At 48.0% G+C, this 70,891-nt stretch overlaps 1 protein-coding gene across 3 annotated transcripts; it reads left to right on the forward strand.

Moving 5' to 3' along the window:
* The first annotated feature begins 2,227 nt into the window (after positions 1–2,227).
* On the forward strand, positions 2,228–59,409 carry XDH (xanthine dehydrogenase). Of its 3 annotated transcripts, none has more exons than XM_045053317.1 (36): positions 2,228–2,379; positions 8,729–8,786; positions 10,608–10,704; positions 12,124–12,232; positions 14,110–14,236; positions 15,183–15,244; positions 18,327–18,395; positions 18,729–18,818; positions 19,952–20,093; positions 22,447–22,539; positions 23,145–23,296; positions 24,341–24,434; positions 25,788–25,897; positions 28,225–28,409; positions 30,443–30,617; positions 32,349–32,432; positions 33,883–34,052; positions 36,144–36,267; positions 37,873–37,992; positions 38,461–38,557; positions 39,540–39,664; positions 40,449–40,582; positions 41,001–41,088; positions 42,210–42,296; positions 46,258–46,449; positions 46,619–46,764; positions 47,542–47,623; positions 48,174–48,269; positions 49,558–49,686; positions 50,355–50,429; positions 51,931–51,983; positions 53,687–53,801; positions 54,810–54,875; positions 55,139–55,327; positions 56,622–56,798; positions 58,428–58,715. In XM_045053317.1, exons 1-36 carry the CDS (start codon positions 2,338–2,340, stop codon positions 58,476–58,478), a joined length of 4,005 nt encoding a protein of 1,334 aa, XP_044909252.1. In that variant the 5' UTR covers positions 2,228–2,337; the 3' UTR covers positions 58,479–58,715.
* Positions 59,410–70,891: the final 11,482 nt, after the last annotated feature.

The raw sequence follows: 70,891 nt of genomic DNA on the forward strand, positions 1-70,891 counted from the left end.
TTACTTTGGACTGTTTTCTTCTAATTTGTGACATGTTGAAAACTTACAGAGAAGGAAATGGTCCTTGTTTTCTGTTGGATAATGAGCAAGGGTACGAAGTCAAAGTTGTGCCAAATCTCAGTATTACCGAGATAAACCAGTTACTATAGTTAGTACAGAAATAAAACCTGAATGACAACAAAGGCCCTTATTAAAAATTTATTTCACTTTTGTTTTTTTAATGCTCACAGTAACAGAGGAATTTCACGTCTAGATAGAGAAAGAGGCTGAAGGTTGGCTGCCTAACCTGGGTCTCATTTAATTCTTACTAGACAGGATTCTTACAAAGTAGGCAGTCACCCCCATTTCACAGATGAGATTGAGACCAAGAGAGTGATTTTTGCCAAAGGTCACACAGCAGTTCTCGAGCCATTATTTAAGCCTGATTACCCAACCCTCAACACTGAGCTCTTTCTTCTGCCCCCCACCTTTACATTGAGAGTCTCCTAGGACTTTGGCTGCAGTCTAGCCAGGAGGAAGTAAAGGGCTTGCAAAACTGGTTGGATCAGTGGATGGAGGAGAAGCCTCTCAACCACAGAGATGTGAGTGTGGTCAGGGAGTATTGCCCTATTATGAAACACCACCCAGACTCAGTCCTTCTACCTCTCCCCACCTCCTTCCTTCTTCTTCCTTTTGGAGCACTTCTCAATCTTGCCTCTATTGACATTTAAAGACCAGATAGTTCTTTGTTGTGTGTGTGTGTGTGTGTGTGTGTGTGGCGGGGGGGGGGGAGGGGGGGGTGCTGTCCTCTGCATTGCAGGGTGTTTAGTAACATCCCCAGTCCCCAGTTTCTTATGCACTAGATGCCAGTATCACCTCTCAGTCATGGTAAGGACATGGGAATATCTCCTCCCGCCAACCCCCCAGTTAAGAACCATTGTTTTATGGTGACCGGTCATCCCACTTTGTCCTGGACTGAGAGGTTGGTCCCAGTATCAGTGTTTAAAGCAGGATAGTGGGGACCAAAAAGGGACGCTTGGTCACCCTACAAGTGAGATTTCATCTCCTGCTTAAATAAAGTCTGTGGAGCAAGAGGGCATTGTGTTGACAATGTCCTGGCAGTCTGCGGTTTCAGTGAGCTGTTGCTACACGGACTACTTCTGCCTGATCCTCCTTTCTTCCTCCAGGTAGCCTGCGAGGGGCTCAGGGGAAGTGACCTCCTTCAGAGAGGCTGGCTGAGTGGCCACGTGCGTTGTTAGAGGACTGAAGAAGACGGGCGGGAACACTCGTGTGTGTGCACGTGTGTGAGCTGGGAGGCACAGGTGGGTGCTGACCACAGAGAGCCTATGGCGCTGTCCAGGTGGGGAACGTTCAGGTGTGTTCACACCAGAAATTCATACTGGATGGGAGAAGGCTTTCAGCTCTGTGTTAAGTTGGCCTGTGCCTCTATGGTGTGGCTGTTTTAATTTATTGATATCGATATTGGTTTATTGTTGATATTTTGAAATATTCTTAGGAGTTACTCTGGGAGCCAATGAGAGGCCTTTCCCTGAGAGAAATAAACAAAAGAAAAACTTCAAAAATGGTTTGTTATCAGGATGATTTTTGTTGTGCTGTTGAGAATACAGGTGCAATAGTTGGAAATATTTGGGTTCTTGGCAAACTTACAAAGTACTACTAAAATGTATCATTTGCCTCTCAGGCACTCAGCTCTTGGGGTCATGCATATACCCATTTACAGGATGAAACCAACTGAGTTCTGAAGACGACAATGCTGAGGTCCAATGCTAGGTTTTGCTTATGGATCGCTGGGCTCCGTGGCTTGTGACCCCTGTGGTCCTCCAGGCTGTGGGAGAATGAATCCTTTGTCTAAGTGCTGAGTCTGGGTTGCTGTAAACCTGAATGGTAAAATGACAAGTGTGGACGTGGAGGGTGTGGGTCATTTCTACTGCCGTGGCTCTGTGCATGGCCCTTCTTCCTTCTGTGGCTGCAGCAGGGGGGAGAAGAAGCAGGTTCCATGAGGGCAGTGCTAATGACAGCAGGTCACCTGGTGGCAAGGTCCTCCCCTTCCCGATTTCTGGATTTCTGCATGGGCCTCCCGCTGTGCTCTTTGACACAGGTGTGGGGAGGGCGATTTACCAGGTAGGAGTGTTTGCATTTTTCTTGATTATGTAAACCGGTAGCTTTTGCCAAGGACACCCTGTGCCCTGAGGCTCCAGGCTGGTTTCTTCCCATTGGCTGTCCAGGTTTCATTTTATTGGGAGGTGTAGTTTCCAAGTTGTCAAGGAGCCATAACTGCTGGTGCCTCTTGGGAGCGAAGCACCTGAAGGCAGGGGGCCCACACCCCATCCCGTAACAATGACAGCGGATGAGTTGGTTTTCTTTGTGAATGGCAAAAAGGTAAGATCGAGCTGGCCTTTGGTCTGGCTTCTCTGCTCCCCTGAACGGAAGTTTGTCCTTTGGAAGAGGCCTGTTCTCTCTTTCCTATTCTCTTTCTCTCCCTCCAAAGCCTTGCTGCATTTGGGGTAACACTGGGGAGAGAAAACCTTCTCAGAGCTAGAACACAGTCAAAACCCTCCAGGGGCAAAGGAGTGGGGGGGGGGGAGGCAGGCGAGAAGAGCGGTCTGAGTTGCCAGCGACTCTGCAGCAGCAGAGACCCTGGCACAAAGCCGGAAAAGGGCACAGGGTCCTGGGTGGGACTGGAGGTCACCCACCACGCCTCCGTCTTTGTGTTTATTCCAATACATCCTGAGGCTTTCGTTGTTGTCTTTACTGAGAGAAGGAGCAGGAACTTGGTTTCTTGCTAATACCGGGATAGAAGATGTAGCCTTTGATTCAGATATTTCACATATGTAAATATGACAGCTAACTTGTGAGGACATTTACTGACATCTTGTGGCAAGCCACAGTTTTTTGGGTTTTTTTTTCCTCCCCGTAAGGGGCATGTTTCTCTCCCCCTCTCCCCCTCCCCAGTATTGCAATAAATGTTTCTAGTCTCTTACTTTGATAAAATTGCCCCCTGGATGACCTCCATTGGTGCATAGGGACGTGGGGAAGGTAGGGGTTGTGGAGCAGAGGGGGCCTTATGATGTGGGTACCAGTCTTCCAGGCACAGCAAGGCTATGAATCTTTGCCAATTTCACTGCAGGTGAGGGGTGGGGGGGGGTGTAAGCACATGCCTAGTCCCATCCCCTTCCCCCCCACCACTGCTGGGGTACCCTGGCCTGCTCCGGAAACCCAGTAGGGAATGAGAGGGACAGTAAAAGGACAGCCATAGTTTTATCTTGTAAATGGCCATGTGGACGGTGTGAGTGATGAATGTGTCCAAGGTGCCCAACCCCCTCCAAACAAGGGTAGTTTTATCTGTTTTGCTCTATTGGCACTTTTGAGTTGAGAGATTGGGTGACGTTTGAGGTAATTTTCAAGAACGAGAATGTACTTCACAGGGCGGGTAGTGGTTAAATTGTCAGGATGTGTTTGCGTGACTAGCAAGGGAATTGCATGAGCCATGGCAACATCCGTGCTCTGAAGACCGTCGGATTCAGTTTGAGGGGTGCCACCGGGAGGCACTGAGGATGAGGTCAGCCATGTTTTCCCGGGTTCAGTGTGTCTCTCCCTGTAGATTTCTTTTCAGGACTGGCATCTGGCAGCTAGCCATGAGGCAGGGCAAACTTCCCTGTTGACGCTTGTGAGACTTTGGCATCTGACATTTCCAACAACTTTGTTGCACTCAGCGGTTGCGTTGGAGAGTGTCAAGAAACAGTAGAGTTGGCTTTCTGGAAGGGTTACCCGCACAAAGCGTCTTCTGTGGAATTTTTCTAGTCAATGTTTGCGAGTGAGCACCTGGATTCAGTGACTTCCAAGGCCGTGTCTTACTCTAAGATTCTATTATTTGTTATGCCATCAGTTTGTGTGTGACAGGACAAGATTCTGCTCTTCTTTAGGGATGGTGTGCTGTGACCCACTGGATCTGAAAAGGACATTTCAGGGTCCAACTGGCTTGGCAAAGCTGTGTCCCGTGTATTTTCATTTCACTTTAGAAGAGCAATTTCAAATTTCTAGATGGTGTCATCACATCAAACCCTACTATCCTTGGAAGCTTTTCCTATTGTCAGTGTCTGTGATGCATACTCAGGTTCTAAGTTATAAACCTGTGGCCTCTTGACAATCTGCTTGCTAGAAAGGGAGAGAGGCAGTATAAGAAGTGATGAGGTGAAAGCAGTGCTTCGGAAACAAGACCAAGCAAGGATTCCCAGGCAGATCAAGGCAGCTGTGAATAAGTTTGTTTCCATTTCTATTTCCAAGACCTTTCTCTATCTAACTCTTTTGGTGTTGGATATTATGCAGAGAACTTACCAGAGAAGCTGCTGGAATTGGTGACTCACTCTTTTTTTCTTTTAAATTTTTAATGTTTATTCCTGAAATAAAGAGAGAGAGAGAGAGAGAGAGACAGAGCATGAGCGGGGGAGGGCAGAGAGAAAGACACACAGAATCTGAAGCAGACTCCAGGCTCTGAGCTGTGAGCACAGAGTGCGATGCGGGGCTCAAACCCTACCAACCGCAAGGTCATGACCTGAGGCAAATTCAGACGCTTAACAGACTGAGCCACTCAGGCACCCCAGAAATTAGTGACTCACTCTTAAATGTAAGCCTCTTATTCTCCCTGTGTGAGACCGTCCAGGACTCTGTCTCCACCAGCTCGGGTTCTGGACGGGGTATAAGATGCCACTGATCAAATACCTCAAGTGTTTTCTGTGGCAGTGATGGGCCTTGATGACCAGTGTCATATCCTCTGTTCTAGAGTCAGAGTTGGAGGGAAAGAAAGAACTGCCTAGGATTTTGGTGTTATCGTAGTGACAGTCATTTTGGTGGGTGGGATTCTAGAGGCAGTGACTCTGTTTCGTGGAGATTGTGGCACCCGGAGGAATCTGGCAGCTTTGGCGCGTGGGGCACAGCCAAAGGTGTCCACGAGTGATCCCCACAAGAAGCAGGTTGCAGCTACAGAGAGCCTCTCAGTGGCTTCCACTCACTCACTCACCCCCATTTACAAGCTCCTCCGTGGACTAAGCCTGTTGGGTATGTACACACTGGAGGAATATGATCTCTAAGACCAGGCATCAGCCATTTAGGAGCTTGTGAACCAGTTAAGGAGAAGGATTTTCATTTGGCAAAGTAATATATTGCAAAATGTGTTTCACAGAAAATTCTCCCCATGAGATCCTCTTTTCAGATATTCTTTTTCTGTTTTAGAAGAGGGTGTATTTGTTTATTTTTTTTATGCCTGCCTAGAATTTTATTTTATTATTATTTTTTAATATAATTTATGGTCAAGTTAGCTAATATACAGTGTATACAGTGTGCTCTTGGTTTTGGGGGTAGATTCCCATGATTCATCACTTAACATACAACACCCAGTGCTCATCCCAACAAGTGCCCTCCTCAATGCCCATCACCCATTTCCCTCCTCCCGCCCCGCCTTCTTAAACCACTTAGCACAGTGTTGGCACATAGTAGGTGCCCAATTAATGAGGACAGAATGAGTGCATGAGTACTAAAAGCCCTTAGAAGTCCTCTACTGAAGAAATTTAGTTTGTAAACTTTGCACTTTGAAATTATCTTAAATTTGCCTAAAACGTTGTAAGAATACAAAGAGATATTATAGACTACTCACATTCACCAGCTTAACATTTTGTCATATTTTACTTTATCATTAAATTTGTCATTCTCTCTCTCTGTACGTACACACACATACACACACGCACACACACACATCGAGGTGTTTATATGGTACACACACGTATTAGATTTTTATGTACCTATTTATAGATATGCATGTAGATATATAGATGTATATAAGTAGCTAATTAATTTTATATATTTATTTATGTATGTAATTAATAGAAATAAATACATAGAGTATACAATTTTCTTCTTGAACCATTTGAGGGTAAATTTCTGATATAATGCCATTTTACCTCTTAAACCAAGCGTAAGAATATTCTTATAGAGCCAGTGTCTCTAAAAATCAGGGAATGTGGTATTGACATAACACTATTATCTAATCTGCCACCCCTCTGCAGCATATTCCAATGTCCCCAATAATGTCATTTTTAACTTCTCCTAGGGTCCCAGGGTCATACCACGGCAGGGTCCCAAGCCCGGGACCCACGGTCAGACTATGGTAGTCGGTTGCCATGTCTGTTAGTTTCCCTCGAGCCGGAATGGCTCCTTAGCTTTCCTTGTCTTTTGTGACACTGATGTTTATGAACAGACTAGACCACTATTTCTTAGAATGTCTCTCATTTTGAGTTTGTGTCATGCTTTCTTATGATTAGATTCAGAGTCTGCATTTTGGGCAGGAATTCCAGAGAAGCGATAAGTGGTTCTCAGTGCGTTGCATCAGGAGGCACATGATGTCAGTCTCCTCTATTATTTGGGATGCAAACTTTGATCACTTGGTTATGGTGGCAGCCACCAGTTTTCTCCTCTTTAAGATTGCTTTTTTACCTTTTAGAGTTAATCAATAATCCATGAGAAGATCCTCTGAGTCTGTGAAACTATCTTGATCATCAACCTTTCACCCACTCCCATTGATGTTTCTTGACTTGGTCAGTTATTGTGCTGATTGCAAGATTAGGCTAACTGTATTCATTAGTTGGAACTCTTCTGTCAGAAAGAACTTTCTTTCTCTCCAGTCTGTTTATTTATCAGTTACCACTTTGGACTCGTAAATTTTAGTTTTATTTAATGGTTTATAATCCATTAGAGCTATTATTTGTTTTGATGCTTAAATTTTATCAGAGCAATCTGCTGAACCCAGCATTTCCTAAGCTCATATCCCCATGAAGCGTTTGTCCTTAGAATGCCCACTGGCCCTGTCAAGAGAGGATTCTGTGGTATTTGCCGGAGCAACGCTGTAGCCATGCTGTGAGGTGGCACAGCCATTCTCTGTAGGAATTCAAGGAAGGTTGGACCAAGTGTGCCTGGAGTGATATAAAAAGTCTTTGCCGGAGAGGTTTCACTGTAGTATAAAGACTATATTGTCAGGAGAGTAGAAGAAGAAAAGGCTGAAAATGAAGATTAGTAACATAATGGAAAAAGGCCTTGGAAGACAGTCTAAGGAACTTGGATGTTATCGTGAACACACGGGAAGGCACAGAAGGCACGGAACAGGGGGCAGATGTGATGAAAGCCGAGTTGGACGATAAGCAGAAGCTACAATTTGGGGGGAAGTAGTAAGCTAAGAGGCTTCTTCCTGCAGGAAAGGAGGCAGGGATCTTTATTTGTGTGTTTATGACTTCTCTGAGAGAAAAGAAATAACTCCTTGTGTGCACCTTGTAACCAGGACTTTGGACAAACTGGATCTGTGGGGAGTGATAAAAGAAAGCTAATTTGTTTTTCTACTTTCCTTTAAACTTTCTTCAAGGGGCAAATTCTGTCAGTTTTATGACTTGTTGGGTTGCTCCTAATCAATAAAGCAGTGCTGTGGTCATTTCTAAGTTTCCATACACAGTCTCAATTCAGGATAGAGAGCTGAGGATAGCAAGAAAGTTCTCATCTAATCAGTGCTGGTTAAGATGGCTTCCCACCATGGGGAGCATTCATTCAACTGCAAGTCTCACGACATCGGGCATGTGTTTTCCTCTGGCCTGCAGCTCTTCCTCAGTCTCCAGTTTAGGGAGGACTACTCCACACAGACTCTGTTGGAGGTCCCATCACCCTCTGCAGTCAGCGTTCTGGGGATGATTTAAACAACTCCACACCAACTTTCCCTCTTCTGCATGGACTACACTAGGTCCTCAGGCAACCCTCCACATCCTCTGCTTTCCCAAACTCTGAGAGTGCTCACCAATTCCAATGCTGCCATTTCTTCTTCAGTAAGCCTATCTTTAGCTTTTAGATACACAGACCGCTATATCCCCTGTTCTACAAGGGCAGTATGTTAGCTTCACATGTAGGGCTATGGAAGCCCCCTCACAAAGTTTGAGGCATGAGATACCTCCTCTCCTCAAGCTTAAGAAGATGTAAGTCTCACAGAACCATTCTCTGGAAAGAAATTCTTGTCACAAATTCTCTCTCTTTAATCATCCCAATCACCCAAACCCTATTACCCTTGAAAACATATGATGAATGTGAGTAGTGAAACAGGTTGTCATGGATTTCCTTAGACTATTTGCATTGAAAACTGGTACCTCACTTTGTAGACCACATTTTCATCTTGTTGAATACATCATTTGTGGGCCTTTGGGTTGAGATCTCCTCCACATCTCACATGTGTTAATGTTATTGACTGTGCTAGCCCACCACACACAATACTCCCTGTGAACACAGGCCAACAGACCGGCTCTCTACCGTCTGAGAATGTACATGCTGGGAGGCATAGCCAGAGACCTGCATGCTGCCATTCTTAGCTGTCCCCGGCATTCACAGGTGTGACCTAACAGCTGGAAATGAGATGTTTGACTTTAAGGGGGCTCTGCCTGGCCAGCCCAACAGAGCAGGCGCAATACCTAAGCCCTCCGTGGTAGGTCCAGAGCAAAGCACTAAGGTAGAATTTTGGAATTGGAGAATATCCGCATGTACACAGAACGGCTTGTAGTTCGTATGTTCATTCTAGTGGAATTATCAAGAAAAAGACCTTGGTTTTCATGACATATTTAGCACATGCCTGTTAACTCCACAGATTCTTGGGCAAGACAGTGGCTAAGTATACCTAGGATTTATTTTCTTTCTTTTTTTACTCTTATAGGTGGTGGAGAAGAATGCAGACCCAGAAACAACCCTTTTGGCCTACCTGAGAAGAAAATGTATCCTGACTTTGGAGGGGGAGGGGGCGATGGGGACTCATTCTCTAGGCCTTATGTCACTTTCTAGTGACGGGTGGGAGGCCGTGAAGTGTGGAGGACAGAGCCCTAGAGTCTTGCTCTGGGCCCCTGCTTTGTAGCTCTGTCACTCAGTAGCTGTGTGACTCTGGGAAGTCATCTGAACCTTCCAGGAGTAAAATTACCTGCTGTCCACTGAGAGGATTCTTCCTGATATTTCTTAAGATCTCTTCCAGGTAAGACTCAAGTGATGCCAGGGTTTAATCCAGGGCGTGTAAAATGAAGAGCTGTGAATGGCCCTCATTAGCCCTGGTTAAGCTTCGCCACCATTCCCCTTGAGGAGGGGACCTTCCTCAGGAGATCCCTGCTGACCCATAGAGGGCTTCCTGGCAATCTTCCCAGCTCTGTGAAGGCGGAGGGAAGGTTGGAGGAAGGGGTGTTTTTTGGGAAAGGATGCCTGAACTGGGGAACTGTATAGAGGTGCCATCCATTGTGGAGATGGTGGGCCCCAGGAGGCAAGGGACAGTGGAGTCCTGAGGGGCCCTTGGGATGCTCCTCTTGCCTCAGCGAAGGCAGGGTTCTGTAACATCTAATACCTTGTGGTCTTTCAAGGTAGGAAAGTACTCTGAGACCCTAGAACAGAAACAACAGAGAAAATATGATAGGAGCTGGCATTTAAAGAACACTTACTATATGTAGGTGGAGTTCCAGGTGATTTTCATATGTGATCTCACTGATCCCCATAGCCATTCCTTTGACAGAGGAGGAAGTGAGGCTGGCACATGAGAAGGTCCTGCTTCTTGCTCACGTTCTGGGCAAATGCTAACAGAGCCCAGGCTAAATCCCAGAGCCAGGCTCTTAACCTCCCACCCGTACTGGAAACTATTCAGGGTTGGTTGTCGGGATGATGCTCATCCTGACCTCCTCTCACTCCAGGGGCAGGGATGTCCAGTGGCTCATTCAGGTGATATGTCCTGGGACAACAAAGGATTTTTTCAGTTCCCACAGAAAAAAGTCTGAAGTCCATGGGCTTACCTCTAGTTCACTCACCTCTTATCAGATGGTGTCTGGCTCTCGTGTACTTTGTCCTGGATTTTCCATCTGGAGAGGGCAAGTCTGGCCTATTCCATAGGCATGTTAACAAACTCAAAGTTATCAATTCCTGCCAGTGTATGTAAGACATGGCTCCAATAGCGGTCCCCAACCTCAAAGAATCTTCCTTTTAATTTATGTTCACATAGCCTATGGGTGGATATTCAAAAGCCCCTCATCCAACCCTAATTTTGGTTCCTGGACTTCATCAACCCAAAAGGTTCAAGGTGAAGAGTTGGGACTCAGTAGGTCCCAGAAGAGATCAAAGTCTCTTTCCGGCCAGAGTGGCTTCATTGCATACCCAGCTGGGATGATGTGAGGGCTGCCCCACATGCTCAGCCTTTGAGGTGCCAGATTCACTGGCCCAGTGAGACCACAGGGTTGGGAGCCTAGAAGAGCATGCCAGGAAGACCCTGCAGTCAAGAAAAATCTCCAGGATTGGAGAGCAGTGGGACCCCAGTCCCAGGGAATACTTGGGTGCTGTCTGATGGGACGCTGATACCTTTCTTCTGTGCAGTGGGGATGATCCCGTTCTCTGCCTTCTAGGGTGCAGTGTAGGCTTTTCTGGAGACAGAGGCTGTGTGGGTCTGCTACCTCCTTGGGTTGAGGGGCTTGAGCCTATGTGGGGCGATGGCTGGCTCTGCACATGCACTTCCCAGCGGCCCAGCAAAGACACTTCTGTGAGTTCATGTTCCTTAACCCTCGACCATCCAGTGGGGCTGAGCGGGACCAAGCTGGGCTGTGGAGAAGGGGGCTGCGGGGCTTGCACGGTGATGCTTTCCAAGTATGATCGTTTCCAGAACAAGATCGTGTATCCTTTGCCGGCTGACTGATTGTCCATGCAAGGACTGTGATGCAGGGGTCAGATTGTGAGTGTGTGTGTGCATGTGTGTGTGTGCATGCACACGAGACCTTTCTTGATGTTTATTTATTTTTGAGAAAGAGAGAGACAGAGCATGATGGGCGAGGGGCAGAGAGAGAGGGAGACACAGAATCCGAAGCAGGCTCCAGGCTTGAGCTGTCAGCACAGAGCCCGACGTGGGACTCAAACTCACAAACTACAAGATCATAACCTGAGCCAAAGTCAGAGGCTTAACCGACTGAGCCACCCAGGCTCTCCTGAGACCTTTCTAAGATCCAGATTAATTTCCCATCCTATGAAATCCTTTACTTGGTCTCAACTGCATATGGGATAAAGTCCAATCACTGTGCTTAGCACTCATGGCCCACACAGGAAGGTATGCCCCACCTTGCCTCTCTAGTTTTCTCCCTTCGTGGGACCAGCATCCCACCCTTGGGACAACTGTGGACTCCTAACACTCTCTTCCCACTGATTTCCTGGTCTTTGCATAAGTTGTTATCCAAGTCTTAGAGTGCCCTTTTTCTAGGCCTTCTCTACTTGGCTAACTCTTGCTAGCTCTGTTGGGCTGGGTAAAATATTACCTCCTCTGGGAAGCCTTCCTTGACCTCCTAAGGTTGGGTTGGGTACCCCTTGTCTGTGCAGGTCCCACAGTGCCCTGTGCTCAGCCCTCCTGAAACACTTACTATAAACTCTTTAGATTGCATCTTTATTCTGGCTTCTATTTTCCTGAGTTGACCACAGACTTCTAAAGAGCATCGTACACACCTCCATTTCCTCAGCCCTCAGCAGAATGCCTGGCATGTGACTGGCCCTCAGTAACTGATGTTGAGTAAATGGATGAGGGGTTCATAGAGAAATGGATATCAGGAAGCTCTGTGTAAGGGGCTGGTGTCTCATGTTTCCCAGGGACTGCCCCTCCCTGTTCCCCACAGAGGATGGGAGAAAAGGAGGTAGCTGAGAGCCGGGGAACAAAAGGGACTGGAGCTTCTGAAACTGGAGAGGCTTCGGAAGGGCCCTACAGAGAGAGGAGCATGAGCTGGGCCTGGAACCTTTGGCAACTTCTTCTTGACTCAGCCTCCAGGGTGGGGCTGGGAGGTGACTGCGGATGACCCTGGCGCCCGTGCTCCAGCTCGGAGGCCTAGGATGCACTGATGCATGCTCCATAGGACCCTGCAGGGGCTCGTGTCTCCCTGGGGCGTGGGGGGGGGGGGCTTCCTTTGTTGTTATCCCAGAGTCCTGGGTGGAGACTTGAGGACAGCGGTGGAAGAGGCCAGAGTGTAATGTAGAGTGGGGAGTAATGACACAAAGCGACTCAAAGTCTCTGATGGCCTGTGTGGACAATGAAATGACCTTAATCTGGGGCTCCAGCCACTTTTCTGCCAATGCCTGCCTGGCCCCCATCTGCTCTTTGCATCATGTTGCCGTGACGACTGTGGAAGGAATAGGAAGCACCAAGTCGAGGCTGCATCCTGTGCAGGTAACTGGAGGAAACAGAAGCTCAGGCCAGGGCTACAGACTTTCTTGGGAATGTGAGGCTGAGTGTCACTGTCCGGCCGGGAGGCGCTGTGGCCCGGCCACCTCTCCATCTCCTCTGAGGGTGATGAGGTGGAAAGACGAGGCCCCAGGCCTAAAGCTCCCTCCTGGGACCATTGCATGACCCCGAGGGAACCACGAGGTCAACCAGATCTGGTGGCCAGGGCAGTCGGGTCATGCCAGACCCGGAGGGGGGAGCCGTGATGGATCTCCCCACCAAGCCCCCCGAGTGTGCTTAGGGAACCCCTGTCATCTCATATTCAAGATTCCAAAAGCTCTGTGCTCTTGATTAAGAAGCCTGCCTATTCCCTGCTCCCTCCAATGGTAATCCCGTGGCTCCTCTCATGTCCTGCCTGCAGAAAATACAGATGTGAGCTACAATGCCTCTATCCTCACTAACATGGAGGTTAGGATGGGCTTAAGAAGAGAATAGAGGCATCTGAATGTCTGACCGAGGCTTTTTTCCTGATGGTATCAGGCCACCTGGCAGTGGATGGAAATTAGGTACAAAGAGTGGACAGTAATCTGAGAGGTTTTGTGGAGAGAATCCAATGCTTTGGGGCAACGTGGAAAGCAATGACAGCAGAGCACTGTGGGAAGGAAAGGCCATTGTTTCCAGAGCTCTTTGTGTGGGGAAACTGATGCAGGGGTCTTCTGGACATTATAGTCATAGAAAGTACCAGAGGCAGGCCCACTGGCCATTTGAGGAGACATGTTGCTCAGATCGTGCCTTTCTTGGGCACTTTTACGTGAATGTGGGGCCAGGGCCTCTGGCTGAGCAAGCTGGCTGCATTCTAGGGGAGGCATGAAATTTTCTTTTGAGCTTAAATTTCTTTGAAAGCAGATGAAAGAACAGTTGAAACACAGGGATCATGTCTGAATAATCAGCCAAAACCCTCATTTCCAATGGTACAGAGTCTTATTCCCAATGCACTTATTTTGGCCCCAAGTAAGTTGTAGAGCTAGATTCACTTCTGCTTTTCCATTGGCTTTTTTCTTGTGGTTCCTATGACACTACGCTTTGCTCGAATTCCTCCTACTTCCAAGTTGGCGCCCACGTTCATCTCGTTCTTAATAAACACTGATTGAGGGGTGCCGGGATGGCTCAGTCGGTTAAGCCTCTGACCTTGGCTCGGGTCATGATCTCACAGTTCTTGGGTTCGAGATCCCAAGCCTGTGTCGGGCTCTGTGCAGACAGCTCAAAGCCTGGAGCCTGCTTCGGATTCTGTGTGTCCCTCTCTCTCTGACCCTCCCCTGCTCACACTCTGTCTCTGTCTCTGAAAAGTAAATAAACATAAAAAATGTTTTTAAAATGCTGATTGAGTTGGATTGCAGGCTAGTGTATTAAAAGAATATGACACAGCTCTTCCATTCACCATGTGCGATTTTGGCTAAATCTTTTAAAACTCTGGGCCTGCTTCGTCCTGTGTCCAATGCAGAGAATGGAGGGTGAGAAGTCCTTCCGGTTCTACTGGTCACTTTTCTTTGAAGAGGCTTTTCTGTGAATAACTAGCATTGGTCGGCTACCTGTTATGTGCCAAGTATGATAATGTCAAGGGTGTCATGTGAATTATGTCATTAAATCCTCACTACAGCCCCAGAGATAAGTACTAGGGTGGTCATCATGATACAGATGAGGGGCCTATGGCTCCCGAGAGGGTTGGTAACCTGGCCAAGGCCACAGTCAGCACTAAGACTGACTTTGTGCAGTGACTGCTACCCCATGCCACCTGTCGACGTGGACTGGCTTCAGCTGGGTCATCTAGAGAGCCTGAGAGCGTTTGTGCCAATGCATATGTCTACGTGGTCTGTCCCTTTTAGGAGAGAATTGCCAAAAGCCATGGCTCCCAGTGCGGGTTCTGCACCCCTGGCATCGTCATGAGCATGTACACGCTGCTCCGGAACCAGCCTGAGCCCACCATTGAGGAGATCGAGGATGCCTTCCAAGGTACGGGCCTGGAGGCACAGCCTAAGGGGTCGAATAGCAGCTGGGGCTTTGCGGAGGTTAGGGAAGGGCCACAGTGTCAGCCAGGAATGGGTTGGGAGATGGGGCACTACCTTTTGGAGGAAAGGCTCAGGTACCCCAGCATGGTGGCTACGGTCTGCTGGGAGCTTAGCCCTCTCTGAGTTTGAAGAACACTCACATGGTCTGGAGACCTCCTGGGTCTCCTACCTTAGTGTTCATCTTCCCGAGGTGTCCTTCAGTGCTTGGATGGGGTGGCACTGCCTGGTTGGCACAGGAGGAGATCACGTGGAAAATTCCACAGAGGCTAGTCACGTGGCTTCCATTCTTCTCATCTTTTATTAGACAGGATCCTGCAAAGGCCACTTAATGAGGAAGGTGGCTGTGATTCCGAGCCTTGGGCAGGAACTGGCTTCCCACTTGGCCTTTTGTGAATGGGCCCAGGACCCTGGGCATGGTGTCTGTGCCTCTGAATTGAACAGAGAAGACTTGCATCCTTTCACCATTTCAATTCATCATCGACTCAATCAGTTGTATTGAGTCCTATCATATGTCAGACACTATACAAGGTACAAGGGACACAGGGATGTCCCAGGGGATGAAAGATGGTCTCTACGCTCACGGAGTTTGCAGTCTGAATGGGAAGAGAGATTATAATGTAGTTTGATAAACTCATTGAGAAGGCCATGACCAGACACCAGGGGAGCGCTCAGAAGACACCTGATTCGGTCTGGGCAGTGTAGGAAGGCTTCCTGGAAGAAGTGATAGATGTTTTGAAGTCAGAAATACGAGGAGGAGGACAGGGTGTTCCAGGCAGAGACAACAGAATATGTAAAGTGAGTATTCAACTGAGCCAGGATCTAAAGTCACAGGCCCCTCACCTGCCCCCGGTGCCTGTGCTGACAATGCAGCTTTGTCCCTTGGCCCACAGGAAACCTGTGTCGCTGCACGGGCTACAGACCCATCCTCCAGGGCTTCCGGACCTTCGCCAGGGTAAGTGGGGGCTCTGGGACAGCTCCTCAAGCAGCGACACTCCAAAATCCCAGTTGGCAGGGTCCAAGGGCCCCTGGAGGAAGAGGAAAAGGGGGGATGACCAGCTGGTGGATCTACCTGCGTTGGACTCTGTTGTCTTTGTTCAGTCCACGTCAGTAGCACGAGGACTTCCCTTCCAGGGAAGGCTTGTTCCTGGAAGAGGCACGATGCCCAAGGCTAATTTCCTCCAGGGCATTTGGGTCTGACAGTGCTCTTGTGGCCAGGTGCTGAGCCCTGGTGTTAAGTAACAACCCAGCCCACCCCGCAGCTGCGCCTCTCCTCCTTCCTCTCCGAGCTGCTTTCCGTGGTTGGCACTCTGCGGGGCCTATAAACCTGCTAATGAGATCTCCAGACAGTGTGAATCCCTGCAGTGTTCGTACACCTCCGAGGGAGAAGTCTGGGGCTGGCTCACGGGCCCTGATTACATAAACACGACACACACCTGCCATCTGCCAGGGGAGGGGGGCAGAGGGCTGGCCTCTCCCTTCTTGGCTTCTCTCCCAGCTTCTACCTGACCCCCCAACAGGGTCGAGTTGACTCTGACCCCAATCAAACCGTCTCATCTCAATTTAATTTTGGGTTGGGGGCAGAGTCAGATGCCTTTCACTGACCTTTCGGGGTGCTACATTAGAAAAAGGATATTGTATCCAGATGAGCACAAAGAGTGGAGACACAGACAGAGCCTATGGGAGGGAGGGCAGCCCACTCTGCTGAAGGCGTTTGATGACAAAGAGCAAGGAGGTGTGGATTTAAATGAAAGAGATCCAAAGACTCCTCCAGTCTTGGAGTCTGCAGACCTGGGTTCAAATCCTAGTCTTTCACTTACCCGATGTATGACCCTGGGCAATTTCCTTGTTTCTCAAATGGGGATTATAATGGCACATACAATATTATAACGTTGTAATAATACATATATAATTATAATAATATTACAAAATTATAATAATGCCTATAATGATTCTTATAGTGTTTGTGGAAAGTACTTCTTGTCAAGCCCTTAAACAGTGCCTGGCACATCTTAAATATTAAGTATTTCTTCTATCACGCAATAATTGATCTACATAAATTGCTCAAGCTTCCCTGAGAGCCAAGGATTGTTAATCTCGCCCACGTATTTATTTCTTAAGAGGCTTCTCAAAGAGCTACAATCTTATCAGCCCTCCTACTTTCTGAAAAAGTGAAGGGCTTTTGAGTGTAGTAGATGGTTATGTCCCTTCTCAGGGTTGGAGTTTTGTCATCGTTGAAATGGTCCTCGACCAGCTGCCAGGCGGTGTAGAGCTGAGTGGCCTGAGCTCCCCAAATGACTCGCACACAGGGTGTGCTCAGAAGCTCATGCACACTACTCGTTGGAGACCCCCGTCCCCAAGGTCTTATTCAGAGCCTTTGAACTCTGACTTTACCCACAGTTCTAACAAACCTGCCTACCTCATTTTCATGCCCATAGCACACATTAGGTAAGTGAGGAGGATTTGCCGGAAGGAGGCACACTGTTCACAGCAAGAAATGGCACTGTCCATCTAGCAGCAGGGAAGGAAATGGAGGAACAGTAAAACGAGCACGAGCCTAGTAGTCTAGTACGCTGAGAAAAGGAGAAATCTCTCCAGGGGAGAAAAACCCAGCCTTATCCAACCTCATTGACATTAGACATTGAGGGAGTGACACATTATTGTACATCCCAGTAATTTATGTCATGGCCATGGCAATGGATTATCAAGAAGAACAATGTCAGGAAGAATGAGCTGACACTTCATCCGGAAAGGGTACTTTGGTGTAATATGTCCTTCCCCCGCCAAGCACCGGGTGAGCGAGGCCGATGGCTTGCTGTATGCAGGTTCCCTCGCTTTGGTTAGGGCCTGGTGATTCTCCTGCATCACCCCTCTCCAGGAAGACAGCTGAGAAGAGACACTACAGGGACATTTACTTCTTCCAGAGGAAAAGGCAAGGCCGTGGTGGGAGGGTCCAGAGGAGACAGCACTGTGACGTCCAAGGCAAGGCTGTGCAGAAGGCGGCTGTGCACGGGGCAGCACGTGCAGGGACTGAGGCCAGGGCAGGGTTCTCTGTTGGTGACAGGTCTAACAGCACTTTCTTAAAGGCCATACTTTCAGCCTCCGTGGCCCTGTGGGGACTTTCCTGGGCCCACTAGTGGGGTGTGACTCATCCTTTGGGAACTGGCAGCACAGAATGGTGTTTCCCATGATTCAAGTGCAGAAGGGCCACCCCAGACCTGCTGCTGTAGGAACTGGCTGCCTTGGAGGTGTGCCCGGGGTGGGAGTTTCTCCCACCTTTGCCTCTGAGCATGGTTCCATGATTCCAGAGTGTCTCCCAGGTCCTGAGCTGAGACTCCCGTCTTCTTAGGACGGATCACTCAGGTGGACCCACCCCTTCCCCACCCTCATTTCCTTCGTTCTGGGAGCTCTACCCTGTGCCCTGCCCCTGGCACCCTGAAAGATCTTGAGCTAGTCTTTCCCCAGGGTGATGGGTCATCAGACCTGTACCCATCCTCAAGCATAGGATCACAGTGAGGAAGGAAGTATGTCTAGCTTTCGTGAGGTCATCTGGCACACTGGCTGGACACCTCTTTGAACCCAACACTGGGCCCAGACATGCTTTGAAGGAGCTCCACCAGACCCCAGCCTGGAAAGAGGCCATCCGGGCCCCCTCAGAGCTTGACTGATGTAGAAGTAGAGGCTCTTGGGGGCCCAGAGAATGAAGGGGGAAAATGGACCTAAAGATATGTTTTGGTAGAGTAGGACTTAGCTTTAATAGAGACATTTTCTCAAAATTTCCTGGTGCTTCCAGGAGAGATCTTACTTGTCTAGTCATGAGTGACTTAGTCTCCATCAACCAAGAAAGGGAGAGTGGTTAGAGCAGAGGTCTTCCGTCTGCGCAGAGGTCAGTGGAATGGGAGCGGCTGGCGGCTGTTTCTACCGATGCTGGCACAGCAGCAGGCCTCAATTTCGTTGAATATTCAAGATCCAGGGTCTTTAGCTTCTGTGAAAACTCTTTGCAAATATTTCTGTGTGAATATCTGTCATCTTTGTAGGATGGTGGGTGCTGCGGAGGAAGTGGGAACGACCTGAACTGTTGCATGAACCAGAAGACAGACCACAAGGTGAGTGGGAGCTCCTTTCCCTGGAAGCCTGGGGGCCAATCTCAGATCCAAGGAGCAGCGGACTCTCTTCACAACCTCAGCAGTGCGGCCAGAAGAGGAAACGTTGATGCCCACCCTGAGCGGGTGGGGGGGGGTGTGAATGTGCACATTAGCCCCGGGGCCTCTGGCGAGACATCCTTGTTCCTGCTTCCCAGGAGCAGCAAGGCCCCCCACCAAGCCTCCTGGGGTGGGGGTGGGGAGGTGCAAACAAGCTCGCTTGGACAAAGGATTGGGTAGATCATACAGGTGTTTAGAGGAGGAGATGAGGTATCACTCATCTGTTCCCTTTCCCAGCAGATCACTCTCTCGCCATCTCTATTCAACCCGGAGGAGTTCACGCCCCTGGATCCCACCCAGGAGCCCATCTTCCCCCCAGAGTTGCTGGTAGGTGATGCCCCGCGGAGAGGTCCCGCTAAGTCTGTGTGCCATGAGCCCCTGGAGACCCCCTTTATTCATACCAATGGGGACCTTTGTGTCCTTGTCCTTTGGGTTTTCCTTTCTCCTTCTGACACTGGAGGTCAAGTCCCTCTGTCACATACTCCCAAAGGGACCCACCCTTGTCGCACACATGTCACTCTGAGCACAGAGAGTGGATCCCTCCAGGACCCTGTGTAGAGTAACAGGTGCTCCAGAAGCATCTGCTGACCTGGCTACGTCGAATGTAAAAGTAAGTCCCTTAGCACCCATTCTCCTCCTTGCAAGCAGTCCATTATTTTACAAACCAACAACCAAGAAGCAAAGCTGTACTCAGAGGGCACAATGCATGGCTTGCTGCTCTGGTTTAAGGACACTCTCACACCCACCCTCCCACCGTGACGATTCTGCTTCTTCGCTCCCACATTCATGGCAAGGAAAGTATCGTGCCTCTCTCTAAGTTCCCGAGTGCAGATTCCCTGGGGGGTGTTGAGCACATGAAGACAGCCTGTTGAGTCCAGTGGGACAGAAGGAAGGGCTTTGGGGCAGGCCACCGGCACACCTTTCTCTGGATCGTGTAACCTTGAGCAAACTGTCAGTTTGATTTGGAGTTTCTATCGCCCAGCCCCAGGTCACCCCTCACACACTAGAACCAGCCTCTGCTGCGTTCCCTCCTGACACCCCTTCCTTTGCTACCTCGTCCCCCCCACACCTTGTCCACTGCACCTGCTGGGGGCAGCGGGGGTGGGGCAGGGGGCACTGCACTGAACCTGGGCTTTTGGTCAGAATAGTCCAGGTCACCTGGTGGCAGGTGAAGGTCCCATAACCTCCTGGGTCCTCAGGTTCGTCCTGCACCTGTGAAAGGTGGGGCTAACGATGCTTCCTCCCCGGAGGTCTCCTAAAGCCTAAGTGAGATCATGTGTGTGCCACGTCCTCCCTGCCTCAGTACGTGCAAGTTCCCCTCCCTTCTCCCCGGACCTGGATCCTCGTTCTGAATTCAGTATTGAACGAATCAGTAGAAGACTAGACCCCTTTGGGGACCTAAATTCATCAGGGAATGGCCGTAGGAAAGAGACTCTGTGGCAAGAAACTACATTTTCCAGAGGCTGAAAGATACTCCTCAGAAGCAGCTGCGTTTTGAAGGCGAGCGAGTGACCTGGATCCAGGCCTCAACCCTGCAGGAGCTGCTGGACCTCAAAGCCCAGAACCCCGAGGCCAAGCTGGTGGTGGGGAACACGGAGATCGGTGAGCGCGGGTCCGGCCTGCAGCCTGCAGTGGGCCAGTCTGCCTGGGCAACCCCACGCTGGCTGTGTGTCCTCAGAAAACTTGCTTTTCCTCCCCTGGCCCTGGTTCCCATTGTATATAGGGGGGAATAACACCTCCTCAAAGGGCTGTTCTGAGTATTGGATGAGATCCTTACTGACCGCTCTCCAGAAACACGTCGGGTGCCAGCTATGTGCCGGGAACTGTGGGAGGAGCTGGGCTACCCAGATCAGTGTCTTTGTTCGTTCTCTGGAGTACCTCCCAGTGGAAGTGAGGGGGGAGCAGTGGAAGTAAGGTTCTAGGCCAGTGACAGATGCTAGGGGTTCCAGAAATGACATTCTCTTGTCCCCCACTTTTTCTGGGGGGTGATGTGGTAAAGGCAAAGGAGAGATGTGCCAATGTGACTGTGTCTGTGTTGCCCATGATTGTGGCCACCAGCCCTGTTCCTGCCACCACCTTGGACGTGAAGCTCACAATACGTGAATGGGCCAGGGTGGCTGAGGGATGTGTAGCTCTCTTCCCCCATGCTCGAAGGGATGGAAGCAGAGGTGCCCAGGTCGCTGCTAATGTCCATCCATTCCTGGAGCTGGCTTGGCCCTTTTCTCCTTTGCTGGCTCCCAAGCCCAGGGAGGCTCCAAAGAGAGGATCGTGGCCTAGGCAAGGTCTTAGAGGACCTCTGGTTTCGGGGCAATCGACATACTTTTAAGCCGCCACAACCATCCTGTGGGAGACTCCTGGCTATTGTTCTGGAAAGAGTCCCCTGGGTCCTGGGTTTTTGTTGGATCTGAGGACACAGAGAGGAGGGCCTGGCTTGGCTCTAAGCTAGCAGAGTACAGATGCAGCCCCGGCCCCGTGAGCACAGGTGTGGTACAGAGACCCCAGCTGCAGTAACGTGGACACGTGAGATGTGCCTCAGGTGATGTGGTCCTGAGGGTCTACATAGCTGTGGCCCTGGGGTCCAGGGCAGCACGAGTTAAAGTGGAGGACAACTGTCTGGAAGAGTCTTTGATCTCCTTTGACATGTGACATGTTCCGTGTCATGGGTCACCTAACATCCTGGACCCAGTTAGATTCTAATAGAAGGGAATCCATAAAAATTTCATGAGCTCCAAGTGAGAGGGAATTTCTTACGACCACTCCCTCTGCCTCACCCCTTCTCCCTTATACATACACGCAGCAGTGTAACCACTGACAGCCAGGGTAGGGTGCTGGGGAAGCTGGGCATAGAGAGAACCTTGTCAAGACAGGCCATGGATGGCCTCTGTCTGCAGTCTTTATCCTGGGAACCGGTATTCAAACAGGCCAGATTCTGCAAAGCCTGGCCACCCATCAGACACTCTGAATAGCCCCCGAGAGGGTGGGGAGGATGGGCAGACATTTCTTTTTGAACCTTCCCATCTGTAGGTCTGTGGGAGGGGCTGGGAGGTGCAGAGCTAACCAGGTCTCAGGAACAGAACAGAGGGGCGTCTGGTCACAGACCTTTCTAACTTGACAGAAGGCCGGTAGAGACGTGTGGTCCTGCAAAGTCCTGCTCAGGCAGATGTCGGGGACCAGGAGGCAGATTTGATGTTTTCTCTCTCAGACGATTTTCCTTTTTGTCTGAATGTTAGACTTTCGTGTTATTAGGACCCCAACTCTAAGAATTGTCTGTTCTTAGCTGTGTAATGTGGGCAAGAGCCTCACCTTCCTGTGCCTCAGTTTCTCTTCCTATAAACTGAAAATCACAGTATCTCCCAAGGCTATTGTGAGGATTTAATGTGTTAAAACATGTAAAGTGCTTACACGGGTTCCTGACATATTTTAGCATGCTGCGGCTTCATCTACTATCCCCCACCCCTGCCCACACACAGACACACCCTCACACACACAGGTTAATTCACATTTCATCTCATTTAACACTAAAAGACACGTCAGCAGGGCCTATGGTGGTTCCATGTGTGCGAAGTGTGTATGACAGGATCAAGCAGGCTCTCCTTAGTGAAGAGCAGAAAATCTGAAGGTGTTGAAGGTCCAAGCACAGAGTCAGAAAGCTAAATTTAAAAAAAAGGAAGCTTCTCTGGGTGATAAAAGAAATCAAAAGGCAAAAAAGAATTTCATCTCATCTGAATTCCACTAGGATTTTTGGGGGGAGGGAGAGAAAGACACAGTTTGCCGGCTGACATTGTGGAAACCGTACTGAACCCCACATCTTATCTCCTGCACCTGCCAGTCCTAAGACACCCACAGAGCATGATGCGATAGTGAATATGTCATAGGTCCTGTGTGCGTGGTGGGAACAATGCCGAAGCCCACCTGGTAGTAGCCTGTTAACTTCGGGTTTCTTGTTTTTCTCGAGGCATTGAGATGAAATTTAAGAATATGCTGTTTCCTAAGATGGTCTGCCCAGCCTGGATCCCTGAGCTGAATTCAGTGGAGCATGGACCTGAGGGTAAGGAGGGGTTTGCCCTGAGCCCACGGAAGGCTGGGAAGCTGGGGATGGGTCCCTTGGGAGGGGTGGCCGGTGCCAGAAGAGCCTCTCCTTTGGCTGCGCTGCCACCTGCTTCTCCTGGAGCTGGCTTGCGTGGGGAGCAGGGACGCCCTTCATTGCCTTCCTCCACTGAGCATCTGTGGCAGACTGCCAGGGGGCGAGGGGGGCTGTGAGATTCTCCACAGTCATTCTCAATCCTGGCTCCACATTAGAATCGCTCACAGGGGGAGGGCGTCAGTGCTGGGAGGTCTTGGATACTTTAATAAAGAAACAGGACTTCTCCCTCAGAGATCTGATTGTATTGAGATGAGAACCACTGGTTTAGAGAAGAGAGCATGCTGGTTGTAGGATCAAGAGGGCTGTGGTTGAGTCCTGGCTGGTGTATCAGCTGGGTGGCATGGGGCAAGTCACTTCACCTCTCTGGGCGTTAATTTCCTCATCCCTATAAGGATGTGAGAGCTGGTTCATCGTCACTCAGGTACCAGTAAAGCATGGTAGGGGCTGTGTGTCCAAGTGTTTTCTGAACTGTGAAGGGAATCGCTGTTTTTCTGCGCATGTGTTCCCAGGTATCTCCTTCGGAGCCTCGTGTCCCTTGAGCTTTGTGGAAAAGACGCTGCTCGATGCAGTCGCCAACCTTCCTGCCCACCAAACAGAGGTGTTCAAAGGTGTTTTGGAGCAGCTGCGCTGGTTTGCTGGGAAGCAGGTCAAGTCTGTGGCGGTGAGTCCCTGTTCAGGAGCCCTCAAGGCTGAGGTCATGGGGCCTTTTGTCACGAGGCAGATGCGCTAGTCTGTCCTCTGCTGAAGATCCGGTGCACCCCAAACTCTAGTGCTTAGCGCTATGTGGGGTGTTTGTTAAAAATGCAGTTTCCTGGGCACTGCTCTCAGAGATTCCGACTCAGTAGGGCTGGGATGGAGCCCCAAAGGTGCTTCTGGGGAAGGGGGCCTGCGGGTCACTCTTGGAAACACATGCTGTGTGCCTCAGTCTTTACCCCTGAGGTTGGCAAGATGGAGCCTCCTGCCCACCTTGTTCCTGAACTTGGCGAAGCTATCAGCAAGTGGATGAGAGATTGAGCTAAATGTAGTCTTAGACTACCTTTCATCGTTGGGGGGAAAGCCAGAGGTAGACACCCCCAGAGAGGAGGCAGGGGTCCAGCTGTTGACTGTTCACAACTAACTCCAGTCTAGCCCCCGGGTTCCCCATTTGCTAGCGGCATTCACACACCCAGGACCATTGGCGGCTCACAACAGCTGACGGTGTAGGGTTGGCGGGGGTGGGGGGGAAGGAAAGCCACCCCGTCCATTCTATTTTGTTGTTTTCAATTAGAACAAAACCCAAAGGAAACAGCCCCCACCCTGTTCCCTCACCCTACCCCAAGCACCTGACACCTCTGATTGTGGCTGAGTAGACAGAAGCTGAGAAAGCTCCCCTAAATTCTCCAGCTGGGTGGGAATCTACTTCCAGGAAGTATTTGCTTGCATCATGTGATAAACCACCTCAGCCCTTTCAGAAAAAGTTTGGATGAAATTGGGCAGATTTCAAGGAGCTGACCCACATTACCGACGAGTAAATTTTAGAGCTGAGATCCAATCCCAAGTGTTCAGATCTCAGGTTTTGCACGTTGTTCTGGATGCTTGAGTTACGCCGGTCTTGTGCCTTCAGCGAGCAGGTGTCCCCCACCTGCCCTGTGTTCTGCAGCCTGCTGTGAGAGCAAGGTTTTCCTGGGTGGGCTGGGCTCTCACGCACACTCTCTGCTTGTTCTAGTCCATCGGAGGGAACATCATCACCGCCAGCCCCATCTCTGACCTCAACCCTGTGTTCATGGCCAGTGGGGCCAAGCTGACCATCGTGTCCACAGGTGAGAGCTACGTCATGCGGAAGTCAGGAAAGAGGGCCCCACGGGCGAGAAGGCTCACAAGATAGGTGACTTTTTGGAGAGGCAGGGCCCACAATTCAATGACCCAGCCATCCTAAGGTTTGGATCCCTGGGAACTGCAAGGGAGATATACCCAGACTGGGGGCCAGGAGAGCCAGACCATTTCCTTATTAAGAATTCCCAACAGGATCTGTCACCTAGAAGCCTTACCTAGTAGTGTGCTACAGCCAGAATGCACTGGCTCGCCACAGCCCACAGCTGGATTTTCAGGGAGTCTGCGAGTGTTTGATAGACGTGGCCATTATTAAAAATTGAATTGTAGAAACTTACAATAAAATAAATTACATTAAAATAAAGGTAATAAGTGCTCAAAATTCATCACGTCCTAATATTTGAGTTTATTTTACTATTGCCCATGCCCTTAGAGTTATTCCCATCTGTTATATCTGTAGAGTGGAAATGCTAAGTAATGATATGCAGCTATGCACCGTCCTTGTTGGAGGGTCCTCGAGACCATCCCCAGTTTTGATGACTCCTAGGAAGTCAGGGAGGACTCCCAGGACTCAGCCTATCGTCATACTCATGGCCATGACTTATTAAGTGGGAGGACACAAAGTAAACTTGGCAAAGTGAAGAGAGACATGGGGCACAGTCTGGAGGAATCCAGGCACAAGCTTCCAGAGACTTCTCCCGGTGGCGTCACACAGGACACACATCATTCCCTCAGTCACAAGCTGCATTGTGATAACGCACGTGAAGTGTTGTCTGCCGGGGAAGCTCGTCAGACACTGAACAGCTAGGGCTTTTTGGGGGGTTGGTTGCGTAGCCCTTCTTGGCAGGTACCAAAAGCCCAGGCACCCGGACAGAAAGCAGATGTTCAACATAAACCCTGCTGTTTGTATGAACAGTTGTGTAGACACAGTCAGTCATCTTATCGGGGAATCTGCTGAAATCCAAGTTCCCAGAAGACAGCCATGGCCAACCTTTGTAGGCAGTCCTTTCAGAGGACAGCAGGCGTGTCATGTCAACTCTTTGCCACCCTCTTTCCAACTTCATGTTCACTGATGTCACTCCGGGAGCCTGAAATTGGCTATGGTGGGAGTATTGAGACCGTAGAAATTAGCAAGTACTGCAAATCTGGACTCCCTCCGCCCACACATAGTCCATTGTTAAACATTCACCAGCACATCTCTGCGTAAGGATTTTAGATGGAGGACCTTGGCCCTAATTGTGCCGGCACTGCCCTCTGACTGTGGGTACCAGAGACCAGGATGGGGAATTTACCGGTGCCTCGTTCTCTGCTTTCTCACATCGCTGCATCCGGCCTGTGTACAGGCACCAGGAGAACGGTTCGGATGGATCACACCTTCTTCCCCGCGTACAGAAAGACCCTGCTAGCTCCGGAGGAGATACTGCTTTCCATCGAGATCCCCTACAGCAGGGAGGTGAGCTGCTCAGGAGCGTCCCATATCACTCTTACCGCAGCGAGGCTCCAGACAAGAGACCAGAGTCTGCCTCAGGGACCAAGCTCAGCATCTCTCAACTTTAACAAAGTCTCTGAACACTGCCTTTCACCAGCCATAGTGTTCTCTGGGCAATGAAGAGCTTCAGGGCAGGGAAGAGGGCATTCCATGGATTCATGGCACGTGATCCTGGGCAAATCGTTTCAGATTTCTGAGCCTCGGCTTGCTCGTCTGTAAAACGGACACAGTGTTACCTACCAGGGAGGTTATTGTGAGGATTGAAATCAGGAATGCCTAAGATTCCAGGCCGATGACCAGAAACCAGTGGGGATCTCCATCTGGTAGCTAGCAACATGATTTCGAGAGCACATCCAGCCACTGAGCACTTCTGCCCCAGGTCAGAGGAGACTGGGGCTTGCACGCTGAGTGGAGGGGCTGCCCGTGGGTCAGGCCCACACATGTTGATGAGGTGTTTATTTGCTGACCTTGCTCTGAGTTGGCGTGGTTGCATTTCTGCTCATGGGAGGTTTTTCTGTCCTGTTGAGGCAAGTCTGGGCACTTCTGGCTGCCTCGCTGTTGCTCCTGGGGGCCCGTGGTGTCGTCACCAGGTGCCTCTCTCTCCTCCCTCACCAGCTACACATTCCATAATGGGCCGTGTAGAAAAGTGATCTGTGTGAGGCTGGGAAAGCAGCTGTAATGGAGAGTATTAGGAGTTTTACCCAGGTAGCGCTTGAGCGCGCGTTACAAGGCGTGTTCGCCCTTGCTAATTTTGGCCCCCTTAATGAGAATGCTAATTAAATTAGAGCCATGATGTCCCTGAGGTGGTTCCTTAACTGATTTTCTAGCTTGTCCTTATAGACCATTTTGAGCAGTGATTCCCAGAGTTTTTGTATTTCACAGATCAGTAAATTTTCCTCTTTTTAATTATGAGTTGGAGAAGGGAGGAGGGAACAGGCATACAAGAGTCCGGTTTTTATTTTGCCACATAGAGGCATCAGCCAAAAACATTTCATAGGGGCGCCCGGGTGGCTCAGTCAGCTAAGCTTCCGACTTGAGCTCAGGTCACGATCTCACCGTTCGTGAGTGCAAGCCCCACATCGGGCTCTCTGCTGTCGGCACAGAGCCCGCTTCAGATCCTCTGTCCCTCTCTCTCTGTCTCTGTCCCTCCTCTGCTCATTCTGTCTCTCTCTCATAAATAAATAAATACACTGAAGAAACTCTTTAAAAACAAAAAACATGTCATGACAGAAAGGAGATTTTAATACCCAGAAGTAGGGAGGATTTCTCAAGAAAGGACAGCTGCCAATCTGACACTGGCATGGTGTGGCACCCCGGTGGACACGTCACCGTGGACTGGCACAGTCCTGTTCCAGAACCAAGCCCAGACTCCAGGCTCACGGTCCCGGGGCCATGTTTGACATCGGGAATCCGGACTGGCGTCATGGTCAGGAGGAAGCCCGATGACTTCTTCGAACAGAAGCTTGTGGCCAGTGTGGGCATCCACAGTGAGCCTCGTTGGGTTTTCTCCACAACGCTTCCCTTAAGCCTCTGCCTTTGACGTTAATCAGAATTTGCGGTGCCAGGTGGGTTCAGACCTCCAGCAGAACCCGGCCAGAAAGGGCTTGATATGAGATCGTTCTTACCTGGAAAGTGACTCACGCGGCCCTCCTATCCTGACAGACAGGGCCTGCCTGGAGCCCAGTGGGAAATGTGTGCTCAAAGCACAAAGGCAGCTAGTGTTTCATAGTGTGGTTCATTCTTTCAGGAAGCAAGGTTTCTACCGTGAACGATAGACCAGTGGGAGAGACAGGCTAGAGAGAGCACGTGCACAGGTGTGGGTGAGGGTGCGTTTCACACTCCCGGTGGCATCTCATTGTATCTGCTCCAGAGGCAGTTAAGCCAACAGAGGTTTGGGCACAGCCGAGAGGCTGGGTGGGCTCTGAAGCTGGGCACCAGGATGGGAGGACTGGGGGCTGGGGGACCCTGAGCAGCCTTTGTGAACATGTCTTTCCTCTTCCCAGCTGTTGGTTGAGAGAACCCTGCTCTCCTTTTCCTTGACTTTGGGTGTTCCTGGCCGACAGGGGAAATCTCGCCCGCCCCCTTTCCGGCTTCTGGGAGTGTTATCCGGGCCTCGTGCTGAGCGCGGGACAGTCGGCGCCGCCCACATCTTTGAGTCCCACCGGCAGCCCCTTGCGGGTTTGCCATGGCCCTGTCCCTTCACCTGCCCTTTCACCCCCGTGCTTCAGCCTCACCATCTGCAGTTGCAGCAAATGCAGGGGAGAAGCAGGAACCTTTCTCTTGTTTTGCAGGGTGAGTATTTCTCAGCCTTCAAGCAGGCCTCTCGGAGAGAAGATGACATCGCCAAGGTGACCAGCGGCATGAGGGTCCTGTTCAACCCGGGAACCGCGCAGGTGAAGGAGCTGGCCCTTTGCTACGGCGGAATGCACGACAGAACCGTCTCAGCCCTCCAGACCACGCGGAAGCAGATATCAAAGTGAGAGCTGCCGGCAGAGTGAAACGGCCAGCGCCGCTCCGACTCCCGCAGTGCTGCTAGCTGCCGGGACTGCCGGCGCCGTTGCTCTTGCCACCGCTACAGCCATGACTTCCGCCCTTACCGGGCTTACCGCTGCTGCTACCCTGACTGCCGCTACCCGTAGCTCGATTCCTGGGAGCATGGCTGTGGCTGCGCCGGTTCCACCCGGCCTGCTAGGGCTCCGCTGCTCTTGGTACCGCTGGGCCCGCCGTTGCTGCGGCCGCGAGCGGCCACCGTTGCCATTGCTCTCACGGCTGGGCCTCTACTGCAATTACTGCGGCTGGCACTACTCACACTGGTACTGCTACTTCTGTTGCTCCTCTTCCCGCTGCTGCCACTGCTGCTGTTTCTGCCACCGTCACCCCTCGGGCTAGTGTTGCCGCTGTGGCTTCCACTGCTGTTCCCAGCGATGCCACCACTGCGGTCTCTCTACCGCCGATGCTCGTATTGCGGCTCTCCTCTTCCTGCGGCTCCTCCCGAGAGTACTGCCCACAGCGTTCCTGCTGCCACTGTGTTAATGCTGTTGCTGCCACTGTTGTGTGTGTCCCCAGCGTGACTCTCGCCACGACTCACGGTCGCGCCTCTGCTGCTCCTCCCGCTACTAGTCACAGTGTCGCCAGCGCTGCTGCTACTGCTCTCACCACTGTTCCTCTTTCCACGACTTCGACGCCTTCTGCTTTCGCTTCTACCACGGCTGTTACTTCTGCTGCTACTGTTCGGCCACTGCTAGTATCCCTCCTACGGTATTGCTGCGGCCACTCCCGCTGCACTCTGACTGTGGCTACTCCTACTCCTATGGCTAGTGTGTGGCAGCAGTTACCCCGAGCCCTTCCCCAGCGCTGGCCTCTGTAACGCTGCCAATAAGCAGATGGGTAAATAAGGCTTACGGTTGGCGTTTGGCGTTTGGCTCTTTGGTTCCGATGCCTGGCTCCAACACTTTCCAGACGGCTCAGAGAAGTCAAGTTACCGAATCTTCCGGTGCCTCAGTTTCCTCATCGGTAAAGGAGTATACAAATTTTCCATGCTACACTTTTACATGGAAATGAAAAGTGATCCTTCGTAAAAACCACGGAGGACATTGCTCAGGGCGTTATAAGGACTGAATCGATTTAATTAGTATAATTTTGTGGTCGTTTTAAAATTGTGTCTATTTTTATTTGTATTATTTCTGTATTTATTTATTTTTATATTTTAGCGAGAGAGAGAGAGGAAGAGCAGGGGAGAGGGACAGAGGGAGAGACAGAGAGAGACAGAGAATCTTAAGAAGTGGGGCTGGGGGCGCCTGGGTGGCTCTGTCGGTTAAGCGGCCGACTTCAGCTCAGGTCAAGATCTTGCTGTCCGCGAGTTCGAGCCCCGCATCAGGCTCTGTGCTGACAGCTCAGAGCCTGGAGCCTATTTCAGATTCTGTGTCTCCCTCTCTCTGACCCTCCCCTGTTCATGTTCTGTCTCTCTCTGTATCAAAAATGAATAAACGTTAAAAAAAAAAAAAGAAGTGGGGCTGACTTGAGTGGAAATGAAGAGTTGGGTGCTCAACCGACTGAGCCATCAAGGCACCCAAATTGTGTCTAGTTTTAAATTTTAGGAAACCGAGGGGTGCCCGGGTGCCTCACTCGCTTAAGTGTCTGACTTTGGCTTGATCTCAGGGTCATGATCTCAGGGTTCATGAGTTTGAGCCCCACGTCGGGTCTGTGCCGACAGCGTGGAGCCTGGAGCCTGCTTCAGATTCCTAGTGTCCCTCCCACTCTGCCCCTCCCCTGCTTGACTTCCATCTCTCTTTCTCAAAAAAAAAACCACAAAACATTAAAAAAAGGTTTTTTAAAAAAGATGAGGAAACTAAGGCTCAAGCAAGTAACTTACCTAAAGTTACACAAGTATAAGTATCCAAGCCAAATTTTGAACCAAGTTTCATATGACTACGCCCTGTGCCTACCACCCCACACAAGTGATTCTGATGGCTGAGTAGGAGCGCTCTCCCACCTTCTGCTCTCTGGCAGTTTCTGGAACGAGGAGCTGCTGCAGAACGTGTGTGCGGGCCTGGCGGAGGAGTTGTCCCTGGCCCCCGACGCCCCTGGCGGCATGGTGGAGTTTCGGCGTACCCTCACCCTCAGCTTCTTCTTCAAGTTCTACCTGACAGTGCTTCAGAAACTGGGCATACAGAACTCGAAAGATGTGAGTGTGGGGTGTGGGCAAGATACAGACTCTCTGCAGGACTTTTGTTTGGGAATTTAAGAAGCCAGTCTGAGGGAGGGGTACGGTGGACCAGGTGGTAAATTGGCTTCTCCCTTCTGACATCTAAGGACAGAGGAGGCTTTGCTCCAAGGACACACGGCCCAGGGAGCCACATGCAGATGGGATCCAACAGGATGGTTGAGAGGCAGAACACTGAACTGGGCGTCAACGACTAGGGTTCTGGTCCCGACTGAATCCTTACCTCACTTGAAACTTGAATAGGTCACAACTCTCTTTAAGTCTCAGTTGGGAAATCTGCTGATCTGGGTGGTAGACCAGATGATCCTTTTGACAGGCTAGCTGTTTCAACTGTGGTTTTGTAGTTAGAATGGAATGTGGAGTGAGATGAGAAGGTAGAGGGTGGAATGAGAATGTAACAGGTGCTGCTACAGTCAGGAGACGGTGGTCACTGAGAGGGTGTGCATTCTGGAACGGGTGTGGCTGAGTGGAAGCCCAGCTCCCCATATGGTTCAGTAAGCATTTACTTTGCACTGTCTATGCCTAACATTGCACTTGGCACCAGGGGGAGCCTTGTGTGGGAGAGAACGTGATCAGTAAAGGCCAGCCTAGAGTGACAACTGAGCAGATGGCGTTGGGAGTGCAAAGGAGGGAAGCTTCCACAGATGTGGGGACCGCAGACAGAAATCCCTCTTTAAAAAGCATCCCTAATAGCTTTCTTCTTTTTCTTTTTAAAAAGCATTTATTTATTTATTTTGAGAGACAGAGAGAGAGAGTCCATGTGTGCACATGAGCGGGCAGGGGCAGAGAGAATCCCAAGTAGGCTCTGCGCTGACAGCACAGAGCCCAACGTGGGGCTCGACCTCAGAACTGTGAGATCATGACCTGAGCTGAAAGCAAGGGTCAGATGCTTAATTGACTGAGCCACCCAGGCACCTTGAGTTTTTTTCTGATTATAAGAGTAATACATTTCCTGTGGCAAACTTAAAAACACAGAAATATATTAAAAATTAAAATAGAAAATTAAAAAACATTTCAACTTTTTAAATAAGAAATTAAATACTTTTTTTATTACTTTTCTTTTTAATTAAATATGCTTTTCTCTCAGATTCTAGAGGAAACCACTGCTACTAGTCTTGCTTTTTCCTCTGATCTTTTTCCTACATTCATTTGTCCATCTTCTGTCATTCTCTCTTTTCTCTTTCTCTTTCTAGCTCTCCATCCATCCCTCTCTCTATATACTTGTCATCTTCCTATCTTTTGATCTGGACACATCATTTTCTAAACAGATTTAGGGTCATGCTGCATATAGAGTTTTCCATTTCCCCTGATTCTGTTGAGATTGTATTGTGCGCATTTTCCATATCATTAAATATTTCCCATAGAAACGAGGAGGAAGAAGGTTTCCAGCAAGGCAAGGACAGAGAGAGAGCAGCGTGAATAAATGCAGGAGGGAGGGAAACCATTTGGTGTGTTGGAGGAAGCACAAACCATTCACATGCAGGCTGCAAGGGTGGTAAGGGGCCCGAGGGTGTTATAAAATGCTGGGCTCTCAGAGCCCACGTTCTGACGTTGAGATAGATCCAGCCGGCACGAGGAGTGTACAATGAGGAGGTGAGGGGAACAGTTGTTACTGTTGCCACTTGGGGACAACCAAGGGTGGGATCAATGATAGAACTAGTCACGATCACTACTGTTAACTTACCTCCACAGAAGTGTGGCAAGCTGGACCCCACCCATGCCAGTGCCACCTTACTCTTTCAGAAAGACCCTCCAGCCAACGTCCAGCTCTTCCAAGTGAGTATACCTGATGTATGGCTGATCTCACAGGCCCTTGCAGGGCACATCAGATGATGCTGACCTTTGGTGAATGACTGGCTTTAGTCGTGTGTGGGTGCTCAAAGCTCCTACTGCTTTGCGTAAATATCAGGTGAAGAAAATGGGAATCGTATTAATGTCGATGAAGCTCTTTTCCTCGTTCCTTACCTAATTTTGTCTCTCTTGAGATTACTCTCATCTTCACCTGCTCCTTAAAGAATAAAAAAAAATGTCCCGATTTTGTCTTTTCTGGTGCCTCTGTGGGGCTGATGTGCAAAGCCAGGAGTTCTCCTGACCATAACAACAAAACAACAACTTTCTGTCAATGGCAATGTTTTGAGAAGCACTAGGTAAAGGGTCAACTTTTTCTGTAGACACTTTGGATTTTGTGGGCCCTATAGTTTCAGTTGATACTCCTCAACTTTGTCATTATAGCATAAAAGCAACCAGAGGTAATACATAAATGAATGTGTGTGGTATGTACCAATAAAACTTTATTTATAGAAGCAGGCAGTGGGCCAGATTTGGCCCGCAGGCCACAAATTGTGGAACCATGCAGTAGAGGCTAGTGGTCCACACTGTGAACTCTGGGCTCCACTGCCACGACTTGAATTCAAACTCTGCCAGTTTGTAACTGTGTAACCTTCGACAAGTCACTTCCTCTGTGTGGCTTTTGGGCAAGTTAATTATGCCCACCTGCAAGTGTCCCTAATGATGGCACCTGTTACCTAGGATGGTTCTGAGGATTAAATGTGTTAGTAAAAGTAAATAGCTTAGATTAGCTCCTGGCATATATTAAATACTCAGTGACATGTTAGCCATTATTATTATGTCTTTGAAAAACCACATACAACAGAATTTTGTTACAAATCCATTTTGGAACACTTTGGCAAGTACAGAAAGATATAAAGAAGAAAACAAAAATGACCCAAGATCCCACCTCCAAGAGAAAATCATGATATTTTTGTTGACTTCTTTCTATTTTTTCCTATGCATATATGGACACTGACATGCTATGTTTATAACATACATATTTTTCTTACAGAATTCAAATCATCATACGCACACACAATGTTTTATGTCCTGTGTTTACATGTAATGTGAACATTCTTGCCTTCTAATTTAAAGTCTTCAAAAGTATGTCTTAATAGTTGCATACCGTTTGATTGGATGCACGTAGCACCAGCTTTTTACTCCACCCCCCATGAGTGCACATTGAGGTTCTTCTTTAGTTATTTATTTTTCTCCCCGTATGGGGACACTATGACCACCTCTGCTCTGTCTTTCTGTTCCTTTGCCCTGTGTCCCTCCTGCCTCCTCCGTCTTCACTCAGGTTTGCTTTGGCCTGAAGCTCCCTGCAGTTTCCCCAGGCCTGTAGGGAAACAGTGTCTTATGCAGCTCAGCTTGACTGATGACCATGTTGTTCCAGGAGGTGCCCAAGGGTCAGTGCGAGGAGGACATGGTGGGTCGGCCCCTGCCCCACCTGGCCGCGGCCATGCAAGCGTCTGGGGAGGCCGTGTACTGTGACGACATCCCTCGCTACGAGAATGAGCTGTCCCTCCGGTTGGTCACCAGCACCCGGGCCCACGCCAAGATCAAGTGAGTGGAGTAAATATCCTGAGGGAGGAGGGTGCTGGGAGGCTCCTCCCGGGCCTTCCAGTCTAGAGAGGGACTGGGAACTCACCTGAAAACCAGCCTGGAGAGGAGCGGGAGAGGTTAGGGACTCAGTGGTGCCTGGCAGGGTGAGGGGATGCTGTTGGAGGCATAGGCAGGGGCCAGAACAGGAGAGCCTCGGAATGCTGAACCGGGACATTGCCCTTGAGCCAAAAAGCAGTGAGGAGCTTTTAACAGGAGCAGGTCAGCTCTGCACTTTGATATTGGGCTAAACTTCAATGCAGTATTTCAGGAGAACTGGAGTCAGCACTAAGGGGAAGAGCGTGGCCTTAGAGTCAGACCGACTCGGGATTGAGTCTCTGTTCCAGTGTTTACCAGCTGTGACTTGGCCTGGGATGCCTAAGCTCGCAGTTTCTCTATTCATAGCCGGGTGTTTTCATGATGATCAGTGACAGAGTCTGCAAAGGACCTAGCAGAGAAGAGCCACCCGTGCCTGTCTGTTGAATTTGGAAAGCCCAAATGACAAGCATCGCCACCTCTATAATAATACTAATACCCAACACTCACGTGGCACTTAATATTTGCTGCGGCCTTGAAAGCGTTTTACATACATTGGCACCTTTACTCCTCAAAACAACCCTACAGGCAGGTCCTGTTATGATCCCCATGTTCCAGACAAGGAAGCTGAGGCACAAGGGTGGTAAGTTACGTGCCCGAGGGCACAGAGTTGGTAAGCAGCCAAGCGGGAGTTTGAAGCCAGGCAGCATTAGTGGCCGAGCTGTGCTGCCTCTTGATGTTCAGGCCAGAGACTGCATTGATCTCCTGGTGGGCATCAGACACATATCCTGTTGAACAGAGCAGCTAGGAGAAACCCTCCCTTGGGTGCTGCCACTGCTTGGATTAGGGATCCCATCTCCCCATCACTGGTTTTTCCCTCTGCCGCTCCTAGCTGCCTGGAGACAGGCTCCACGAATGGTAACCTAGACACCGAGAAAACTTAACAGGTAAGTAAAGTCTTCCAGTTCTCTGAAAAAAACTGTTTCAGATGATGTGGTTGCCATCTCTAGGGTAAATTCATCTGCTTTATCCTTGTCTTGAGCCCACACTGACCACACTGGCCACGATCCACATTGTCTACGTTCTTTGCTCCATCTGAGCAAAGATGTGTGAATGGATGGAGGAGGGTGGGGGGCTCTGTAGTAATGGCAATGACCTGGGCTTTCCCAGTGCATGCACTTGGAAAGAAGCGAGGACCTGGCTTTGGCTCTTCATAACCTAACCTCAGTCCTAATCCCACCTACGTTGCTCTCTGGCTGGGTGACTTTGGAAAAACTACTCAATTTCCCTGAGCCTGAGTTGCCCCAAATGTAGAAGGAGGATAATGATGATGATGTTCTGGGCTCTGCTGGGTTTGCCTGTTGGAAGTTGCTTGGCTCTTCAGAGTGGTTTCCATACCTTTCTGTGAGGTGCCTCTGCTCTATCTCCCCTTGGGGGCCCGGGCCAGAGTGAGCAGAACATAGCTGAGACTGTTATTAGTGAAACACTCTCCAGGTGTTCTCCCTCTCGGGCCTGATGATGGCCGGGCTGCCCTGCTCTTCTGGGATAGCTTCATGAAGGTGGGGAGACAAATTTGGCTGTGTGACGATGTTCAGGGACATTCGGTCATGGTGCAGCAAGGGCCCAAAAGTGCTGATTCTGTGTGGGTATTAGCTGTGATGTGAGTGTGAGCTGGAGCTCTCAAGAGTAAATGCTACTCACTGTGATGTGGTTCCATAGTAGAAGGTCCATGGGGGTGGGCCTGTCCTGTTCATTTTCTGTTCTCCACAGCACTCAGCATGGTGGCCTTCACAGGGTACGTATTTCATGAGCGTTTGCATAATAGGATAGGGTAGGATAGCCTATGGAATGTAGGATAGGATAGAATATAGAATGCAGATAGGATAGCATAGACAAGGGATGGAGAAGGAAGGAATTTGAGTGGAGGAAAAATCAACATGAGGACAGTGGTATCCAGTTGGTGGTGGGTCTTCTGCTTCCGTTTCCCGCCTGGGCCCCTCACTGTGCTCATTCTTGCAGGTCCATAGATACTTCAGAAGCTCAGAAGGTGCCAGGGTTTGTCTGCTTCATCTCTGCTGATGATGTTCCCGGGAGTAATATAACTGGAATTGGTAATGATGAAATGGTGTTTGCAAAGGATAAGGTATGTGTTGGATTTTGTTTTTAGATATGAAGTTAGTGGAATGGGCACTTGAGTTTTAGTTTGTGCTCATTCCTCCAAATCCCTAATCTTCAAAAGATTACACATTGGTACATACTGTGGCCTTCATCGTGCAGGGCGATCAGTACAGGGATGGAATCGGTCTGGTGGCACTTTTAACTTTCACTTAGTGTTTACTTGTTTATTTCATTGTTGGCGGCTTGTTGCACATGTTAGGGTGACTCCAGGCCAAACTGGTATTAAAACAAGATTGGTGATTATTTTTTAAACTGACAGGTTCTTCAGGAGATAAATAACTCCTTTGTGAAAAGAAAATAAAAATATGGTAAACAAACTACCAGAATCAAAATCACAATACTGTCACTATGCGTATTAAAAATTCACTTATACGAAAATTCATCTATTGCTGTCAAGCATATATGGAGTTTTGACACACACAGGCACACACACACATTTCGAAACTTTCAGGGTGGAAGTCACTTGACAATTTCAATACAGTTCAAATGAAAATTGGAGATGAGTTGGCGTTGCCTAAGGGCATATTCACTTTATTATTAATGTACAAGAGAAAGAGAGAATCAAAAACTACAACTATGAGACACAAGGACTCCATTTAACAAGAGAACAAATTGCTTTTGCAAATTTCAAGAACCTCTAAGACTACTGCTAACATGATGGTTAGTGAGAATTAGCTGGGATAAACCACCACAGCCCAATCAATTAAGTTAACAACTCAACTGGGTCCTCAATAGATAACTATCAAAGACAGTATAGCTTTCCACTGTCAGAAACCTCATATTGCAAAGTGATGAGTTGGACAATTTTTTTTTGGTTCATGTTTGGGGATTTTTGGAAGAAAAATGCCTCTGAAGGAATGGAATCATTAAGTGGTGAGACAATGACAATCATTGTTCTGAAAATCTAACAAAAAACTGGTTTATTTATCAAGTCTGAGAACCAGAATTTGGGAAGTACTGCTTCTGGGCATCTAGATGAAGTGTAAGACATGATTGCTGCCTTTGAGAAACTTTTGGTGTAAATCTGGAAAAGGAAATTCAAAGGGAGAGGGGTGTTAGAAAGAAAATGGAACCGGAAGCCAGGGCCTGAGATTTAGTCATGGTCTATTAATGAGCCAAGGCAAGACCATGATCTTGCCTTTGGGTCTGCGTCTCTTCACCTGAAGAACAAGGGTGTTGGAGTGCATCTGAATCAATAAATAGACTTCATGCTTCCATACCGTCCATTCTGCTCACGGCGACATGACTAATCAATCACCACTTTCTATCCTGGGCAACTTCTCAATAAGCTGCCAGTGGTAAATCATGAAATTGGTCCCTGAGATGAATCGAGTTTGCCATCTTGATACTCATGATCTCCAAGTCCTAGTCCAGTTCCACTACTTCTAAATCCTCAATAAAGAAGCACATAATCCCAAACAGTAGGACAAAGACATGCCAAGATCCCAGAGGCATTCCTGGATGTCCCTTAAGGAAACTGTGGGGGCAAGGACTTCCTTTTGGGCAATCCAAAATCGTTTGCTTCATGAGGAGTGCATTATATGCTTTAACAGTTTGGCTCGGTTCCCAGGTGACTTGCATTGGGCACATCATTGGTGCTGTGGTCACCGACACCCGAGAACATGCCCAGAGAGCCGCTCAAGCGGTGAGAATCACCTATGAAGATCTTCCAGCCATTATCACAATAGAGGTAACTGAGAAAGGACTGCATGGGGAGGGGTGAGCCCCCTGTCCCTGGAGGCACCGTTACTGGGATACTTTAGAGGGGGTTCCAGCAGCAGGTGGGATTCGATTAGACAGGAAGAGGTAAACCCTTCAGCCCCAGGATTGTGTGGTCTTCGGAAAACTTCCCCATCATGATCCCAGACTCAGTCTGCCAGAGGCCAGACTAGGTCCCTCCTTCCAATGCCAGCTCCCGTTGGTTCCTTGAGGGACTCTACTTTTCCTCAAGATCCAAGCGTGTCCAACTATCTCTGAGGAAATGGAGGCACATGGCCCCTGGCTACATGCAAGCTTACTTGAAGCCTGTGTAAGACCCTTGTACAGATGCCTGTGTGAGAAGAGGGAGGGTGGTTCCAACAGCCTCTCTTCCCCCTGGTGGGAAATAACCTTTCTTCTCCTGAAAGTCTGGTCACTGAATCGTCTTTGTGGTCCTCAGGATGCTATAGCAAAAGACTCCTTTTATGAGCCTGAGCTGAAGATAGAGAAAGGAAACCTCACGAAGGGGTTTTCGGAAGCAGACAACATTGTTTCAGGTACGGCCGTGCCATACAGTCCTGGGGTATGGGCTGGCCCTGGTTTATGAATTAAATTCAAGAGCTGGACCTTGAGTCCTGGAGCAGGGGAGTGAATTTTTAACAGAAGAGTCCTCCTGATGTTTGTAGCAAAATAGTGGACAGTTGGCAGGGAAAGACCCTCTCTCATTTTTAAAATTTTTAAATGTTTATTTATTTTAGAGCGAGAGAGAGAGAGGGAGAGAGAGAGGGGGAGACAGAGCATAGGCTGGGGAGGGGGAGAGAGAGAGGGAGACACAGATTCGGAAGCGGGCTCCAGGCTCTGAGCTGTCTGCACAGAGCCCTACGAGGGGCTCTAACTCACCAACCAGGATATCATGACTTGAGCTGAAGTAATGCTTCATTGACTGAGCCACCCAGGTGCCCCTAGGCCCTCTGCCATCTTAATGTCCACCTCCTGTCTCCAGGTTACATATGTGTATGTGGTTCTGGGTAGCTGGCAGTGTGTCAAATTTAGAAGGCTGTCTGGGGAATTAGTGGCTACAGGTCCTGGCCCTCCCTGTGGCCTGCGGGGCACCCGTCTGCTGGTGACATCCCTTTGGGTATTGTTTCCTACATTGTCCATAGTGTATTCCTAAGCCACTGGTGAGTCAACTCTCCAACTGGCCTGATAGCTTCCATTCCAGAAGATGCTCTCATTTTTAGCGTTTCAGTCACATCTGTTAATTCCTTCTTTACCATTCTCCAAATTTTACCAAAGAGTTTGAAGGTCTGCAGTGAAAGAAAGCTTCATGCCTGATGCATTTTGGTATCATTCTGGTTTCTTTGTTGGGGTGGGGGATTTGGCTCCTGCAGGTGGCTAAGGCTTTGAGACCCTTTTCACCCCTGCTGGGAACCTAGAGGTACCAGTGTGTGAGCAGCTGGTTGCTGCCCAGGGCCCTGGGGAAGTGCACTCTCCTTCAGCAAACTCTGGATCACCATGGGGGTCACATTGCCTCCCCAGGCGAGTTGTACATTGGTGGCCAAGAGCACTTCTACCTGGAGACTCACTGCACCATCGCTGTCCCCAAAGGCGAGGCAGGGGAGATGGAGCTCTTTGTGTCTACACAGAACACCACGAAGACCCAGGTACCGTCCTGTGGGTCAGCTCCAGGGCCTGGGCATGGCACTGGGGAGCTTCTGGCCAACTAGGAGTTGGTGATGTAGGACATGGGAAAAGGGAGATCTGGGCTGGTCCAGAAGGGGATCTGAGGGTAGTGGTCCTGGAGCCAGACCCTATCAACCAACAAGGTTGTGTCACTGAGTTGTGACATAACCTTTCTTGGTTTCCTCTTCCATATAATGGGCCTGGTAGGGTGTTGTAATGACTAGATGTTTACTATTGGATAGCACCTAATAAGAGTTGGCTTTCGTTTTTCCAGTGAGATATGGCCTTGGTCAAATCATATCCGATCTCAGGCTCCTCATCTGTGAAACGTGGGTGATGGGTTTAGTGATCGCCACAGAGACCACTAAATTATCTGTGGCAGCTCAAATATGGCAGCTCCCCATTTCTCTATTGCTGGTAAGGCGACAGAACTGGCCAGCATTGTGGGAAGCTGGTCCTACCCCCACAACTCACCAGTTCTTGGCTGGATGAAATGAACTTTGGCTCTGAAAGTCTGCTGTGGCCAGCCGCTGACCCCCTTGCTAGAAACAAGTGTCTGAATTCAGTCTGCAGTGACTAATGAGTGTTAGACTCCAGCACCTGGAGATCAAGGGCTGCCTGGGGAGGTGAGGGGGATTCAGGAATCAAGGAATTTCAGAATTGACGGCACTAATTAGACTTGCGGAGGGCGGGCGGCTCTAGGTCAGGGTGAGGTAAGTCCAGATGGTGTGTTCAGTGCAAGTAATTTTTTTTTTTTGTCCACAGAGCTTTGTTGCAAACATGTTGGGGGTTCCAGCAAACCGGATTTTGGTCCGGGTGAAGAGAATGGGAGGAGGCTTTGGAGGGAAAGAGACCCGGAGCACTGTGGTATCCACGGCAGTGGCTCTGGCTGCATACAAGTGAGTCCCCCTAGCCAGCTCAGAGAAGGAGAATAAGGCTGCCTCTGCCAAGAAGGCTTTCTAGATTTTTCCCTTTTAGAAGTAGATTTCCCTTGCTTTGAATTTTCACAGCCTTCTGCTTTTAGAACTCTTGGGCATTGGGGTGAGGGTAACACCATGTGTTTCTTTGTGTTCGATGCATGGATGCATGTTTAGCCTCCCCTGCCTGTCTGTGAGGGCCCTCAAGGCAAGGGCACACATCATATCCTTACATTCCCCATATGTCCAGCAGCTTTATTTCTAGAGAGTGAAGCAACCCAGCCCCAGTCTGCTTGTGCGCCAGGTGGAAAAAGAAGTCTCCCATGCTTCCTCCCTGAGACCCAAGGACTGGGCTGTTGCAGAAGCTCCCAGGGTTCTAACCTTCTGACGCCTCCCTTAGGACGGGCCGCCCCGTGCGCTGCATGCTGGATCGTGACGAGGACATGCTGATAACTGGTGGCAGACATCCCTTCTTGGCCAGATACAAGGTTCTAGTTGTCGGGAGCTATGTCGGGGCAGAAGGGGAATGCCATCTCACTGGGAAACCTGGAGGTGAAATCCAGGGATCCTGGGATGTACTCTTATATTTTTCACGAATACCTGTAGAAGTTCAAAGAAGAAATAGCAATGAGAAAAATTTAAATCTGCCAACAGCCACATAGAAGGGCGATGCTGGCCGGCCACTTCCCTAGTGAGGTCACAGCATGGTGTTTACACCTTTTGTGAATTTTCTCTGCCCCATACCTAGTCTTTCTCCTCTCAGGCTCGGACGCATGCGTTTTCAGCAGCCCTGGGATAAATCCCTCCTGCAGAATGACCTAATGTGTTCATAGCCAGATGTAAAGATCAGAATGACTACTTTGTAATTTACAGTGATAAATAAAGCTTCCAGGTTGTTAGGGTGGGCACCTGCTCCACCAGACCAGGGGTGGGGTCCCTTTGCTGAGTCTCTGTGGATGACCAGCATCCTGTCCCTCTAAACACTAGTACAACCTGACAGATCCCAGTCTGGGAGCCCTTTCTCTGCATTAGGTGGCTTTGAACATCCCCCTGTGACCTCTTCTCGTTTTGTTTCATGATTGAACTCCCCTGAAGGGATTATATTTCCCTTCTTCCCAAATTCTTGCCGACCTGAAGAAAGTCCCGGGTCCTTACTTATGAAACGGCCTACAAAATTTGTTCTGATGGCTACCTAAGGTCAGGGATGTGAAAGCATATTCCTGCTTGTTGTGCACATTCCTGTTTGTTGTGCACATTCCTGGTTGCTGTGGCTTGCTGGCCAAAATGTGTGAGGCGTATCTCCAGTATCTCTCTGTTTCTCTTCCCGGCTCTCCCTTCTCTGCCTCCTCACTCCCTCTCGTAAAATCAGAGCCAGTGTAGGTAGAAGGAAGGGGGAGCGTGGGGAGAGGGTGTGTCCAGGGCTGAGGACCCATGGAGTGTCACTGGAGAGATGTCAGGTCCTCTCTGCTTCACCTGTTAGCTCTGGTGACCTTATTTTCATGGTATGATGTCTTGTTCTTTCTGCTTCCTCCGGGTAGCTTGAGTAGGAGGGGATGACTAAGGTTAGGCAGAGGAAAGGGACTATCGAGAACTCTCTCCTTTTCATCAGGTTGGCTTCATGAAGACTGGGAGGGTTGTGGCTCTGAAGGTGGAGCATTACAGCAATGCGGGGAACACCCTGGATCTCTCCCAGAGTGTAAGTAGGGTGCACCCATGCCTCTGGGTGGGGGGTGACTGGGAGGTCACGGGCAGGCCCCACAGCCCCACAGGCATAGGCCTCCTCACTTCCTGCCTGGGGTTATTGCAGTAGCCTCCCCGTTGGTCCCCACCTTGAGGCTCTCCACCCCCGGTTAAGCTCTAAAGCACAGAGATAATCCTATTACTTTTCTGATTGGAAATTCTTCCTTTGGGGTGCCGGGGTAGCTCAGTCAGTTAAGCATCATCGGATTTCAGCTCAGGTCATGATCTCACGGTCTGAGATCGAGTCCTGCATCAAAAAAAAAAAAAAAAAAAAAAAAAAAAAAAAAAATCATAGTAATAATAAAAAGAAAAGGAAATCCTTCCTTATTTTTCAGATATTTTGCCAAGCCAGCCAAGTCAGTTACAAAACTTTATGCAGAGTATGGTGACATTGTATGTATGTGTCTGTAAGATGAATATACCTCTATTATAGATATAATGATGTGCCTGGAAAATTCCAAAAGAACATATACTAAACAGTGATTGGATGGGATGAAGGGAGGGGCACTCACTGTCATTTTCTTTGTGACATATTTTTGTGATGTTTGAATTTTAAGTAATGAATTTCTTCTTTTTTTTTGGTAACAGTTTCACTGAAATATACAATTTAAGGGTTTTTAGTAAATTTTAAGAATTATGTAACCATTATCATACTGTAGTTTTCGAACACTTCCATCACCTGAACGTGATCTCTTTCCATCACTCCCGTTCTCACCCCCTACCCAGCCCAGACATCCACCAATCTACTTTCTGTCCTTAGAGATTCTCCTCTTGTAGTCCATTCATATAAATAGACTCTACACTGTGTCATCTTTTGTGTTCGGCTTTTTTTCTCAGGATTGATTATTTATTTATAGTTTTATTTATTTAAGTGATCTCTGCACCCAACATGGGGCTCAAACTCACAAGCCCGGGATCAAGAGTTGCACGCTTCTCTGACTGAGCCAGCCAGGTGCCCCTCAGGATAATGTTTTAAGATTCCTTAGTCCTTCATTCTTTTCTCTTGATAATATTTCATTATATGGATAGACCATTTTTTGTTTTCTACTCACCACTTAAAATACTTTTGAGTTGTTCCCTGTTTTCAGCTTTTACGGGTAAGGCTACTTTGAACATTCTCATACTAGTCTTGTGTAGACATGAAATTTTGTTAATCTGTGTTAATTTTGTGTTAATTTTATTAATTTTGAAATTACCAGTTACCTTTGTGGTACTACTTTTTATAACTTTTTTAAATACGAATTTTATAACCATACTAGGTACAAACATGTAGATTTTTCTTATAAAAGTCAGTCAGACATTTCAGGGCAAACAGAAGCACCTGTTAGCCCCCACTCCCCATGCCACTCCTCCTTGCTAGGGGCTAACTGGTTCCATTATAAAACTTCACACTTCAGATGCAGTGTAAAAACTGCTCAAAAAAAGCAACACATTTAGTCTTCTCACCATTTGCAACCTGGGCCTCTTCGTGTTGTAGGAAAAATCAGGTTGAAAAAGATACAGTGCTTGTCCCCAAAGATCTTAGAAGCTTTTAAATCCAATCCAGTGAACATTTATTGAGCGCCTAGGGTGGCAACATAAAGAATAGATGGCATTGTTTCTGCCCCAGGAAGTTCACAGTACGGTGGGGGAGACAGATAACAAAAGACAAAATGAGGTGTGCCTGGATGGCTCAGTTGGTTAAGCGTCCGACTTCGGCTCAGGTCATGATCTCGCAGTTTGTGGGTTCGAGCCCCGCATCAGGCTCTGTGCTGACAGTTCAGAGCCTGGAGCCTGATTCATATTCTGTGTCTCCCTCCCGCTCTCTGACCCACCCCTGTTCATGTTCTGTCTCTCTCTGTCTCAAAAATCAATAAACGTTAAAAAAAAATTTAAAAAAAAAGACAAAATGAAATAGAAGTACGAGTTAGACAGAGTGCTAAGGAAAAGCAAAAACTGAATTAATTGAGACATACTCAAAACATCTAGGATGACTAAGACTAAAATAATCAAGGGCACAAAAAACAGCCTGTGAGAGAGAGAGAATATACATGGGGAAGTAAACCAAACCCAAAATGAAACGAACAAATAAAAGCTGCCATTGATCTCATCAGGAAGATGAGTTATTACACCTTCGAGAAAGAATAGGAGGCCATAAACAAGAAGCATTTGGAGAATAAAAACTAACTCTGGTGAGATAAAACTCTGAAAGCAAAAGGGTTGAAAGACACTTCAGCAAATCTCTCCAAACAAAAGAAAAAAAATACAGAACAATTGGAAAGAAAATACAACGAAATTCGAGGACTAGTCCAGGAGACCCAAACGATAGAAATTTCAGAGAGAAAGAATGGAAACAAGAGAGAGGAGGCAACTATCAAGAAGTAACTCAAGACATCTCCCCAAACTATGGAACTAGAGAGTGTTATGCTAAGTGAAATGAGCCATACAGACAAAGACAGATACCATATGGTTTCACTCTTATGTGGATCCTGAGAAACTTAACAGAAACCCATGGGGGAGGGGAAGGAAAAAAAAAAAAGAGGTTACAGTGGAAGAGAGCCAAAGCATAAGAGACTCTTTAAAACTGAGAACAAACTGAGGGTTGATGGAGGGTGGGAGGGAAGGGAGGGTGGGTGATGGGTATTGAGGAGGGCACCTTTGGGACGAGCACTGGGTGTTGTATGGAAACCAATTTGACAATAAACTTCATATATTGAAAAAAAAAGAAATCTCCCCAAACTAATGGGCATACAGTTTAAGATTAAAAGAGCCCATCCAATAACAAGCGCAATGAAGGAAAATAGAACTATGCTAAGTTATATCACTGTGAACTTGGAGAAACCTGGAGATAAAGATTTTACAACTTGCAGGGAGGAGAAAAACACAACTATTTCCAAGAACTGGAAAGACATCGATTGGATTTGTCAATACTGGAGAGCTCGAATGCACTACCAAAATGCCTTCAGAATGTTGAGGGAAACTGGAAAACCTAATTCCAACCAAGAATCCTATATATAACCAAATCATTAGTTAAGGGTAAGAGGAGAAGAAAGACATTTCAGACATGCAAGTTTCAAAAATGTACCCCATGAAGTATTTGACTCTTTAAACTACTTGCCATACAAATTCAATGGGAAAAGAAACTGCTTTAAAAAGAATTCAAGGGTGCCTGGGTGGCTCAGTCGGTTAAGCGTCCGACTTTGGCTCAGGACATGATCTCGTGGTCCGTGAGTTCGAGCCCTGCATCAGGCTCTGTGCTGACAGCTCTGAGCCTGGAGCCTGCTTCAGATTCTGTCTCCCTCTCTCTTCCCCTCCCCCACTTGTGCTCTCTCTATCATTCAAGAAAATAAATAAACATTAAAAAAATTAAAAATAATTCATAAAATCACCTCTTTTCTTTTCTTTTCTTTTCTTTTCTTTTCTTTTCTTTTCTTTTCTATCTTCCTTTTTTTATAGAGGCAACTGACCAGTCCTAACTGGGGAGTCTGGGAAGGGCTTCCCCAGGAGAGAACTGAATGAGGATGTTAGTAGATGGGAAAGGTGCAGGGGAGGGCGGGCATGTCAGGTGAGAGTAACATGTAGTCAGAAGAGAGGAAAAAATATATTGGGGAAACGTCATAAAGAGTCTTGAGTTCCATGCTGAAAGATGTATGAACTTTACTCCGAAGAGATTAAGTGCCATTTTTAGGCAAGAGGTTGACACGAAATGACCTTATGTTGCAGTTTGAGGCAGAGATTAGAGGAGGGAGAGACACAGAGGCCAGGAGCCCAGTAAGGAGTCTGTTGCAGTACCAGAGAAGAAATAATTTGGGCCTGAGGAGGAGCAGTGGCCACTGGGGCTGGAAAGGCAAGGATGGGTGCAGCCTTCAACATCCCTTTCTTGAGGAGCCAATGAAATCGGTGCACTGCTGTCTCCCATTTTCCATTATCTGCTGCAGATAATGGAACGAGCTCTATTCCACATGGACAACTGTTATAACATCCCCAACATCCGGGGCACTGGGCGGATATGCAAGACCAACCTGCCCTCCAACACGGCCTTCAGGGGCTTTGGGGGGCCCCAGGCAATGCTCATTGCTGAGCATTGGATGAGTGAAGTCGCAGTGACCTGTGGGCTGCCGGCAGAGGAGGTAAGCTGGGAATTTGGTGGCACAGGTTAACCTACTTGGAGGGGACATTGGCTTTGTGTCTTGGGCATCTCCCACGGGGGCAGAGGAGAGGGGTTGGAACCTTAACTTTAGGTTGTATCCGTTCATCTCTTGCCACCAACAAGGCCTCAGTGTCTCTCTCCTTGCAAAGGTGCGAAGGAAAAACATGTATAAGGAAGGGGACCTGACCCACTTCAACCAGAAGCTTGAGGGGTTCACCTTGCCCAGGTGCTGGGAGGAATGCCTAGCAAGCTCTCAGTATCATGCCCGGAAGAGGGAGGCTGACAAGTTCAACGAGTAAGCACCGGGAGGGGAGGAGTCTGATATTCTGGCATTCTCTCGGGTTTCATATTCTACAGCACATTTGCGATACTCATAATACCAAGCTAGTAAGGTGCTTGAGGGTGCTGAGTTTGCTGACCCACTCCCAGCCATCTCTTTAAGATACTCAAATGATTTGTTCAGCCTGGGGGCAGATGGGCATATACAGCCTGCACTCAGTATCATAGCCCATCAATATGGTTCACCTTTACACTCATCTGCTGTTGGAGCACACCAGCCGAGGACTAAGAACACCATAGTGATGCAGCGGCCTCTAGCATGAATCTATCACTGTGACCTTACAGTCACTCCATTTTCTTAGGCCCCAGTTTCAACATCTGTAAAATGGGGGTAGTTACACCGGCCCTGTTTCCTCACTAAGTTACCCAGAAAACCAAACAGAAAGCACAGAAAAGGTGTTACCACTATCATCAGTGAGTGTCATAAGTGACTGTCTTCCCTGGTACAGTCACAGCACCCTGACTCTGAGCTCCACTCTGGGAGGAAGTTTTGATACTTTCAAGTGCAGACCCTCAGGGATGGGTCCTCCTTCAGCGCAGCTGAAGAACACAATCCCACCCCTTTTTCATTTGGTTTGCCCAACTGGGGCACAACTCAGTTATGATAAGTACCATGTGGGCAGCTCCAAGGATGCCTTGTTCCAACTTTACAAAGATGTTGACTGAAACTACATCTAAGTTGACACAACCATGATAGAAAATGTTCTATGCAAATCTTCCTTTTTTTCTCCAGGGAGAATTGTTGGAAGAAGAGAGGGTTGTCCATAATTCCTACCAAGTTTGGAATAAGCTTCACTGTTCCTTTTCTGAATCAGGTAATTGCCTTGTATAATTTTGTGCCTCTCCCCTGGGCTGGGGCCCCATTTCCCCCTCTGTCTGCGCTATCACATGGGAAAGGCCGTTGTGGCTGGTACCAGTGCGAGTGGAGGGGCTCTCTGCTGTTTAAATGGACTTGAACTTGCATATCCCTATTTGTCCAGGATGTCACAGGTCAGTGAAGGCAGCACGAGGCTCAGAGATCTGAGGTCAACTCTCAGGTCTCCTTCTTCCTGACTGAAGGGCTACAGACAGCTACTCTGCCTTTCTGATCCTATGGCTTCATCTAAGAATGAGCACAAAGACATTTGACCTCCTTCCTTCTGTGGAAGACACAGAGAAAGAGAGAGAGTGGAAATTTTTCGGGAACTGTTGAAGGGCTACATGGTTAAATCACAAGATTCATGGTGCTTTAATTCGAGTCTGAGGCTTTAATCCAAATGCTGCTTCTGGTTTTCTTTCTCCTGGGCTCCAGAAATATTGGCCCCAAGCATCTGGCTGAGTTAGGATTGACCCAATTTTGTGTTTAGAATCCTTCTCTTCCTGTAGGCAGGAGCCCTGGTTCACGTGTATACAGATGGCTCTGTGCTGCTGACCCATGGAGGCACTGAGATGGGCCAAGGCCTTCACACCAAGATGGTCCAGGTGAGCAGCCTGCACATGGGGCGGGGGGGGGGGGGGTGTCCTCTCCAACATCATGGCATCCACGTGAGGGAGGACGCTATGAGCAAGTGAGTGGCGGCACACCTTAGAAGCAGAAGCCGGCCTCAGCTGTGGTCGGTCCCGGCTCCGCTGCCCATTTACGTGTGACCTCGGGCAAGTCTTCTCCCCTCTCGGCCTCTGTGTCTTCCTCTGTGCAAAGCGGTTGGCCAGGTCACCACTCAGGTCACTTCCGTTACCCACATTCTAGGGCCGTGGGGTTGTGTTGGTTTACAAGTTGCTCAGGAGCTTCTTGGGAGTAATCTGAAACTGGCCCCTGTACTCAGAGGGCAGAGGCAGACAGAAAAAAGAGGCCCAGGTTGGCAGGTCACAGAGTTAAGATGCAAAGGGAACTTACCTGAGAGGCTTGCCTTGGGTGGCAGCAAGACAAATGGATCCCTACCCCCGCCCACCATATCTTAAAAGTTTGCAGGGAGAGAGGCCTCAACTGGGTTTAGCCAAGGTACTGTGCAGGTGTTCTCAATCCCACGTCATCATCTTGAGGCTGTGTCACAGAAGCAGCCCCTGGGAGCCAGAAAGGCAAGCAGAACCCACATTCCAAGGACAGGGGAAGTGGTGAGGAGCCTCTGATCCTTTGAGTCCAGCTCCTGGGTCAACTGGTGGTCACGTTTAAAACAAATGTTTATTTATTTATTTTGAGAGAGAAAGAGAGCATGAGCAATGGAGGGACAAAGAGAGAGGGAGAGAGAGTTCTGCACTGTCAGTGTGCGGAACCTGACTTGGGGCTTGAACTCATGAACTGTGAGATCATGACCTGAGATGAAACCAAGAGTAAGACACTTAACCAACTGAGCCCCCAGGGAGCCCCCGGTAGGTCACATATTTTTGGTGACCTTCCCTAACACTATGTAAGAGGCTGTGTTGTGTGTATAAAGGTTTCCCCCACACAGAGGAGCTAGGACGTTGGAACTGGAGTAGAGTTGGAACACCTGCTTAGCTCATGGACTGGCCAGAGTGGATTTTTTAAAAAGCCAAGCTTAGCTTTAAAAAGCACTGCTAGTCACCATTATGAATTTTTTTATGCAACAAAACCACTCCATAATGTTCTGCTTCAAATTGAGACAGATATAAGAACATCCCAGTCTCAATAGGCTTATAGCTTATAAAATTATTTTATTGCCTGTAATGGTGAACCTGAAACGGTCTTGGGGAGAAGGCAACCAAGCCCCATGCCAAGCCTTCCCTGAGAAAGTGATGTTGTCTCTTTTCTCAGGTGGCCAGCAGAGCACTGAAAATCCCCACCTCTAAGATTTACATCAGCGAGACAAGCACAAACACCGTGCCTAACACCTCTCCCACAGCTGCCTCTGTCAGCACTGACATCAACGGACAGGCCGTCTATGTAAGGAGCCTGGGGAGCCAGCAGAGCTGAGGGCCAGTCAAGTGCTTTGGGCCCACAGAGCTACCTGGGGTGGAAGCTGGAATGGTCCTTATAGGCTCTTTGGCTGTGGCCATGCCTTTGGCTGTCTTATCCAAGAGAATGCTGTTCCTCCCAATACCAAGTTGAAAGAGAGGCCTAAAAGCCACAATCACTTCTGTCAAAGTCAAGAAGGATGAGTGTAGGATGGGGAGGAGATTTGGAGGGTCCCAGGGGGGGTTCTGGAAAGACATACTCCCCAGTGTTAGAACTGGCCACCAGACCATGGACTGAAATTGGAATTCGTATTTGCAGCTGGCCGGATCCCACCAACTTACTTCTCTTTCCACATAGGGGTTGTAATTAACAGAGGAGTTTGATGGGAGAAGTCAGTTCCTTTGGGTTCCCTCAAATATTTCATCTTCTTTAGCCTAAGAACCGGGTGTTCTCCCAGCAAGGGCCAATGCCAGTTCCTATGGCAGGGTCCTGGAGTGGAAGCCACCCAGTCATTCTTAAGACGGTGGCAAGACTATTTGAGTGGCACCTTGGGCACAGCATTACTTGGAGGTAGCCTTGCTGAGGCCCTTGGGGTTTGGCCTGGGCCAGGAAATACGGAAGACTGATATGTCTGGTGTGTGGGCGTGTGTTCTTAGGAAGCTTGTCAGACCATTCTGAAAAGGCTGGAACCCTTCAAGAAAAAGAATCCCAGTGGCTCCTGGGAAGACTGGGTAAGTCTGAGCTGATCCAACGTGCTTTTGAAGAGGAGAGAAATTAAAGGCAGGTTCTCTGTCCCTGCCGCAGCAGGAATAGGTCACGATCTAGGCCCAGAGGCAGAGAAGCTGAGTGGTCCGTAGGGTTTCACAGCACAGGTAAATGCTCCACCTTGCTGGGCCCCTTTCTCCATGGTTTTCATAGTGGAGGGAAGGCACTGGAGGAAAACTTCTGAGCCAGGATCTTGACAACCCCATGGCGACTGGGGGTTTGGCTGCCCTGAGCCTGAGAAGGTAGGGCGACCGTTGAAGGTGCCCGACTCGGTCCTGGTTCCGTACCCCGCTTGTCCTGAGGCTTGAGGAGTCTGGTTTTCCTCAAACCTGCTCTCAGAGGGCTGCTTCGCAGCACTTCCCCTTCCTCAGCTCTGGAGTCTGGGTCCACTGAGGCTCCATCTGTGAAGGAGTGGGGAAAAAGACATCTCCCAAGAGTTTATATCCTTCCTGTGGTTTTACAAGTGGCAGGCAAGCCACTCTTCTCATCACAAGAATGAGCCCAGTTCTCTGGTTTCTGGTTTGGTGCCTGTGTGTCGGGAACCCTCAGAGGGGGGCGTTAAGGACGTCTGTCTCTGGGGGCAGGCGGGGGGCTTCATCTCTTCCAACAAGCAGACATCTCAGTGGCAGCCCTGCTTTACCATCTCCCAGAGTAGAGCTGGGGTGGGAAAGTGAGCACAGTGGGAACATAGAAAATGAGCCCACACCTGACCCACCTCAGATTGTACTAGTCTCCCTCCATAGACTCAAAGAAAATAAGCTCTTTTTCTCAGACCCACTCACCTTACTGTGCCGCACGTGACCTCTACTTCCCTTCGTACACTCACAGATACCGCACACATAAATACCCCATGAATGTAGGTTGACTTTGGTAGTTTGGATTTTTAGCATGGAGACCCGGAGAGGCCAACTTGAGCTGGTCGTTGAGGGGAGAAAATTATTGGGACAAGTACAATGCAGGAACCACACGAACGGAGGTGCAGAGGTGTGGGGACAAGGAAGGACTAAAATACATCAGTATGGCTGGCATGGCGATGACGCGTGGGCAACATAAAGCCAGAGAGAGGATTGGGGTCCTTAATGTGAAGCATTTGCTCTATGGACAATGGGGAGTCAGCCAAAGTTGTAGAGTAGGGGAGTGATGTAGGCAGTATGGTATGTTAAGATGCTCACTGTGATTGGGTTGGGCTACCTGGCAGCGTGGGGAGGCTACGTGATGGGGGAAGACCAGTTAAGAGGCTACTGTAGCCCCCCAGGCTTCCAATGGCGGGGACCTAGTGCAGGTGAGAGCACAGTGTGGTCACCCAGTGCAGTGAGAATGTGAGGCAGGGTGTGGAAGCGAGGACCACCGGTGCAAATAGTTGGTCAGCTTCCGGAGGAGGAGGGGGAGCTCATGAAATCTTAGTGCTGGGTCAGGGATTCTGGCACCCATGCTAAGCCCTTCCTGTTGTCTCTTTCCTCTCGTCAGGTCACAGCTGCCTACCTGGACGCAGTGAGCTTGTCTGCTACCGGGTTTTATAAGTAAGGACAATGCTGCTGTCACCCACCTCACAAACTGTGGTCATCCTAGCCTCTGAAGTCCTCTCCTGCACCAAATGCTCTCAGCCTTTGGTCAGGAGAGAGCAGTCCCACCGAGACGCTTCAGTGGACTTGTGTCAATTTCAATTGAAAGATGCTCTGAAATACCTGGCATTGCCAACCTATGTGCCAACGAGGCAAAAGCATGAGCTGCCGTTAAGAGAAGACCTGTGTTCTAGTTCTGGTCTTAAAGTGTACCATTCCATTTGGAGAAATGAGGGATTCTCTCTGAGCCCTTTTCCTCATTTACGACGTGGTGGGACCATCCTCCCTCGGCATTCCCCTAGACCCAGGGCTGTCTGCCGTGTGGCGTTACCCTTGTGTGTTAGTTACTCTGCTGTGTGCGTTGGCTTTCTTTACGGAGGCTTTCCTGGGACAGAAAGAGAGGAAGATTTAGAACACGTGGTCTCGTTCCAAAGCGCAGAGTTCAGGGGAACTTGACGTGGGACTTGGAAAAGAGCACACGCCTTCTGCTACTTTGAACTCCAGTAGCAGTACGAAGAGCTAGAGACCCTGCCCAGTTGATGTAAAGGCTGGAAGAAGATGCGATCCAATTTGCTATCTCCCATAATGTTCTAGTTTTCTCTGGAGAATTTAATTAGGACCTTTTCTTTCACAGATCAGTAGGTTTGGAAAAATAGTTCAGTATGCATGTTAGGCAAAGTCACGTTTTGCCAGTGCTCCCTGGCTTATGTGACATTTGACCTGCACAGTCAGAGATTAGAGCAGATGTTCTCGGACGTTCTCGTTCCGTTGTCAGAGTTGGTAAGACTGGGTAGGATACAGGAACACCCAGGTGAAGATGATGACCTCAGAGGTCAAAGGAGGTGGTGGGTTCTCCTGGGAGAAGCCTTTTCCCTCAGCTCCGAGTTGGTTTTGTTTTCATGCAGATTCCGATCCCTTCAGCTCACGTTATTTCTGTGTCATGCGTAGAAAAACAGAGAGGCAGAGTACTGTGAACTCCAGTTGGGAGAATATGCACGCACACATGTGTGGCTCGTGTGAACTTGGAATTGTATAAGATACTCAGGATCAAAGAAGAATAACGTAGAAGAGAGCATCTGCTTTTATGAATAGCACTTTCCCCGAATCATTTGTTGACCCCGAGAAGGGGCCAGTAGCCGAGGAGAAATGCAGGCAAGGGGTTAAAGGTACACCCAGGCTGACATGAGATGCTGACCTTAACTCTCCCCTGGAGAAAGGTGAGCAGCCCAGGAGGTGGCACAGGCAGGGGCTTTGGTTCTGAGAGCTTGAACTCTAATCCAACACTTCCTTTGGGTGTGGTTTTCGTGTCCTTCGTGAGCTTGGGCAAATGTGTCACCTGCTTCTACCACATAGAGGCGGGCACACGGATACTATACACCCCTGGGCTGTACAGAAGGCGTCACATAAGGGCCATTGGCAGATCCTAGCAGACATGAGGCAAGAAACTCTGGAATACCTGGGTTTCATTAACAGGTCCAAAATATTAAAAACACGTGGACTCTTTTGAAGGGCAGCTGAATGAAAAAATAAAACCTGTGGAGTCTTAGGATTTTGTGGGACAAGCTGTGTGTGTGTGTGTGTGTGTGTGTGTGTGTGTGTGTGTAGGTGGGGGGGCATGTTAATCTTAATACATATGCAGTGTTTTCTGTTATCTCCTCCAGAACACCCAACATTGGCTACAGCTTTGAGACGAACTCTGGGAATCCCTTCCACTACTTCAGCTATGGGGTGGCTTGCTCTGAAGTGGAAATCGACTGCTTAACAGGAGATCATAAAGTAAGAGGTTTGCAAAATCTTAGTACTAAGTTAGGGGAAAGAGAAGAGAAACAAGTGAGTTGCAAACATCAAGAACCAATAGAGACACACTTTGTGGCTGGGAGAATAATGTGTGATGTCACAGCCTGGCAAACTTCCGATGAAGGACCAGAGAGTAAATATTTGAGGCTTTCTGGGCCACAAAGACTCTGCCTCAACTACTCAATTCCATCACTGTAGCACAAGATCAGCCATAGATGTATGCAAACAAATGGGCATGGCTGTGTTCCAGTATGATGTGATTTGTGCACACTGAATGTGAATTTCTCATAGTTTTCACATGTCGCGACATATTCTTATTTTTGTCGGTCATCTAAAACCGTAAACACCATTGGGGCACCTGGGTGGCTCAGTCGGTTAATGTCCGGCTTGGGCTCAGGTCATGATGTCACGGTTGATGGATTTGGACCCCACATTCGGCTCTGTGCTAATAGCTCAGAGCCTGGAGCCTGCTTCAGACTCTGTGTCTCCCTCTCTCTCTATCCCTGCCCTGCTCGTACTCTGTCTCTCTCTCTCTCTCACAAATAAACAAAACATTCCAAAAATTGTAAGAAAACGTAAACACCATAATTAGCTCACAGGGCCTACAAAAACAGGGCACAGACTGGAATCAGCCTGTGGAATGCAGTTTGTTGTCCCCTTCCTTACACTATCTGTCCAGACTCAGGTTCCAAGTCCCAGGAGCCTGGGAACCAGCCTTCCTGCTCATGGGTGTGTGTGTGTGTCCACAGTTCCTTCTGATCGCCTGAAGAGTGTGGCCACTCCCTTCCCCTGCCTAGTGGTCACAGACTCAAACCTCGGCATTCACGATACCAGTGCAGACTGACAGGGATAGGAGCACCCTGCCTGAGCATGCCCGGGGCACGTCCTATCTGGGTTGACACAATAATTTAAGGGTCACTGAGCCCCATCTATCATTCCACACATTCCTTTCTTCTCACACTATTTGTATTTTGCCATCCACTTTAGAACCTCCGCACAGATATTGTCATGGATGTCGGCTCCAGTCTGAACCCTGCCATTGATATTGGACAGGTAAGGCACATGGGTGACCAGGGTGGTCATGGACTTGGCCAACCTTCAGTGCTAATGCCTTTGCTCTGCCTACACCACTGCCTGGCGAAGGCCCAGATAGCTGATCCCAGGCCGGGCAGGAGCCAGCTGGGCTGTCTGCAGAGGGCTGTTTTCAGCTTCTTTCCACACCCACTCGCCGTGGGGCTTGGCGCCTATTGTGGGAAGCGGTATCCGTCCTTGGGGAGGGGTAGGCAGAGTGGCCACGGTCTCTGTCTGGCCTGCAGGTAGAAGGGGCGTTTGTCCAGGGCCTTGGCCTGTTCACCCTGGAGGAGCTGCACTACTCCCCGGAGGGGAGCCTGCACACCCGTGGCCCCAGCACCTACAAGATCCCTGCGTTTGGCAGCATCCCCAGTGAGTTCAGGGTGTCGCTGCTCCGTGACTGTCCCAACAAGAAGGCCATCTATGCGTCCAAGGTACTGTTGCCCTGGGTCTGCACTGTAGGAGGACATGGGGGTAAGACCCACCTACCGCGTGGGTCTGCAGGGGCCTTGTCTGGAAGAGACCAGGGTGCTTGACAGGAGTTTTGGCGAGGATGGTGGAGCGATGGGCAGTCCCTGCCTGGGAAAAAGAAAACTGGGATGACACCAGCTCTGTGTGGTCAAAGCCAGCTCCTTTGGGCGCACTCGGAGAAATGCCTTTAATCCAGTCCTGTAGGTCAAGTCCTGACTGACATCTATGTCTCAGGTGTGCATCTTGAGCTTGGTCCTAAAGAGGACCCCACAGGTACACACCCCTCCCTGTTATCCCTTAAAAATAGCACATTCACTGCAGATGGGGCAATACATTTGTGCAAACTCTTGTGCCTCCTTCAGTGGTTGGCACCTGACTTGAAACTCGATCTGCATGCCTCAAGGATTAGAATCATCCCTTATTTCCTCCCGGTCCCCAGTAATTATGAAAAATGGTTGAAAATCCCATAAGCTGATTGATACAGTCCTAATCAAAGAAGGAAAACACGTAATCACTTGTAACCAGTGAAACATACCCATTTGTTCCTTTCATGATTTACTTCACCGTGGTTGGGTCTGGGACACTTTGAGATCTCGCCATCAACTCTCACGCTTTAGCATGCCTTGGGATCACTGCAGGCTCATGAAAAAAATACATTTTTGTGAGACCTGTCCCTAGAAATTTGATTCAGGAGGGCTGGAGTAGGTCCCTGCAACATGCATTTTTAATAAGCATCTCTAGTGCTTTTGATACATGGGATTTCTGGTCAGTGCTTTGGGGGAACAAAGCCAACTCTGCTAGAAAATGTTCAATTCCTATTGGCCGTGATGCCTAGATTCCAGACAATGCTGTAAGTATAATTAGGGTGCCTACAAGTATAATTAAGGTGCCTGTAAAGGTGGGTGTCAGAGTTGCAGGTAGAGGATTCCCCCAGCCTTATAACTGCGAGGAAAGGGTCCAAATTCATGTCAGACACTTTGTCCATAAAATATAATTATTTAAAACAGCTTTGAATGGTACATTTTCTTTGCATGGTGTCATCAGAGAAAAGTGACGCAGTAAGAGTTGAGAACGCCATCGAGGTTGAGTCATTTACCAGATTGGTTGTTCTCAGCCCTGAAGAATTATGAGCAGCCTTCCTGTCTTGCTGGCCGTGGCCCGCTGGGGCTGGCTGGGGTTCCGGGCATCTCCAGCCCTCCTGGCACAGAGGCTGGGGTCCTGTTGCCTGACTCCCTGTCCTGCGCTCTGTCCGCCCAGGCTGTCGGTGAACCGCCCCTCTTCCTGGCAGCCTCCATCTTCTTCGCCATCAAGGATGCCATCTGTGCAGCTCGAGCTGGGAACCCGGATTGTAAGACGAAGAAGCTTTTCCAGCTAAACAGCCCCGCCACCCCGGAGAAGATCCGCAACGCCTGCGTGGACCAGTTCACCAGGCTGGTATGAGGCCCCTCGAGCACCCACTCCGTTGGGGGGAGGCCGGGCAGAGGCGGCCCATGCAGAGAGGAGAGCGGGATGCCAGGCTCCCTGTCCACTGGGCAGCCTTGGGTCCTCGCTGCCTTCCTTGTGCCGTTGAGGCACCCTCTCGATCTTGCTGGAAAAGAGCAAGAAATGAAGTTTGTAGCTGGGCTTCCTTAGAGGAAAGAGGGCTCTTTGGTGCACAGTTGTCAACCGCAGATTTAATTTTTTCCCTTGAAGATGAGGGTGATGGGTAAACGTCCAGAAGAGCCTAGTCTTTAGCGTCCATCACTAGCACTTTGGGGACCCTTCTTTGCGAAAGCCACCGTGTGAGTGCTATGGAGACAGAGACAAAAAGCGGAGTTAAGGAATTGATTAGATGCACCATGTTCGTTCTGCGATGACTACATGCCATACCGATGCTGGCACACACGGATGCCCACAGAGACTTTGTGGTCTCTTAGGAAACCAGCTAATTGTATTTTGCGGTGGCTGGTTACGACCTTAGTGTACATAGCAGCATGTAGGAGGAATTCTATGGTCTTTGGACCATGGGAAGCGCTTCCATGATACTTGTAGTGCACAACGCCTGGCCACAGAGGACCATGCAGGGACAGGTTCTTCCCCTGTTGCCTCTGAGTTGTGCTGAAGCGGGCTCCGCCCACACAGGACCCTCCAACGGCCTTTGCAACAGCAGCCTCTGTTGAGTTAGCAGAGCCAGATTCTTCCTGATAACCCAAGTTGGATTTCCTCCTGGGTATTTGTGGAAGATTTGTTGGGCCTTTTTGGTTTAGAGCTGAAATGGGTACTCGTGGACCAAAAGGGTTCCAGGCATGGGAGGTTGCGGGAGAGTCTTGAAAGCAGGCCAATCTGCCTTTTCAGGCCTCAGCACCAAGGGTGAGGGAGACCGAGGGGTCCCCAGGTAGGCCACTGTCATCTGCCAATAGCTTTAGCTATGGGGTAAGACCACCAGACCACGTGTCGAGTTTCCAGGCAGCGAGGATGCCCACAACTCTGTAGCAACCTTCCCACAGCCCAGAACCTTCTCACCATGGCCACATGCTGACAGTTTCCCAACCCCCTTCCCCAGGAGACGAGGTGCTGCCTGGCTCCCGATAAGCTTACCCAGGTGGCCAAGTTAGCTCCTTGAAAAGAGTCTGATGCAGAACTCATTGATTTAATGAAGCCCTCCAGGTCCTGGGACCTAAAGCACAGATTCTGACCCAAGCCCCTTTGCTCTGTTATAACACACCAGTGAGTTAAATCCCTGCAGCAGGTTTGCATGAGTAACTGATTCTATGACCCAACCATGATTTCAGGGACTGTGTGTAGCACGTGTGAAGGGACCACTTCCGTATTTGGTCATTCCTGTGGCTTTAGGGCCTACTAGAGTGCCTCCCACATGGGAAGTGCTTGGCAAAACTAAAGGAACGACTAGGTAGTTAGGGGGCCCTGCCCTGTGGGCACTGCCAACAGCTGAGACTGCAGAGGGATGGCTGGCCTTGGAATGGTGGCCGGCAGTGGTGGGAGGTGGCATGGGCATCCGAGTGGGCAACGTGTCCTGTGCTATGGGAAGACCCCGGTGATGAGTTTTCTATCATTCCTTCCTAGTGTGTCACTGGCACTGCAGAAAGCTGTAAGCCCTGGTCTGTGAGGGTCTGACGACAAAGCCCCCAGCAGAGGCTGCTTATTATGCGCGGGAGTTTCCATGGAGCATGAGACATGCCTGCAGAACATGATCTATACATGTCATGGGGTGACGGTGCTGTGAGTCATCAGGATGATGTGTGGAAGCACATGGAATGCATTGGAAGATTTTGTTTTGTTTTCGCTGAAGATTTTGATCAAAAATATCGTTTGCAAACATAATGATAAGCAAATTCAGAACTCTTAGGCCCACGTGGCTAATATGCAATGAGAATCTTTGTATGTCTGCTTTAATCATGTATGTCTGATAGGTGTACGTGCTCTGTCCCAGCTCACAGGCAAGGCTGTATAGCTTTAGGTGCTGACAGTGTCTGTCCTTCAAAGAAGATGCCCCCCCAGCCTCCGGAAGCTTCCATCCTAAACTAGAAAGTCTTCCCTTCAAACCAATGAACATCACATTATAACCGCTGACCCATAGTCAACTTTGCAATGGGACAGTTGGGTGAGATTCAAATCCCTAACCACCTTTGATCATTGAAGAGAATAGACACTGAAACAAATTCAAGGTTAATCTAACCTTGTTAAGTGGCAGCAAGGAAATTATTCTATACCATCCAAAGCCGACCAACACATTTACTGAGCACCTACAATGTGCTAGGTTTCTTTCTCTTCCCCTTTATACAGTAAAAGAAATCAGGTTTAAAATGTTTCACTTGAGGGGCTCCTGGGTGGCTCAGTTGGTTAAACGTCTGATTCTTGATTTCGGCTCAGGTCATGATGTCACGGTTTGTCAGATCGAGCCCCGCGCCGGGCTCTGTGCTGACAGTGCACAGAGCCTGATTGGGATCTTCTCTCTCTCTCTCTCTCTCTCCCTCTGTCTCTGCCTCTCCCATGTGCGTGTTCTCTCTGTCTCTCGAAACCAATAAACTTTATAAAAAATTAAAAATCTTCATTCGTTGCCAGAGTAATTTCCATCTAGAAATCACGCTACCAAAATCAAGATCAACCCGAAGAATCACAGTCAAGAAGCCTGGGTTCTCATCCCAGCGGCGTCTCTATCTGTGTGACCTCAGTCTGTCACTTCCCTTTTCTGTGCTTTTCCTTACTCTAGAAGGAAAGAACTGGACTGGACTAATCTCTAAGGCCTTCCCTGGCTCTGAAAGTCTATAAATATACGACCCGAAAACTCCAGTTACATAAGGGATCTGCAGCTATCAGAGACATGGCTCCCTTACTGTGATGTGACATCTGGGCTTATTGAACTCTGCTTTGAATCTCCCAAGTTCTAGAACTTGGTAAAGAGCACAGGAGAGGAGCAAGCATTCCTCTAGCTGTTCCCACAGGAGATTTCTTTGCTGTATGGTGCTGGGTGAACGATGTGACATCATCCTGTGCCTTCACTGCTCCAAACACCCAACCTTGTCCCAGATGGGGCCATGGCTCTGGCCACGGAGGGAGAAGAGGGGAAACCATACAGTTGAGCCCAGCGCTTGATGCCACTAAGAAATGAAACGGTCAACTGGTTGGCATGTGAGAAATGCTTATTAACCATCATGATCTCACCAAATGCGAATATCTGCCATATCTTAGCCAGTCTTCATTTCTAGAGAACACAGGCACACAAAACACCCACACACGTGCCCACACACTACACACACACACTTTCTTACAAAATTCCTTTCCTCAGAATAGTCTAGATATGCCAGCCATGTTACAGCACAGTTAAAAGTGAGGAACATTTTATTTTGTTTTATTTTATTTTATTTTATTTTATTTTATTTTATTTTATTTTATATGTAATTTATTGTCAAATTGGTTTCCATACAACAATCAGTGCTCATCCCAACAGGTACCCTCCTCAATGCCCATCACCCATTTTCCCCTCACCCCCCCCATCAACCCTCAGTTTGTTCTCAGTATTTAAGAGTCTCTTATAGTTTGCCTCCTTCCCTCTCTTTAACTCCCCCCCCCCATTCTCCTCCCCCCGGTCTTCTGTGGAGTTTCTCAGGATCCACATATAAGTGAAAACATATGGTATCTGTCTTTCTTTCCTGACTTATTTCACTCAGCATAACACTCTCCGGTTCCATCCACATTGCTACAAATGGCCAGATTTCATTCTTTAAAAGTGAGGGACAGTTCAAGTTGAACTACTAGTTCCATGGAGATCCATGCAGGTCCGTTTCATTGACTATCTGGAATGTTCTAGAACATTAGGACAGTAGCCCAAGATGGAGATGTGTCAGCTGTTATTAGCCAGGCTGTAAGCACTGGATAATGACTGTGAATTCTCTCCTGAGCTTAGCAACAGAGGCAAGGCAGGGTGGTTAAGAAAATCAAACAAGCGAGCGCTCTGTGCGCTGTACATCACTGTTATGCCGAGGTGGTGTTCTCAGACACCTGGCCTTGCCCTGCTGTCCTAACCTGTAAACTTTCTGGAGTCTGTGAGGCAGGGTGCCTGGTGCTCCTGCCAACAGCGCCTGCAGTATCGCACCGCGACCTGCAGAGGGCGGAAGACGACCGGACACGAGACCAAAGCCTCCCCAGGGGCACCACCTCTGGGATCAGTTACCAGGGAACTGACTGAGCATCTCGGAGTGGACCGAGTGTCTTCAAAGGCCCCTCCAGGAGTTGGACCTACAGCCGACTTAGGGCTTCAGAATGGCAAAATCTCCGCCAAAGAGCCCGTGGCAGTGAGCTTTTGATGCGGGGCTAGTATGGGGAAGGGAAAGGCAAGTCTTCTTTCCTGAGCATCTGCAACTTGCCAGATGCCACATTTCCTGCTTTACCTGCAGGGTTTCCTTGAGCCCTCCCAGGGGCCTTAAGAAAGTGTTCACTGAATCTCTGAAGGAGAGCCCTACCCGCAACTCCACAGAGGACTTTCCAGTCGGGGGTGTTTACTGCTGGGGAAACACCACAGGCGGTGCCCTCGGCGAGCCTGCTGTAGACCGGGAGTCGTTGAGCCTGACTTCGCGGACTCGGGCTCAGCAGGCTGGCAGAGGCTGCCGGAGGCCCCTGGATGCTATCTCTTCCCCCGGAGGCCGTGTTGGGTTGTAACGCTGGCGTGGCCAAGCTGCTGAACTGTTGTCCAAAGGCAGCTGAGGAACGTGGCCCTACTCCAGAGCTGGGGTGGCTGGAGGGCCAGGCTGGAGACGACAGGATGCATGGAGATCACAGGAGGAACCCCAGGCAAAGGCTGGGAACAGAAAGGGGCCTAGCCTATGGGGTTAGGACTGGGAACATCCCTGAGCCTTGGTTATTTTTATCTCTAGCCGAGGGGGAGCCTGGAAACCATTTGCTGCCTATTTTAGGTCCTGGGATAAGGCTATTTGGAACATGTAGCTTCCTGGACCTGCTGAAGCTTGACATCACCCTGCGGCCCCTGGGCCCGGGGGCCTGCCCTTTTGTTTTGTCTCTATCCTGAATTGGAAGAGTACGCGTTCCCAAGGCAGGAGACAGATCTTGTGACAATCTTGTCACCTGCAACACAGCAGCCCATGGGTGGAAGGGGAAATATGAGGCTTTGCCCTTGAACTGGCCCAGCCCTGGTCTTGCACCATCCCCCAGACCAACTCAGCGCTCTGGAGTGTGGGTACCATCAAGGTCAAGCTCTTTGTTTCAGACATGAGAAACCTAAGCCCAGAGAGGGTAATTGACTTGTTTGGGGTCCCACAGCCCTTCAGCGTGGAGAGACACGGGCTTACGACAAGGGTGCCAGATTCCTGGTCCAGACTCTCTAAATCACACCTCTGCTCATCAAGTGGGCCTTCTCTTATGTAAATGGGTCAGATTTCTGGGGGGGGGGGGGGTCAGATAGAAATCCAGTTATGCTGGTTGGGAAGAAGATATGGAAGGCTTGGGGCCCAAGACAAACACTGTGGCAAGGGGGGCAGGATGCTAAAATGGGATTCTTTCTTAAGCCCCACAGATTGGAATAAAACAGTAAGTGGAAAACATTCCCCTCATTCCAGAGTGAGATGCTCACTCACCTACCCAAGACTTGTAGAGGGGGTGGCTGGAAACGGAGTCATTTAGCTCATCCCCTACCTCCAGGAAACAAAGGGTTGAAATGGAATTTGAGAGACTGGAGAGAGAGGATTTCTCTGAAGATAGCAAGCTGTACATCCTCCCTGCCAAAGAGGAGAGAGAGGGGTGGGGTGGGAGGGGGAGAGAGACAGTGTGTGTGTATTATAGGGGGAAGGTCTCCCCAACCAGGCCATTGGAGGGGGAGTTTCCAGTGGACCACTCAAGGACCCAAACCGTGACCGTCGCTTGAGAAGCTGTGGTTGGATGAGCCAGAAGCAGCAGGAAGGGAGTGTGAGCGAGCCACGCATTCTCCAGTGTCCAGGCAAGGGTACCAGTGTGACCACAGGGGAAGTCGAAGGTTACTCTGCATCTTGTTTACACTTGGCTTTTCCATCTTTAAAAAATGTTTTTTACATTTAATTTTTGAGAGAGAGAACAAGAAAGGGAGAGAGAGGGAGAGAGAGAGCCTGAGTAGGGGTGGGGCAGAGAAAGAGAGAGACACACAGAATCAGAAGCAGGTTCCAGGCTCTGAGCTGTCAGCACAGAGCCTGATGCGGGGTTCAAACTCACGGACTGTGAGATCATGACCCGAGCTGAAGTGGGACGCTTACCTGACTAAGCCACCCAGGCACCCCAATAGTTTCTCAACTTTTATTTTTTATTTTTTTTATTTTTTAATAATTTGAAATCCTTTTTTATTATTTATTTTTTTCATAGGAAATTGATTGTCAAATTGGTTTCCATACAACAACCAGTGCTCATCCCAACAGGTGCCCTCCTCAATGCCCATCACCCACTTTCCCCTCCCTCCCACCCCCCATCAACCTTCAGTTTAGACTCAGTTTTTAAGAGTCTCTTATGGTTTGCCTCCCTCCCTCTCTGTAACTTTTTTTTTCCTTTCCCTCCCCCATGGTCTTCTGTTAAGTTTCTCAGGATCCACATAAGAGTGGAAACCTATGGTATCTTTCTCTGTATGACTTATTTCACTTAGCATGACACTGTCCAGTTCCATCCATGTTGCTACAAAAGGCCATATTTCATTCTTTCTCATTGCCACGTAGTATTCCATTGTGCATATAAACCACAATTTCTGTATCCATTCATCAGTTGATGGACATTTAGGCTCTTTCCGAAATTTGGCTATTGTTGAGAGTGCTGCTATAAACATTAGGGTACAAGTGCTCCTATGCATCAGCACTCCTGTATCCCTGGGGTAAATTCCTAGCAGTGCTACTGCTGGGTCATAGGGTAGACCTTTTTTTAATGTTTTGAGGAAGCTCCACACTGTTTTCCAGAGAGGCTGCAACAGTTTGCACTCCCAACAGTGCAAGAGGGTTCTCGTTTCTCCACATCCTTGCCAGCATCTATGGTCTCCTGATTTGTTCATTTTAGCCACTCTGACTGGCATGAGGTTATCTCAGTGTGGTTTTGATTTGTATTTCCCTGGTGAGGAGTGATGTTGAGCATCTGTAATGTGCCTGTTGGCCACATGGATGTCTTCTTTAGAGAAGTGTCTATTCATGCCTTCTGCCCATTTCTTCATTGGATTATTTGTTTTCTTGGGTGTGGAGTTTGGTGAGTTCCTTATAGATTTTGGATACTAGCCCTTTGTCTGATATGTCGTTTGCAAATATCTTTTCCCATTCTGTCAGTTGCCTTTTTGTTTTGTTGATTGTTTCCTTTGCAGTGCAGAAGCTTTTTATCTTCATGAGGTCCCAATAGTTCATTTTTGCTTTTAATTCCCTTGCCTTTGGGGATGTGTCAAGTAAGAAATTGCTGTGGCTGAGGTCAGAGAGGTTTTTTCCTGCTTTCACTTCTAGGGTTTTGATGGTTTCCTGTCTCACATTCAGGTCCTTTATGCATTTTGAGTTTATTTTTGTGAATGGTGTAAGAAAGTCGTCTAGTTTCATTCTTCTGCATGTTGCTGTCTAGTTCTCCCAGCACCATTTGTTAAAGAAAGTGTCTTTTTTCCATTGGATATTCTTTCCTGCTTTGTCAAAGAGTAGTTGGCCATACTTTTATGGGTCCAATTCTGGAGTCTCTCTTCTATTCCATTGGTCTATGTGTCTGTTTTTGTGCCAATACCATACTGTCTTGAGGATTAGAACTTTGTGGTAGAGGCTAAAGTCTGGGATTGTGGTGCCTTCCGCTTTGGTTTTCTTCAATATTACTTTGGCTATTTGGGGTCTTTTGTGGTTCCATAGAAATTTTAGGATTGCTTGTTCCAGCTTCGAGAAGAATGCTGGTGCAATTTTGATTGGGGCTGCATTGAATGTGTAGATTGCGTTGGGTAGTATTGATAGTTTAACAATATTCTTCCAATCCGTGAGCATGGAATGTTTTTCCATTTCTTTATATCTTCTTTAATTTCTTCATAAGCTTTCTATAGTTTTCAGCATACAGATCTTTTATATCTTTGGTTAGGTTTATTCCTAGGTATTTTATGCTTCTTGGTGAAACTGTGAATGGGATCAGTTTCTTTATGTGTCTTTCTGTTGCTTCATCATTAGTGTAGAAGAATGCAACTGATTTCTGTACATTAATTTTGTATCCTGCGACTTTGCTGAATTCATGTATCAGTTCTAGCATTCTTTTGGTGGAGTCTTTTGGGTTTTCCAGTTTTTCATCTGTTAAATGTTAGCTATTCTAGTGGTGGATGGATATGATTTTACAACACACTCATGCACAAGTACTGTGCATTGCATCTGGATATACACATAGAAAATATACAAACATGAATGGGAAGGATGGACACCGACCTCAGGACACTGACTACCTCCAGGCTGAGAGGAAAGCCTGAGGGTAGAAGATACAACAGAAGGCTTCACGATACTCACAACATTAATTTTTAAACACGGCAAAGAAACATTTTTAGAACTGGGTGGGAAGTGTATGTGTGTCTTTGATTTTTCTCCATGTTACTTAGGTTTGATTTATACTATAATTAATTTTTTCATTTAAGGAAAAAAGCTCTTAAAAGAAAAACGACACCCTTCATACGGAAGCAAACAAAGTCACAGTGTATCTGGTTATAAAATACACCACTTGAAACTTGGCTAATAGATCAGACATTCCCCTCCTGGGTATAACTGTGTGAATATATAGAAATGTTTTAAGAAACTGTAGTACAGAATAAATAATAGGACTGGAAGCAAATATTAAAGGTGGACATCTTCATAATACATGTATATATTGCAAGGAGGGTAATTCCTCATGCTTGGTGATACCTCTAGAGTGTCCATTTAGAAAAAGACTGGGAGATCATGACCTGAGCCGAAGTCGGGTGAGCCACCCAGCCGCTCAGGTAATTGTGACATTTTTAACCTGCCCTCTGTCTTTAGCAAAGGAAACATTTATTTACTATTCATACGCTGTCAGCACACAGAGAAGAACCTTGAATGCATCCACTGGGATCTTTGTCTCCCACCACGCCGTCATCACTGAGTGCCCCCGTTTCCCCTGCTTGGAACAGTCATGGCGGTGTTATTCCTGAAGAGTCCGATATTTACTTGTACTCATGTTTAGCTTTGGTTTTTTCATCCCGGCTTTCATAACCCACTCCTTCCTTCTGCGTTCACTTTCCTTCTTTCAGAAACACATCCTTTAGCAGTTTTTTCAGACATTATAAATGGTCAACTCAGTCTTTTGTAAAAATGTCTTTATTTTTTCCTTCCTTCTCAAATAATGCTTTCGTTGGGCACTGCATTGCAGGTGGTAGTGATTTCTCCCAATCTATAGACAATGTTTTTCTGATGGCAGCCTAAGGGTCTTTCCTTGGCAGGTAAAATATCTTCTCTCTCACTAGCTGCTTTTCTTCTGTTAAGATATTTTATTTTAGGGTGTTCCATTATCTAGGTGTAGGGAGAAACTTTTTATATATTTTTTAATTTGGGGGCAGGACAGAGAGAGAGAGTGAGAGAGAGAATCCCAAGCAGGCTCCGATGTCAGCACAGAGCCCGATGCAGGGCTCAAACTCACAAGGCGTGAGATCATGACCTGAGCCAAAGTCAGATGCTTAACCCACTGAACCACCCAGGTGTCCTGGTATGGAGAAACTTTTAATTTATTATGCTAGGGATTTAGTTTCTTCATTCCCATGTCAACATCAAAGGATGTTGATGGGGGTCCACTTTACATAGTCACCCAGAGACCAAGGATAACACACCTCCCCCCCCCCCCATCTGGTAGTTGCACCAACTGGGTTAGGAATCTGTTTTTGGAGCTCTTGCTCTCGACATTCTGACTTTGAGTTCCCTCTTCCTTTACAGAACTTGCGGGTTTCCCTTTCTCTCTTTTGAGCTCAGCTGGGTGCTAAATGATTTTACATTTTCTACAACATTTATATCCATTTGAAGCAGCAGAACATTCATTTAATTAAAACTTCACATTGTCAGAAGTTGAATTTTTTTTTCTGTTGTTTATAAACCATCCAATTTCTGGTATTCTTTTAATTTTTTAAAAATTTTTGCTTCCCTTCCCTTATGTTCATCTGTTCTGTGTCTTAACATCCTCATATGAGTGAAGTCATATGATTTTTGTCTTTCTCTGAGTGACTAATTTCGCTTAGCATAATACTCTCTAGTTCCATCCACGTAGTTGCAAATGGCAAGATTTCATTCTTTTTGATTGCTGAGCAATACTCTATTGTGTATATATATATATATATATATATATATATATATATATACACACATGTATATATATACATATGTGTGTATATATATATATATATATATATATATATATACTACATCCTCTTTATCCATTCATCCACCGATGGACATTTGGGCTCTTTCCATACTTTGGCTATTGTTGATAGTACTGCTATAAACATGGGGGTGCATGTGCTCCTTTGAAGCAGCATACCTGTATCCCTTGGATAAATACCTAGTAGTGCAATTGCTGGGTCGTAGGGTAGTTCTATTTTTAATTTTTTGAGGAACCTCCATACCATTTTCCAGAGTGGCTGCACCAGTTTGCATTCCCACCAACAGTGCAAAAGAGATCCTCTTTCTCTGAATCCTCACCAACATCTGTTGTTGTCTGAGTTGTTAATGTTAGCCATTCTGACAGGCGTGAGGTAGCATCTCATTGGGGTTTTGATTTGTATTTCTCTGATGATGAGTGATGTTGAGCATTTTTCATGTGTCGGTTGACCATCTGGATATGTTCTTTGGAGAAGTGTCTATTCATGTCTTTTTCCCACTTCTTCACTGGATTATTTGTTTCTTGGGTGTTGAGTTTGAGAAGTTCTTTATAGATTTTGGATACTCACCCTTTATCTCATATGTCGTTTGCAAATATTTTCCCCATTCTGTCGGTTGCCTTTCAGTTTTGCTGATTGTTTCTTTCAATGTGCAGAAGCTTTTTATTTTGATGGGGTCCCAGTAGTTCATTTTTGCTTTTGTTTCCCTTGCCTCCCGAGACGTGTTGAGTAAGAAATTGCTGCGGGCAAGATCAAAGAGATTTTTGCTTGCTTTCTCCTCGAGGATTGTGATGGCTTTCTGTCTTACATTGAGGTCTTTCATCCATTTTGGGTTTATTTTTCTGTATGGTGTAAGAAAGTGGCCCAGGTTCATTCTTCTTCATTTCATGGACCAGTTTTCCTGGCACCACTTGCTGAAGAGACTGTCTTTATTCCATTTGATATTCTTTCCTACTTTGACAAAGATTAGTCGGCCATACGTTTGTGGGTCCATTTCTGCGTTCTCTATTCTGTTCCATTGATCTGAGGGTCTGTTCTTGTGCCAATACCAAACTGTCTTGATGATTATAGCTTTGTAGTATAGCTTGAAGTCTGGGATTGTGATGCCTCCTGCTTTGGTTTTCTTTTTCAAGATTGCTTTTTCTATTCGGGGTCTTTTCTGGTTCCATACAAATTTTAGGATTGTTTGTTCCAGCTCTGAGAAGAATGCTGGTGTTCTTCACCAAGGATTGCATTGAATATGTAGATTGCTTTGGGTAGTATCAGTATTTTAACAATATTTGTTCTTCCTATCCAGGAGCATGGAATCTTTTTCCATTTTTTTGCGTCTTCTTCAATTTCTTTCATAAGCTTTCTACAGTTTTCATTGTATAGATTTTTCACCTCTTTGATTAGATTTATTCCTGCCCATTTTAAGGGCTTTGGTGCAACTGTAAATGGGATTGAATTCTTGATTTCTCTTTCTGTCGCTTCATTGTAGGTGTATAGGAATGCAACCGATTTCTGGGCATTGATTTTATAACCTGCAACTTTGCTGAATTCATGAATCAGTTCTAACAGATTTTTGGTGGAATCTTTTGGGTTTTCCATGTAGATATCATGTCATCTGCGAAGAGTGAAAGTTTGACCTCCTCCTAGCTGATTTGGATGCCTTTTATTTCTTTGTGTTGTCTGATTGCAGAGGCTAAGACTTCCAATACTGTGTTGAATAACAGTGGCGAGAGTGGATATCCCTGTCTTGCTCCTGACCTCAGGGGGAAAGCTCTCAGTTTTTCCCCATCAAGGATGTTATTAGCTTTGGGACATTCATATATGGCTTTTATGATCTTGAAGTATGATCCTTCTATGCCTACTTTCTTGAGGGTTTTTATCAAGAAAGGAGGCTGTATTTTGTCAAATGCTTTCTGTGCATCTATTGAGAGGATCATATGGTTCTTGTCCTTTCTTTTATTGATGTGATGAGTCACATTGATTGTTTTGCGGATATTGAACCAGCCCTGCATCCCAGGTATGAATCCCGCTTGGTCGTGGTGAATAATTTTTTTAATATTGTTAGATTCGGTTGGCTAATATCTTGTTGAGGATTTTTGCATCCATGTTCATCAGGGAAATTGGTCTATAGTTCTCCTCTTTAGTGGGGTCTGTATCTGGTTTTGGAATCACGGTAATGCTGGCTTCATAGAAAGACTTTGGAAATTTTCCTTCCGTTTCTATTTTTTGGAACAGTTTCAAGAGAATAGGTGTGAACTTTTCCTTCAATGTTTGGTAGAATTCCCCTGGAAAGCCATCTGGCCCTGGACTCTTGTGTTTTGCAGATTTTTGATGACTAATTCGATTTCCTTCCTGGTTATGGGTCTTTCAAATTTTCTATTTCTTCCTGTTTCAGTTTTGGTCGTGTATATGTTTCTAGGAATTTGTCCATTTCTTCCAGATTGCCCATTTTATTGGCATATAATTGCTCATAATTTTCTCTTATTATTGCTTGTATTTCTGTTGTGTTGGTTGTGATCTCTCGTCTTTCATTCTGATTTCATTTATTTGGGTCCTTTCCTTTTTCTTCATGATCAGGCTGGTTAGTGGTTTATCAGTTTTGTTAATTCTTTCCAAGAACCAGCTTCTGGTTTCATTGATCTGTTCTACTGGGTTTTTTTTTTTTGGATTTGATAGCATTAATTTCTACTCTCATCTTTATTAGTTCCTGTCTTCTGCTGGTTTTGGGTTTTATTTGCTGTTCTTTTTCCAGCTCCTTAAGGCGTAAGGTTAGGTTGTATATCTGAGATCTTTCTTCCTTCTTTGGGAAGGCCTGGATTCCTATACACTTTCCTCTTATGACCACCTTTGCTGCCTCCCAGAGGTTTTGGGTTGTGGTGTTATCATTTTCATTGACTTCCATATACTTTTTAATTTCTCTTTAACTGCTTGGTTAGCCCATTCATTCCTTAGTAGGATGTTCTTCAGTCTCCAAGGATTTGTTACCTTTCCAAATTTTTCTTGTGGTTGATTTCAAGTTTCATAGTGTTGTGTTCTGAAAATATGCACAGTATGATCTCAATCTTTTTGTACTTACTTAGCGCTGATTTGTGTCCCACTGTATGGTGTATTCTGGAGAACATCCCATGTGCACTGGACAAGAATGTATATTGTGCTGCTTTAGGATAAAATATCCTGAATATATCTGTTAAGTCCATCTGGTCCAGTGTGTCATTCAAAGCCATTGTTTCCTTGTTGATTTTTTGATTAGATGATCTGTCCATTTCGGTGAGTAGGGTGTTGAAGTCTCCTACTATTATGGTATTACTATCGATGAGTTTCTTGATGTTTGTGATTAATTGATTTATATATTGGTGTACTTCCACATTTGGTGCATAGATGTTTACAATTGCTAGGTCTTCTTGGTGGGTAGACCCCTTGATTATGATATAATACCCTTCTGCATCTCTTGATACAGTCTTTATTTTAAAGTCTAGATTGTCTGATATGAGTATGGCTACTCCGGCTTTCTTTTATTGACCATTAGCATGATAGATGGTTCTCCATCACCTTACTTTCAATCTGAAGGTGTCTTTAGGTCTAAAGTGGGTCTCTACTAAGTAGTATATAGATGGATCTTGTTTTCTTATCCATTCTGTTACCCTTTGTCTTTTGATTGGAGCATTGAGTCCATTGACATTTAGAGTGAGTACTGAAAGATAAGAAT

The sequence above is a fragment of the Felis catus genome, chromosome A3 (genome assembly GCF_018350175.1).
Source record: "Felis catus isolate Fca126 chromosome A3, F.catus_Fca126_mat1.0, whole genome shotgun sequence".
NCBI lineage: Eukaryota > Metazoa > Chordata > Mammalia > Carnivora > Felidae > Felis > Felis catus.

Excerpts from the sequence above, each read along its gene's own strand:
- XDH (XM_045053317.1), top strand. The coding sequence starts at position 2,338 with ATGACAGCGGATGAGTTGGTTTTCTTTGTGAATGGCAAAAAG. Across the intron at positions 24,435-25,787 it reads GCTGACCATCGTGTCCACAG|GCACCAGGAGAACGGTTCGG; the intron begins GTGAGAGCTACG and ends GCCTGTGTACAG. Across the intron at positions 36,268-37,872 it reads TGGTGTTTGCAAAGGATAAG|GTGACTTGCATTGGGCACAT; the intron begins GTATGTGTTGGA and ends CTCGGTTCCCAG.